The 61,954-nt window shown below is 48.7% G+C and overlaps 3 protein-coding genes across 4 annotated transcripts in view; all 3 read right to left on the bottom strand.

The window, feature by feature from the left end:
• The window catches only part of LOC123779604 (aflatoxin B1 aldehyde reductase member 4-like), a 6,077-nt gene extending 4,762 nt beyond the window's left edge, over window positions 1–1,315 (bottom strand). The window contains exon 1 of one of the 2 annotated variants that reach the window (XM_045777901.2): window positions 1,018–1,315. In XM_045777901.2, the coding sequence (XP_045633857.2) occupies window positions 1,018–1,231 (214 nt within the window). In that variant the 5' untranslated portion in view covers window positions 1,232–1,315. Of the gene's footprint in view, window positions 376–1,017 lie in introns of those variants that run through there. The other variant, XM_087858532.1, reaches the window with a different exon arrangement.
• A 19,095-nt stretch (window positions 1,316–20,410) lies between these two features.
• Window positions 20,411–26,495, bottom strand: LOC148107234 (aflatoxin B1 aldehyde reductase member 4-like). The gene is made up of 7 exons (XM_087858291.1): window positions 26,190–26,495; window positions 23,951–24,138; window positions 23,692–23,796; window positions 22,903–22,999; window positions 22,568–22,667; window positions 21,830–21,959; window positions 20,411–20,840 (listed from the first exon to the last, which is right to left on the bottom strand). Exons 1-7 carry the CDS (start codon window positions 26,401–26,403, stop codon window positions 20,610–20,612), a joined length of 1,065 nt encoding a protein of 354 aa, XP_087714417.1. The 5' UTR covers window positions 26,404–26,495; the 3' UTR covers window positions 20,411–20,609.
• Window positions 26,496–45,749: 19,254 nt separating this feature from the next.
• On the bottom strand, window positions 45,750–51,834 carry LOC148107233 (aflatoxin B1 aldehyde reductase member 4-like). The gene is made up of 7 exons (XM_087858292.1): window positions 51,529–51,834; window positions 49,290–49,477; window positions 49,031–49,135; window positions 48,242–48,338; window positions 47,907–48,006; window positions 47,169–47,298; window positions 45,750–46,179 (listed from the first exon to the last, which is right to left on the bottom strand). The coding sequence occupies exons 1-7, from the start codon at window positions 51,740–51,742 to the stop codon at window positions 45,949–45,951; spliced, it is 1,065 nt and encodes a 354-aa protein (XP_087714418.1). The 5' UTR covers window positions 51,743–51,834; the 3' UTR covers window positions 45,750–45,948.
• Between the last annotated feature and the right edge of the window lie 10,120 nt (window positions 51,835–61,954).

Raw genomic sequence — 61,954 nt, 5'->3', positions numbered from 1 at the left:
TATTGCTAGTAATCCTAATAGTAACAGCCGACATTGCTGAACTCTAAGGAACTGCCCGGCACTGCCGAATCTTTTCAAATGGCATCAGATTGGTGATGGACATTCCCCTGCCCTTATACAAACCCTCCATTTAGCTCTATCTGCCTGTTCCAACACCCCTGGCACTACCAAATCTCACACCCACTGCCTACGCCCACAGCACTAATGCCTGTCCTCCTCCTCCTCCTCCTGGCAAACCAATCAGTTCTTCAATGTCTAATGTTCCCTCTTCGGAGCTTTCTTCAATGTCCCCCCACCAGAAGTGCTCCCTCTTCCCGGCTTCCCCAGCCTTCTCTAGAACCCGAGCTCCGCAGAGTGGGTTCCTGTCCATTTCCCTTCTAGAACCTCAGAGGCTAGCCCAGAGGGTAGTTAGATCCCCTACCACCCCCACTCCCCCATGCCAGCCCACCGTGCTCCTGCGGCTCCATGGCACTGCCACCCGCAGGAAGCGGGAGGCCGTGCCTACTGAGCATAGCGCCCGAAACCCCAACGGAGCAAAGTCTAGGGCCAGAGCAAGGAGGAAGCAGATGCCCCACAGGTTCCCAAGTCGGATCCGGGCGGCGCTCTGCCAGGGAATGCCAGGACAGTAAGGGCAGGGTTTCAGCAGATCAGGCTCGCAGGGGGCACTTGCGGGGGGCGGGGAAGGAGGCAGGGGCTGCACAGCGCCAGATTCCAGCGCTTTCAGTGCCCCCTAGAAGAGGAACCAAGTCGTTCCAGACTGCACCTGGAGGGGGACGTCGCTGAGGGAGGGTCCTGGGAGACCTTCTCGGAAGGGAAAGGGAGAGGAAAGACTGGTCAGGGCAAAGCACTGTCTGGCTGTCCGGGATGACACGTGCATGGGGCCTAAGGAGCAGGCAGTCCACGCGGCTGTGAGGAGGTCAGAGCACGAGAGGGCCCGAAGCCGTGGGTTCTGACTGTGGCCGGGCCAAGGCTGGGGCCGGGTGGGCGCCGCACGGTGCAGGGGAAGGTAGAGGTTACCTTTGCAGTTGCTGCCGCCCAGCCCGAGCCCCATTTCGCCCAGGATGATCTCGGACTGGCCTTCGGCGTATATGAAGGCCGTGTCCAGCTCAGTGTAGCCGCGGTCCAGGAAGGCGCGCACGGCCGCGATGCTGGAGGGCTTGTCCATGCGTCGTCCCATCTCCATGGCGCCCAGGACGGTGGCGGGGCGCCGGGGGGACAGCGGCCGGGACATGGTGGCGGCGGTGGCAGCGGAATCGGTGCCCCACAGGTGGAACTCTATGGTTGGCGCGAGGCACTAGGCTGCAGAAGCCAAAGCCACTTTAAAGCAGAACCCGGCCCCGCCCACCTGCATTGGGGGCGGAGCGCGGGTGGGCCGAGGGAGCGGGGAAGTGTGTCCCCGCCCCCTCCCTCCTCCGGGCTGCACGCCCCTCCCTGGCAGGTAGCCTGGCTCAGCCACAGGAGGCGGAGGTGCGCTAGTGGGAGAGTTCCCGAACGCTGAGGGTGGGATTCCATGGGCCTCGCGTCCACGTCTCCCCCTCCCTCGGCCTCTCCGTCCCGGGGTCCTGGGGTCGTTGGAGAGGGGCTTCTCTACGTGCTAAAAGTCCTGCGAGGAGGCCTTGGTTCGAGCTGTCCAGACACCCTGCGCTCCCAGAGGCCACTCTGCTTCTCCAGTGGGGACCTGCCAGAGGCTCCAGCCTGTGTCCCTGTGGCACAAAAATGAAACGGATGAAAACAAGGAACTGAGAGCCTCGGAATACGCGTACCCAAGCGAAAACCCGGTTCCAACCAGAAGGCAAAATAAAGACTCCGTTTAGACAAGCAGGGGTAGTAGCAAACGCTCACTCTCCCAGAAGCATTTTAGACGGAAGGGAATCTGAATTTACACGTTCACAAAATGAAGTGCTGGGGGTGGTCAAGGTGGAGAAATCTAAAGCTTTCATTTTTTTTAAATGATTTTTTATTATATTATGTTAGTCACCATACAGTACATCCCGTTTCCGATGTAAGGCTCGATGATTCATTACTTGCGTATAACACCCAGTGCACCATGCAATACGTGCCCTCCTTACTACCCATCACCGGTCTATCCCATTCCCCCATCCCCCTCTCCCCTCTGAGGGCCTTAAAACTTTAATTTTTAACCATTGTTTCTAATTTGTTTATTTAAGTAATCTCTACACCCAAGATGCGGCTGAATTCACAATCAGACATCGGCAGTCACATGCTCTTCCACCTGTTGCCCTCATCTTTGACCCTTTAAAAAGATCATTGCGTTGCTATAAAGTTAAACATAAACTTGCCATATGACTCAGCAAAACCTGTGTTCACACGAAAACCTATACACCAGTGTTTTTTGGAGGCTTTGCTTGTAATAGACAAAAACTGAAAAGCACCGAAATGTCCCTCCACGGCAGGATGGATAAAGACATTGGGGTATGTTCATTGGATGGAATGAACTGATCAGCAGAGTCACAGGAAGGAATCGGAACGGCTGCTCAGCAGACTGTATGGTTCTATTTCATGCCATTCCTGCAAAGACCGTACTAGAGAGACCGAAATCTAAGCAGTCGTTACCGGGGGCTGCTGGTAGGAGCACAGAAGGATCACTTAAAGTTTCGGGAGTGATGGGGCTCTCCTACATCTTCATTGTGGTGGTGATAACATGACTCCATACCTTTGTCAAAAGTTTCAGACCTGTACCCTTGGGGTACCTGGCTGCCTCAGTGCAGAGAGCATGCGACTCTTGATCAAGGCCCTGAGTTCGGGTCCCACCTTGGGTGTAGAGATTACTTAAATAAATAAAACTTAAAAAAAGAAAAAAGAACTCTACCCTTAAAAGGGTGAACTAGGATGTAAATTCCATATTAATACAAACATCAAAAAGGTACTGTTTCAAGGAAAAACTAAGGATGTAGTATTTATTATGCAAAGGTAGAAGTTTACGACAAAGGTGGAAGGAAAATATATGAACACAATAGCACACCAGGAACCTGGGTGGTTCAGCAGGACCCTCTGCCTTCCACTCAGGTCATGATCCCAGCGTCCTGGGATCGAGTCCCGAATTGCCCTCCCATCGGGCTCCTTGCTCAGCGGGGAGAATGCTTCTCCCAATGCCCACTGCTCCCCTGCTTGTGCACTCACACTCCCTGTCTCTCTCTTTGACAGATAAATAAATAAAATCTTAGAAGGAAGGAAAGGAAGAAGGAAGGAAAGAAAGGAAGAAAGAATGAAGAACGAACGAAAGAAAGAAAGATAAAAAGAAAGAACGGAGAGGAAAAACTGTAGTACACAGGAAATGACAAGGCAGTATTCTGTTTAACGTGTACGTGGCCTGGTGTACTATGATTGGAAGGTACATTGTGATAAGTTAAAAATGTAAATGATAAGCCTTAAAACACCCACCGAATCAATAAAACAAAGAGGTGTGGCTAAGAAGGCAATAGTAGAGATAAAGTCAATCATAAAAAATACTGAATTAAACCAAAAAAGGCAGATAAATATGAAAAAAACGAACAAGGAACAGATGAAACAATAGAAAACAAATGGCAAGATCGGTTTAAGCCCAATCATGTCAGTAATTACATTAATTACAAATGATACAAATATCGCCATGAAATACGCCAGAGGTGGTCACATTGGCTCAAAAAGCAAAACCCAACTATATAGTAAGTAATTAAAAACTGAAGAATATAAACAGAGATGGGTTAAAAGTAAAAGGATGGAAAAAGACTTACCTTGACAAAGCTAAGTAGGAGAAAGTTGGAATGTCTATATGAATACAAAGTAGATCTCAGAACACTACCAAAGACAACAGGAACATTTCATAAGGACAAAGAGGGGCACCTGGTGGCTCAGTGGGTTAAGGTCATGACCTCAAGGTCCTGGGGTTAAGCCCTGGGTTGGTCTCCCAGCTCAGCAGGGAATCTGCTTCTCCCTCTGGCTCTGCCTCTTCCCCTTATGCTCTCTCTGTCTGTCTCTGTCTCTGTCTCTCAAATAAATAAATAAAATCTTAAAAAAAACTTCAGTAGTCTCAGCCTTCTCTACACCCCCTCCAAGCCCTGTCCCCCCCCAACGGTCCTGTATTTGCTTGGTGAAGACACCCATGGATTGGGCTGCAGTATGTCCCACATTAGGATTGCATAGTCATAGTTTCATTCAACTTGCTCCTCTAATCCCCTCATAATTCCTATCAAATGGAAGCTCATTCTAATGCCTAGATCACATTCTAGTTCAGTTTTTTCTTTTCTTTTCTTTCTTAAGAATAACTCACCAGTGACATATTGTATGTTGGCTAACTGAATTTCAATTAAGAAAAGAAAAGAATGCTTCATCAGTGTGCTGAGTACTTCCCGATGCATCCCACCAGGGAGGTACAAACAGCATGGCTGACTCACTCCTAGGAATGCTGGGATCCAGCAGTGGGTTCATGGGTAGTCAGTCCGCTCCCTTCACAAAACGTTCCCTGTCAATCTTTCTTCTTACGGTTTCATCTACTAATGATCTTTGCCTAAATCAATGAAGATAGAGTTTTTCAGTCTGAGATTATGTTGTGGGCATTCTAAATACAGGTTTTAGGACTACAAGATCAACATGTATAACCTTTCTGAGTACTTCTAAATGAGAAGTAAGTTTTAATTAATTTCTAATCTTTTAGGTAATTTTAGAATCATATGCAGTTGTAAGAAATAACACAGAACGATTCCTCATACACTTTCTGTGGTTCCCCTCGTTTCCCCCAAGTACTATCTTGCAGAGCCATATACAATAGCATAACCTGGATACTGACATTGGTACGGTGAAGCTATTGCAGTTGTTGGGTAGACTGGCCCATAAGTGTTGAGCAGATCCTGCTGGTTGATGGCCCCTCTGAGTTCTGTATCCTTGCTGATTCTCTGGGCAGGAGCTCTATCAGTTGTTGAGAGAGGAATGTTGAAGTTTCTAACTGTCATGGCGGGTTATCTATTTCTATTTTCTCGACTACCATGGGGTTTCTTTTTTTGTTGTTTTCTTTTTTTTTAAGATATTTTATTTTGGGGGGGGCAGAGGGAGAGAAATTTCAAGCAGACTCCCCACTGAGAGATATGTCCTAATTACAAGGAATCACTGGCAAGTGGGAGAAAACTTGTCAAGAGGTAAGGGCATCCCCAAGTATATTCTCCAAGGCAATCTTAAGGAAAGTGGGGTCATCCATTTTCTCCATAAGTTCACAGTTAACCCTGTGGAGTGGGGTGTGCTCTGGCTTTTAGGGAATGATTTTGTCATCCGAGCTACCCAGACCTGGCCAAGCTGGTAGCTGAGTTATATAATGTTGAGGATTAGTCCTAAATAATCATATGCCCATGGGGTCCTGTTATTATCCCCACAGAATAACAAGGAAGAAGATTGTTTATACATGAACTCTTGTGGCAATTTCTCTGAAGTTTATCTCAAGTCGACTAGCTTAGGCAAACGACATTCTTTTAAAGACAATCAGAGCTAGAATTTAACATCCACAAAGATGTGTTATTGAAACATAATTTCTCCCTGTAATCACCCTCATTTTTAATCAGAGGCAGCCAAATCGGGACTAATTTGTTTGAAAAACAAATTCAGTTGTAACAAACTTGGCCTTATACTTTACATAAGCTCAGCAAGAAGAGTAATTGATCACATAGGTCTTTTAGAATCTGCCTTGCTGGAACTTTTTTTCTTAAGATTTTATTTATTTATTTATTTATTTGAGAGAGAGAGAGAGAGAGAGAGAGAGAGAGAAAGAGGGAGAGAGCCTGCACATGAGAGGAGGGTCAGAGGGAGAATCAGATTCCCATGCAGGATCATGACCTGACCTGAAGGCAGTCACCCAACCAACTGAGCCACCCAGGTGCCCCTGCTGGAACTTTTTGTAAGAAATCTCTAGGTTGAACTCTTAGTAGCCTCTCCAGGCCAGAAGCCAAGGCAGGTACTTGCCATCAGACATGCCTGCAATACTTGTAGATTTGGGTGGATTCTTCTTCACAGAGTCCCCAGTATATCCCGAGTTTCCTGCACCTGCCAGGAAGCGACACACTCTACTCACCTGGTGCGGCTGCTGGGAGCTCTGAAGCAAGGTCTCAGGCCAACATTTCCAAAGGGCTTTATGGCTCCAGGTTTCATAAAGTCAACCTTCCTGAAAGCTGTTTGGTCATATGTGAGGCTATGCATGTCTCTCTCAAATATGGCATTCCAGTCAAAGCCTTGGTAAAATGACCAATGTTTCCAACGGCGTCCTGTTACAAGGAGAAGGAATTCTAACCGAACTTACGAAAATGACTATGGTTGTCAGGGGAGAAAGAATACTTACTGAGACCTTTTGCATTTCAGAGGATTCAGGTAGAGAGAAAAGTTAAATGCTTCACTTTGTTTACAAATGAATATATATTTTTAAAGATTTCATTTATTTTTGAGAGAGAGAATGAGTGGGGGGAGGGGCAGAGGCAGAGGGAGAAGCAGGCTCCCCACTGAGCAGGAAGCCCAGTGTGGGCTCCATGCCAGGACCCTGGGATCATGACCCAAGCAGACAGCAGATGCCCAACCGACTGAGCCATCCAGGCTTCCCACAAATGAATATTTTATCACATTTCTGTAAGTCATAGATATCTTAAGACAAAGTCTCCTTAATCTGGAAGAGCAAACATTAGAGAATCAGCAGATTTCAACCAAGACTTACCAAAAGCCTGTCATTTCTCTCAATTCACTTACTTCCATATTACTATTCTTGTTTTGTTTCAACGCAGCCTTAGTGAGTTCTTAGTGAGGAAATTCTTACCTGTTTTAGGATTTTAAAGATATCAAAAACCTGTATTTGTTCTAAGTCCCTTAGAGGAACCTCCTTGAAGACGAACTATTTTACCAGAGAATAAGAACAGTAACTATAAATGACAAAAGCTCAAAAACAGACATGGTTAAACATCTGATGAGAGGTGACACTATGACTGGCAAGGACATCCGGTTGTTTCTGTGACACGTAACACTTCCATCATGAGAATATCAAGTAATGGCCTTACACCAGAGCACATTGAAACGTTAGGAACTTCATATCCTCTCTAGAATAGTTACAGCATTTACTGAAATGTAACCTAAAGCTTATCAGTTGTTTAACAATACTTGCAGAGGAACTTACAAGACCAAATAAAAAGGCCTAATGAGTCAAAGAGACTTCATTTATAATTTAAATCTTGGCATGTTTGTTATAAACATCTCATAAAATTTTGTTAAGCACATGCCTAGAGAGGATTAAAGATCATTACAAAATCCAAAATGTATTTTTCTGTAACCAAGGTCACAAAAGAGATTCCAAAGGCAAATATGTAGCGTGATACCTGGTAGCAAAACGTGGCTCCTTTAACACTGAGAAGTTTTAGCTAAGTAATCGAAGTCCTGATAAGGACATAGCATTGAAACTGGTTTTCTGGGCAGGCAAAAGAGAAAAACCTTTGCTCACATTTTCTTATCAAGAGAAGGGCACTGATTCAACGCCCCGACACTGCCCACGGAGCCGCGGCGTGATTCGGGAGAATGACAAGGCACAGACGGTTAGCTTTGAAGGAAATCGTGGGTGCAGGGGTGGGTGCTGGGGACAGCGCAAAGCGTGCGCTCGCCCGGAACAACTGCAACCTCGCGAATTTATTGGCGGTGTACATTCAAAGACAATCAAGGGGAGGAGTCTCGTGAGCCTAGTGACAAGTAGTACATCCCGGGGAAGGTCAAAGGATTAGATCTTGTAAGGATCAGCAAGGAGGCCTATTCTTAAACGTGTTTCTATGGACCCTGCAGGCCATTGACAAGAGCAACCAGGTTTCCGCTGGGGCCGCGTTCCGCCTTTAGTGGACCCGGTGTTCGTGGCTGCTGTTATCACAGCGGGTTTTGGGAAGGGCAGCGTTCCACCCAGTGCAAGCCGGGCGTTCCCAACTGCTCGTGCTCTGATATTTATGCTAAGGCCCACAGGGTCACAAACATGTTTTCCTATTACATCTTCAGTATAAGCTCTCGGCCAGGGGCTGCTGCATTTCCCCCTTTTTCTTTTTGTAGAAGCAGGAAGGCGGACTTGGCCACTCCGCGTTCCATCACTCCTCAGAAGGCTTTTCTTTCGCATCTCAGGACTAAGCATATGACAAACAGATAAAAAGTAATAGTAGAGCTCCTAGAAGGCTAGTACCATTATTGTTCAACCACTGAAAGGATGTGGGGGACTGTGCCCCATCAATATTATCCGCCAAGCATAAGCCTGGTACATTTTGTAAGTCAGCATGAGTAATGCCCTGAACGGTAGCTGGTAGCTGTTTAATATTAAGAGCTAAATTGTTACCATAATGATTAGATAGATGTGTTCGAAATTTCTCCCAATGAATTTCGGTTGCATTGTAAGGAAAGGGAGGAACACAAAATGTTGTGACGTTCCAGTCACAAAGAAGGCGCATGTGTAATTTAATATTTCGTATTCCATTTCCCTGATATGTCATAGTACATTCTAGATCTGAGAGTCGTTCACTTATCTTTTGATCAGTCATAGTTTGTTGACTCCATGCCTTGCTGGCATTGTGATGTCAATCTTGCATGAACTTGTCGTTTGTACTGTTTGGGGCAATGCTGTTCCTGCGACCGCAGCTGTGGCGGTGATGGCAAGAATGCCGAGAATGGCCATAATAAGGAGTCCTAGAAACCTTTTTGAGCGTCGGACCCACTTATGTAGGACTGCTAGCAAGGCATGCATGTCCGGAGAACTCTCCCATGGATGGGGATGTTCAATGGGTACCCATATTCCGACTCTCCTTCATGCTACTACGATAATTGATTGGTCGGTATTTATACTACGATTCAGGCAGGCATATAACCTGCAATTTGTGCAAAAAAGCTCTTTTTGAGACATATCCAATTAAACGGGTCCTACCACCAACACATAAGGGTCTCTCACACAAGCTTGAATATCGTCCTTATCAACCGTCTGAAAGCTTAAAATAGAGTTTTCATCTTTAAGATAGGTATCATTCCAGATCTTAATAGGGGGCTGCGCCGCAGCATGTTTCCATACATGTTTTTGTCTTTTGCGGTAGTCCACAAAAGGAGAGGGGGCAGCTACCCCGTCCCCATGCCATCCTGTGGGACCACTGGAGACAGTATAAATGGAGGTATGATTAAGTGCATACCATCGTAAGATTCGATGAGAAAAGCATTGTCTCCCGGTGCAATTAGAGACTGCGGACCCCTTAGGAGACCAGTCCCATACTACTCCATAGGAATCATTAATTAACGCACTGGGATGATTTCCTCTACATTCCTCCCAATTGGGTTGAATCCCTCCATCCAACCACACTCTGGCTGATTTACATTTAGGAATCGTTGGGATTTCAATGTTTTCCTCGGTCAGATTGTAGGCAAAGCCCACAGGAGATATCCAAGGAAGTTGTATTCTGGAGGAATTAACGTCTCCAGGAGAGGTCACCAGCCGTCCTCGGTTTAATGGTCTTAAGCAATTTTTGTAACGGCCGATGCACGTAGGTCTCGTATCAAAGCCCAATGTGATATTTCTTGTCCTTCTCCTTTAGGGAAAATCGGGAGCCTAGGGTCTGCTATCCCTGGGATCCGTTTAGATCCATTAAAGTATACAGGGGCGGCATCATCATCCCGTTCATTTGGCCTCATAAGAGGGGGATTGGGTACATAGGCCCAATACGTAAAATTGGTGGCTGGTGCCGTGGGGCAGCGTGGGATACTTACGGCTACCGTCAATAAGTCCATCGTGGTAGCAGCCATAGTGCCAGGGGTAACAGGGCCTTGTTCATTAGACAGCACTTCTGCTTTCTGGGTCAGCTTCTTGATCTGACCCCTGTGGGCATCTTCGTCTCGGTTCCTGGCAGTGGGATCTTGGTGGTCTGTAGAGTAATCCCTTGAAACTGAGTATTGGGGGGCAAAGACTGGAAGAATTATTATTTCGATTGTTTTTTCCCATCGTTATTTCTATTCTTAAGACGGCATTGGGCACGAGTATGCCCGCTTCTCCCACCATTGAAGCGCTGTCCCTTGAAAGTACTTGTTGTTAAGGCTGCCATGGCCTGAGCCAGCAAGTCAGCTTTGTAGGTCTCGGTGCCCACACCTTGGCACGATTTGATGTAATCAGTGAGAGTGCCTTTTCCTTTAAAAGGAGCGAGAACGTTCTTACAATCCCCGCTTGCACGTTCATAGGCCGAAAATTGTAATGAAGTGTTGGCAGCTTCTACGTGATTAATCTGTCTTTTGACAGCTCCTGTCATCTCCCTATGAATTCTGTACAAGGCTCCCTAGCTCCTTGAATAATCTTTTGAACAGAGGCATTAGCAGGAGATCTAGACTCCATTTTTTCCCAAGCACATAGGCAACATCTGCGAAGCTCTTCTGTAGCCTGATTGGTCATCCGCACTTGTTCCTGCACTTGACTCCGAGGTCCCACCCCTATCAGTTGTTCTAGAGAGAGAGGAAGGTTATAAGTTTGATTATAATTTGCAGCACTTTCTGCATGGTCTCGCCACCACATACGAAACTGTAAGAATTCCCCGGGGGACAGGACCGTCTTCACTACCAAGGACCAGTCCCTGGAAATTAATCGGATGCCTTCCGCAACGCCCTGAATAAGGCCCATAGTGAAGGGCGAATTAGTGCCATAATTTGGAATGGCCTGTCTTCACTCTTTGAGAACCTTAAAGGGAAACGGTTCCTTCCGGGTGGTTAGGATCTACCCCAGGAGGCAGAAGCTCCCTTAAGGTTGCTGGCAATGCGAATTGTAGAGCATGGGACTCTCCTTGCTGTTGGGGCAGGAGCAAGGCTGTTTGAACCACCGAAAGCGAGGTCGGATACAGCTCCCTATATGATGCAGCTGTTGCCTGTTCTCGTGAGAGGAAACCACCGTTCCTCTTTGTAAGTAACGGTGGCCGTGGAAAGCCATCCATTTCTATGGGAGGAAGACGAGGGGGAACACGTTTGACTTTTCCTCCTTCTGGGACAGCACGATCAGGTCCCATTGGGGACTCATCTTTGGCGTTAAGACTCTCAAGTTCAGTGTCACTCTCTGAGTCCCGAGTTTGAAGTGGTTCCAGGATACAACGGATCAGGGACCACGTCCGCCAAATAGTGGTGGGAATAGACTTTCCTTGAGCACGCTGTTGCTCACGTTCATGCCCTACTTTTCCCCATGCTTGCAGATCTAATGTCCGTAGCGTGGGAAACCATGAACAGTATTCTTCTATGCCTTTCAGGAAGTCCAGAAGTTTGCCCTCGCTAACCTTAACTCCTCCCGCTCTCAGGAGATACTTCAAAAGCCAGACATAAGGGCGATAATTACTTGTGCTCTAGGAATTACCCAAACCTGCTGAAAGTTCCCTGACGCACCAGCAGGAAACATCCAAGGCCTTGCTTCATCCATCGAGCTCCGTCTCCGCTGTACTTTCCGGTCCCTCTTTGCGTCCCTGTTCGGGCGCCACTTTCTGTGACACCGCCCACAGAGACGCGGCGTGATTCGGGAGAAGGACGAGGCACAGACAGCTGAGCTCCGAAGGAAAGCATGGGGCAGGGGTGGGTGCAGGGGACACGACTAAGTGTGCGATCGCCCCGAACAGCAGCAACCTGGCATATTTATTGGCGGTAAACATTCAAAGACAATCAAGGGGAGTCTCCTGAGCCTAGTGACTAGTAGTACATCCCGGGGAAGGTCACAGGATTAGTTCATGTAACATTCAGCAAGTGAGGCCTATTCTTAAACATATTTCTATGGACCCCAAGGGCTATTGTCAAGAGCAACCAGGTTTCTTTGGGGCCTCATTCTGCCCTTAGCGGACCAGGCATTCCTGGCCGCTGTTATCTGAAGGGTTTGGGAAGGGCAGCGTTCCACCCTGAGCAAGCCTGGCGTTCCCAACTGATGGAGCTCTGACATTTATGCTAACCTGCAGGGTCACAAACGTGTTTTCCTATTACATCCTTAGTATAAGCTCTCGGCCAGGAGCTGCTGGAATTCAAGAAAACGTTGTCTGTTGAACAGAGTGAGAATTTCAGTCTTACACCACTGTACTTTTAAATTCCCTTTATTTTAATCTCAGTCCGTTCTGAGCACACCTAGAATTCCTTTCCAAAGACTTCCCTTCACAAACCTTCTACAGCTTTCTTCTGCATTCAGATTTTATCCCAAGCCATTTCTCTCCAAACAACCATCTTATTTAGGACAAAATTACCTTCTTCCACCTTCAACAAAAATGCATTCCCATTCCTCACATCTTCCGTAACATGTCTCTTAGTTTCCTGCACAGAGTTGCTTCCCTTATTTCCATCAGTCTTAATTACACTTAGCAGAATTTTGCACTCCTGGAACCTGGGTCTCCAGTGAAAACGAAGTAGTAACCAGCTGTGAACTGTGACACCAAAGTGTTTAGACGGCAAATCTGTGACTCAGTTAAGCACAAAGCATGCTGATCTACAGACTCAAATATCCTTAGTGTTCTGCAATAAGTAGTCGAAAGGACAAACCTACGTCCAGTACTCAATGCTTTAGCCTTTTATCCTCTTTGGAAAAGACCTTCATGTCCAAAGAATTTCATCCCACTTACCATCTAAGGAAAACTTTAAAGTTTCAGGTTAGCAAAGACTTTGAAAGCGATCTCTCTCTCTCTCTCTTTTTTAAGATTTTATTTATTTATTTGACAGAGAGAGAGAGCACGAGCAGGAGCAGGAGGCTAGGAGGGCTTGGAGGAGAGGGAGAAGTAGATTCCCCGCTGAGCAGGGAGCCGGAAATGGGGCTTGATCCCAGGACCCAAAGATCATGACCCGAGTCAAAGGCAACTGCTTAACTGACTGAGACACCCAGGCGCCCCTTTGAAAGCTATCTTAACAAATGCCCATGAAAACTTAGAGACAGACAAGATTAACCATCATTTTAGCCATCTTATTACTAACAAATTGCAACAGAGATAACAGAGCTTACTTGACCCTCAGAAAATCTTGGTACAATCAAAGCTTCACATTTCATGCTGATAACCTTAAAGACATGTCTATCTTAAACCAACAAACTTACATCAGTTTAATTACTGACATGTTCTACCTGGATCCTCCCCAATGTCAGTTTTTACCTGAGACACTGGCGGGTAATCTAGAGTGGGCGGTGTGAGGTCCAGGGAGTGCTCTTCTTCGCTTCCTGACAGCGAGGGGAGAAGGAGCTGTGGTGACTGAGGCACCGAGGATGGTCTAGAAGCCAGTTCTGCAGGCCGCACCCACGGTGGTGCTGAAATGGGAGCAGGGAGTGGGAGAGGCAGAAGAGGTAAAGTCCTGCCAGAAGGCAGAGAAGGTTCCTGGTTCTAGAGTTCATGAGCTCAAATAGAGGAGCGGACGCCATGTCTTCCTGCCAACAAGTGGAATTAGGCAGGCCATGTCAGGTCAGAGACGACCGAATTTCTCTGAAACAAGGGATTTCGGTGGCTCCTTGGGCCTATTCCTTGTAGTGCCCGTCCTGAGGTAGACTAACCACAGATGGCTCCAATTATAGCCATTAACCTGGGAAATGAGTGAGGGAGAAGCCCCCACATCCATTTAGGAAGAACAGTGAGAGAGAGAGAGAGAGAGAATCAAGAGTCCCCTCTGCCTGGGATGGCCTGTGTTTCCTGCAGCAACCTGGGTTTACTCGGAGGAGGCCTGTTCAGATAATTATCATCCAATATGTCAGGAGGGAGTTTTACTAGCCAAATATGGTCTGCAAGAGGCCCTCACGTCTGAGCCCCGAAAGCCTGGATGGACCTCGGGTACTTCTATTTGTCCCTTTCTAACTGATAGATCCCACTGAGGCCATGCAGTGTTACAGCAGAGCAGTCCTTTCCTAAATTTTGCAGTCTGAATTGTTTCCAGTGGGTTAAAAAGCAACCCCGAGGAAGAGACCTTGGGAACCAAAGACGAAGCCTACTGAGGCCATGTTCCGAGAAAAGTAAAGAAGGTCCATTACCAAATCCCCCGACTCCCAGATGGCGTCCCACGCAGCCTATGGCAGAGGGTTTGTGTGTCAAAGGCGAACAGAGGCGTCCCTCAAACAGAAACCACTATTGATCACCATCCTCCCTCACCGCGAAGACATTCCTGCCGTAAAACCCCCCATAGGACGGTGCGGGCATCCCTCCCCTTCCCGATCGCATCCTAGGCTATGGATGGATGCCTGGAGAATGGACTGAGATACCGTGCCATGCCGTCTTAGGCTCTGAAAGCTGCGTTATCGCCTTGCCTATTTAAACCCATGGAGAACACTAGGAAGTTTTAAATGGAAATTACCCAATTGTCTCATTTATTACTATTTTTAACCTTATTTTTTTAAAGGTTATTTCTTTATTTATTTGACAGAGAATGAACGTGAGCAAGAGAGGGAGAAGCAGGCTCCCCGCTGAGCAGGGAACCCGATGCAGGGCTCCAACCCAGGACCCCGGGATCGTGAACTGAGCAGAAGGAAGACGATTAACCAACTGAGCCACCCAGGCACCCCCAATTTTGTAATTTAAGTAGTTAGTAGAGGACATTGACGGAAAACAGTCAAGATAGAAATCCATCGTGGTTCTAAGTGACATTACAACACAGGTAGTCTTTCCAGTCAACTTCCCTAGGAAACATCCCCGGTTGGGTTGTAATTCCATCGGGCACTGGTTTCGGCTGCTCCTAGCGGAAGTCCTGTGGCCACAAGTGGCTAGAGCAGGGATGTGAAGGGGATCCCGTGAGATCAATCAGGAAGAAACCTCACATTGGAGTCTTAAGATTGGCAGCCGTCCTGGTGACTTAGGTGTCTGCCCCGTGACAAAGAGAGACGACTTTATAGAAGGACAGGAGTAAAGAGAGGGCGTCAAGTTTCTGGGTCTTATTACCATCCCGACTATGTTACTAATTTCTAGCCAATAGGCAGGCTTTCTCCTCCCCGTAGAGTAGCCACAGCCTAGAGGATGGCAGCCTGACCTATCGCAATGAAAGTGTTGCAGGAAGACCGGACTCCTTGAAGAGCCCCTAACAGCAGAGGAAAGGAAGAGAAGAGAAAGTAATCACCAAGTTTCCCCGAAGCTCAGAGTCCAGATGAAAAAACCCCAAGTGCCACATGTGGGTGCCATATGATGTGGTTTTAGAATACAGGTGAGGTTCAGTGGGGTGAGGTCTGGGGTGGACGACCAAGAAAGAATTCTTGAGACGTCATTGGTGCAAAATGGTGGCTTTATGAAAGCACGGTGGGCAACAAGAGTGGCAGTGGGCTTGTGAGGAGCAATTGATTATATACTATGGGGCTGGGGGAGGTAAGCAAAAAGGGAGGTTTTCAAAAGCAGGCCATAGGCTAAAGAGGACCTACAAGATCCTGGAGGCCTTGCCATGTCAAGTGATGGTTGCTTTTCCCTCTAGTAAAGCAATAATATTAAGGCAGTTGGGAGCTTTGGGGCTCCTAGGTGGCTGAGTCGGTGAAGCGTCTGCCATCAGCTCAGGTCAAATTCCCATGGTCTGGGGATCCAGACCGACAACAAGCTTCCTGCTCAGTGGTCAGTCTGCAATTCCCTCTCCCTCTTTCACTCCCCTTGCTTGTGTTCTCTTACTCTCTCTCAAATAAATATTTAAAAATCTTAAAAAAACAAAAAGACAGTTGGGAGCTTCCTGGAAGAATGTCCCACATATCCCACCCTGGGGGGGGGGTTGCAGGTGTCACCTTGTGCTTTGTCCTCAGCTAGCCTCTGCTCCCTCACCAACGTGGTGAGCGTACAGTCCATAGATGTGACGGATGTCCTAATAAGAAGAGCAAGAGACTAGAGTTCTTTCTCCACCATGGGAGGATAGCCAGTCAAAAGGCAGCTGTCTGCAAAACACAAAGAGAGCCCTCACAGACACTGAATACACTGGCCCCTTGATCTTGGACATTTCAGCCTCCAAATACTGTGAGAAAAAAATATTTGTAGTTTTCAGCCACCCCGTCCGTGGTCTTTTGTCACAGCAGCCTGAACAGACTAAGACAACTGGCACGAGCATCTTGAAAGAATTGCTATTTTTTGCTGTAGAATACTGTCTGGAGATTACGATGTGACTTGTGCCATGTAGAAGGTCCAGTTTATTTTTTTTAAAGATTGTTTTATTTATGAGAGAGAGAGAACAGGAGTGAGAGGAGGGGCAGAGGGAGAGAAACTTCAAGTAGATTCCCCACTGGATATGGGCTCGATCCCAGGACTCATTAGCTCATGACTGAAGCCGAAACCAAGAGTCGGACACTTCACCGACTGAGCCACCCTGGCGCCCCCAAAGTCAACGTTTAACGACTGAGCTACCCAGGTGCCCTGTGAAGGCTATTTTAAATTCAGTTACAAAGTTCAACATCAAAGATGGAAGTGGTTTTGCAACGAGCACACACAAATTTTGACGCACCACGGTGTTGTGTTAAAAATAGTCCTGGGCACCTGGGAGGCTCAGTCAGTTAAGCATCAGACTTGGCTCAATTCCTGATCCCAGGGTCCTGGGATGGAGCCCCGCATAGGGCTCCTCACTCAGTGGGGAGTCTGTTTGTCCCTCTGCCCCTCCTCCCACTCATCCTCTCTCTCAAGTAAATGAAAAATAATATCATTTTAAAAGTAGTGCTGTTAAATTAAAGATCTATGGAGTGGAAAAGTACTCTCTCCTCAGTAGTGTGGTTCCTCCCATTGCCCTTCCTTATGAGCTTCTGAAAGGTATTCAGAATGCAGATTTGAGGCACTGATAATGTTCACCCCCACATTCAACACGGGTGATGCTAACAAGCAGACCAGATGGGAATTTTGTGAGGATATCAGCCCAGATGCCCTCCCACCAGCCTCTAGCTTCAGTAGCCATCTTTCTGCCACATTAATTCGACTATACAACATCTATTCCACGTCATTCTCCAGTCTTTCTTTTTCTTTCTTTCTTTCTTTCTTTCTTTCTTTCTTTCTTTCTTTCTTTCTTTCTTTCTTTTTCCTTCTTTCTTTTGTTATTATTTATTTGTTTGTTAGAGAGGGAGAGAGAGAGCACAAGCAGGGGAACAGAAGAGGCAATGGAAGAAGCAGGCTTCCCACTGAACAAGGAGCCCAATGTGGGATCATGACCCGAGCCGAAGGCAGATGCCCAACCAACGGAGCCACCTCAGAGCGCCCCTCTCCAGTCTTTTATACACCACGGGCCAGTTTCTTTAGTTTGAAATTACGTATGTTCCGTTTTCCAGATCTAACTCTCGTCCTCTGTCATTTGAAAAAGCTCATCAAGTATCAAATGGCTGAATTCAAGCAACCATGGAACATGTGTGAGATGCGCTAGCCAAAAGTTCTAGTAGATGGAACATGACCTGGAGAATGCATCCCTAATGGGGTTACTCGGGACTGAAGGTCTCCGGGCCAGTTCAAAGGCTCATCCTCTTGACTTGACCACTCAGAACCATTGCTCCCCATGGTAGATGTGGTCTTCCAAAGATGACCGTCTGTTCTCTCATAATTCTCTTGTACGACACAATGTTGACACTCACCGCATGAGGCAAGAGTGATGCTATGGATTTCCAAAGATGGGACATACATGGCATTATGACGTCTGCCTGGTTTTCTTGGGATGCTTGCCCTCAGAAGGCAGCTGCCACGCTTTGAGGAAGCCCAGGCTACATGGCGGGGTCACGTGTAAGTGTACCGCTTGGAAGCAGCTGGCATTGCAGCTGGCCATCAGCATCAACGACCACAGTGTGGGTGCTTTGGCCTCGGGGGACTGCACCACCAGCTCTAAGGTCACTTCTCAGACTGTGGGAGCAGGTGAGCATTCCCCACTGAGACACGATTCGCACATTACACATACACTGTCTACTTCAATGGTTTTTAGAGTATTTGGAGTTGTACAACCGTCACAGTTCTAGAGCGTGCCAGCACCCCCCAGGAGAACCCTGACCTCATTAGCAGCCACTCTCCATTTCCTGCAACACCCCTTCCAGCCCTCGGCACCCACTAAGTGACTTTCTGTCTAGTCGACTTGCCTGTTCCAGACATTTCATGTAAACCAAATCTTCCACTAGCAGGTCCACTGTGACTGGCTTCTTCCACTTAGCATGTTTTCAACGTTCGTCCACATGGTACATGTTTCTTTACTTTGTTCCTTTTTATTGCTACTCCATCGTATGAACAGACCGCCTTGTATTTATCCATTCATCAGCTGACGGACATTGGGCTGCTGCCACTTTTTGGCTATTGTTGCTATGAACATTTGCATACAGATTTTTGGGTGAAGTTTTCACTTCTCTTGGGTGTATACCGAAGGGATATAATTGCCGGGTCATACGGGAACTCTAGGACTTATCTTTTCAGGAATGCCAGCCTGTTTCCAGAGTGCCTTCACCGGTTTACATTCCCACCGGCAGTGTAGGAGATTCCAAATTCTCCACACCCTTGTCAACACTTGCTATTGTCTGTCTTTTACTTTAGCCATCCTGGTGGGTGTAAAGTGGTATCGCTGTGGTTTTCATTTCCTTTCTCTGATGGGTAACGATGTTGAACAGCTTTTCACGTGTTTATTGGCCCTGTCTATCTTCTTCAGAGAAAGGTCTATTCAGGGACTTTGCCTGTTTCTTCCATTGTTTTTCTATCTTTTATCATTGAATTGTAGGGATTCTTTATATATTGTAGATACAAATTCCTTATGAGGTAGGTGATTTGCAAGTATTTTTTTCCCGTTGTGAGGGTTGCTTTTTCACATTCTTTAATTTTTTAAAAGATTTTACTTATTTGACAGAGAGACAGAGAGTGAGCGCACAAGCAGGGGGAGCAGCAGGCAGATGGAGAAGCAGGCTCCCCACTGAGCATGGACACAGTATGGGACATGGTCCCAGGACCCTGGTATCATGACCCAAGCTGAAGACTGATGCTGAACTGACTGAGACATCGAGGCTTCCCAGCTTTTTCACTTTCTTGATGGTATCCTTTAAAGCACACATATTTTACATTCTGATAATGTCTAATTCTTTTTTGTCTTCTGTTGTCGGTGCTTTTGGTGTCATCTAAGAAAGCATTGCCTAGCCCAAGGTCATGAAGATTTACTCCTATACTCTAAGAGCTTTATACTTTTAGCCTGACACTTAGGGCTACAATCCTAGAGTTCATTGTGTGAGTGTGGATGGTGTGAGGAAGGGGATCCACTTCATTCTTTTGCATGTGGATATCCAGTTGCCCCAGCTTCCTTTGTTGAGGACTATTCTCTTGCTATTGAATTTTCTTGACCCACTTCTCTAAAATCAATTGAAAGTTCGTGTAAAGGTTTATTTCTCGACTCTCGGTTCTATTTCATTGATCTGTACATCTACCCTTACGCCACTACCACACTGTCTTTATTACTGTAGCTTTTGGTAAGTGTTGAAATCAAGAATCAGAGAACAGAGTCTTCTTATTTAAGCTTAGAGCTATTGGGCGTCCCTTGAATTTCCACATGAATTTTAGGATTTGTTAATGAATTTCTGTTTTTAAAAAAGACAAAACAAAAAACCAGTTAGACTTGAATCTTTAATCTCAGTTAGGGGGAGGTAGTCATTTGAAGCAACTTGATTTTAGGATAGCTAATTGTGAATGGGAACTGCTACACCATCCCGCTTAAGGGAAGAACGCATTCTATGGTGGATGAAGAGAAGAGAGGGCGGCTGCTCCTATACAGAATAAGATTTTGTCTGCAAGGTGTCTCCCTCTAGATGGCAAAGGGGAGATTTCCTAGAACAGAGATTGTTTCTGATTGGTGGTCCGGTCTGACATTTCCAAGCTGAGCCCCCTTCCTCACTTCAAGATAAGCAAGCGGACTTCTGCTGCTTGGCCCACACCCCACAGCCCTGCCCAGGGCTAGACTGATTTTTCTGCACTAGGAATGGTCAAGAAGCAACGATGAGACCTGGGATTTATCTTCCCCAGCGTTGGGTGCCCCCTGATTGGAGTCGGGGGTTGCCAAGGAAAATGGGGACCTTGGCTGCCATGCCACCTTTCCACCTCCAGCAGCAGGAGACCCAGGGCAAGGCTGAGAGTCCTACAGATGACAAGGAGACAGGAGGCTTTCACCAGGACAGGAGTAAAGCCACCGCCGAAATTTAGAGGCTTCTAAAAATGTCACACAGCATCTCAGGAGGAGCCCAGGAGCATCCTTATTCTTCTTGGTGGGGACGCTAACGGTAGGTTTTGGCCGCAAGGATTCTACTTCTAAGTGCCTCTATTTCCAGGTGATTCTGGCTAAGAGAAGTATATTCAGGGTGCACGGCCTGCATTTCTTCTCCTGTGCGCAGCACAGCGACGGCCACCTCAGCCCTGCCGTTGAAAGTCAGGCTCTGCCCCTGCCCTCTGGGGACTGCAGCTCGTGGTTCTGCCCCGTTGGCAGTAAGCCTCGGGTAGATGAGAATAGGCGGCAGACAGTAAAGGAGACACGTTCGTGGGATTTACTCAGGGCCCAGGCCGGTCAAGTGCCTGCTTTATTCAGACAGGAACGGCCCAAGAGGACCACAGCCCCAGCCTTTACACATTGCGAAGGCAACTGGGAGCCAGGACGGAATCTAGAAAAATATTGCATTGATCCAGACAATCAAAAAAGAGCATTTTCTTGGTTAGTTAAATCGAGTTAAGGCAGACTCATCAGGATTTGAGACTAGAAGAGGTGACGAAAGAGAGAGAAGTCTTTGGCAGCCCCAGCCAGGACTCGTCGCCGTAGAAGTACTTGGGAGATTCGTGGGAGATCAGCTCCCAGGCCTGATTGAAGGCTTGCACCACGGCCGGCTCTAGCGGCCCTTCCTCAGTCGCTGCCAAGTTCTGTGCCAGCTGCCCCATGCTGGACATGCCCAGGATGACCGCGTCCCCGAGGGCACCCTGCAAGGGGAGACAGCCAGGTGTGACTCCAGCCACACATCCTCCCTCCCAGCCCTGCCCTTGCCGAGACCTGGGCTCTGATGTTTATTTATGCCGAATACAGTTCTATAAGGAACCTGGGATGCCTTCAGTGATTTTAACCATGTGACTCAAACCCTGTCGTCTTTCCCTCTGCCGTCACTCTGCTCATCCTCAGACAGACCTGTGCTCAGAGCGCAGCCTGGCCGCTCAGCTGGGTGACGCTTGGCTTACTTACGGGAATCAGAAACTATGTCAGGCACTTAGCCCCGGTTTTTTGAGAAACTACTCCCTGTGCGTCCAACACTGGGAACTGCGTCAGGCTGATGCGGGTGGGACGTTGTAGCTAGGGAGACCAGGGACGCCAGAGCGAGAGGGACCCCAACTCCTACTGAAGTGTGAGTGACGCTAATGGGTTTTGGGCAATTTTCTACCCCCTGCACAGCTGTGTGAAGCCATGTCCTCATCTGTAAATCCTGGGGACTGGCACTTCATAGGGCTGGAGAACTAAGTACATGTGAGCGAAGCCCTCATCCGGGGCCTGGCGCTGAGACAGGAGCTTAGGACAACGGAAGGGCTCTCGTCAGCTCTGTCAGCAGGAGAGACTTCGGAGGGAAGAACTGCTTCGGTGGGGCGCCTGGCCGGCTCAGTGGGGAGCACACGACTCTGGGTCTGGGGTTGGGAGTTGGAGCCCTACACTGGGTGTGGAGGGTACTTACGAATAAAACTTTTTTCTCTTTTTTTGACATAGGCTCCATGCCCCACATGGGGCTTGACCTCACAACCCTGAGATCAAGAGCCGCATGCTCCACTAACCGAACCAGCCAGACGCCCCCAAATAAAATGGTTTGGGTAAAAACAAAAACAAACACAAGAAAAAAACAATGAAATCCGACTTAGAAATCACGTCAAGGTAAATGATTCCGGCTCTGCTACGAGGGGCGGCGGCGGCGCCCGGATGGCCGGCTCACCTGCAGCTGGGAGTGGTGGTACATCCAGCGGAGGGCGGCCGAGGTCATGCTGGGGGCGCTGCCGCCATACGCAGCCTGCAGGGCCTTCTCCACCAGGGCAATGGCCTTGAAGTGGTTCTCTTTCCAGAAGCTGGGCAGGTGAAGGGAATGGCACAAGGGTCAATAACCCGGGGTCACGCTGGGCTAGAGCCACAAAGCCAAGCACGGCAGCTGTGCCCACCCAACTCTGCGGAGTGGGGAACCCAGCGCCCTTCCTGCAGCGGCCGGCTTGATTGGGCAGCAGAACCACTGGGCACAGGAGGCAGGTGGGGGGACCCTCACCAAACACCTCAAAGTCATCTTTCATCTCTTTATGATTCTTAAGAACTGCCTGCCCTCCCTTTACCGAGTGAAGCAAAGGTTACTAGTGTGGGGTGGGGTGGGGTGGGCATGACACAACCCCAGCCATCCTGAGCCTGCATCCAGGGCTCACTCCTTCCTTCCTGGTAAACACTGCTCAGGGAACCGCTAGGCCTAGGAAGACCCAGTATGAGACCCGGGGGTCACCCTTTGCTCACAGAGCTCCCCAAAAAACAAGAAACGCTGCCCAGTTTAGTCATTTCTGTAGGAATCAAGAGACATGGCTCTGGACAGCAGGGGAGACCCAGAATCCCTAGGAAAGCTGCCCAGAATTTCTGCACGTCAGATAAAGGGAACCCCGCACCCCACCCATCCTGACCCAGCCCATCCCCCGCTCACCGATTTCTGTCGATCTCAGACCACTTATCCCCGAAAAAGCGGCAGACGGGCTGTTTCTTGTCCTTGTCCTCATACTTGTACCTTCCGGTCAGCAGGCCCCCTGCGGGTGGACGCACATCAGAGCCGTGGCCCACCCTGCTCCCAGAGGCTGTTCTGGACTGGGGAGGGGGGAAGAAGGCGACCCAGGAGGGATGGAGGACACGGTCCAGCCTCTCTTCAAACCCCTCCCTGCTATCCAGGTCCCGGGCCGGCCCTCTACCGGGTCAGGAAGAGGCAGAGCTGGGGCCAGGAATGGGCTCCCACCCCAGGGGACCCGCCCCCAGAGCAGCCCGTACCAGCCAAAGGGTGGTAGGCATAGAACCGCAGTCCGAAGTGCCTGAGGCAGGGGAAGAGCTCCGTCTCCACGTGCCTCGTGGTAGCGTTGTACATGCCCTGCGGGTAGAAGGCCAGCTGCAGGTGTGCCCGTATCAAAGGAAGGGACCCCACAGCTTCCCTGGCACAGCCCGCAGTTCACACCATAACAATCCTAGGACCTTCACAAACACGGCATCTACTTGGTGGAAAGGAAAATTCATTCATTCAGCCCACATTTCTGAGCACCAGCCAGGCGCTGCACATGGAATTTCCATCCACACACCAACAGGACAAGGCCCCTGCCCTGAGAGATCGAATAGCAAGGTAGGGCGGCCACAGGTACAATCAAGGAAAGCAGCAGTTGGACTCCACGAGTAAGTTCTGCAAGCGGTGTCAGGCACCAAGCAGGGGTCCAAACGTTTGCTGAATGAACTAGGAGAGAAGTAGGGCCTGAGATCGCAGATTCCTCTGGGGCATTGGGAAAGGCTTCCAGGGGACGAGCCATCTAAGCGTGGCCTGAGCACTTCGGACTAGCTAGGAGCAGGGGAAGAATGGTCCAGGCTCACGCACACAGGCAGGAAGCAGGAAGGAAGGGCCCCAGGAGAACACGATGAGGGAAGGGGAGCCAGGCCAGAGCCTAAGGTGCACTGGGAGGCATCCCTGGCTGTCAGCAGGGGAGGGGCTGCGCTGGAGAGGAGGCAGGCAGAGGGGCCAGGAGAACCGGGGATCAGCAGCAGCCCTGCAGACGGGCCCTGCAGCCCCGGCCTCACCTGGTACACGGTGGGCACGATCCAGCCGTTGCTCCTGCAGAGGGTACAGATCTCGGCCACCTCCCAGGAGGCGTAGTTGGAGAGGCCAAGCTCCACGAACTTGCCCTGCACGGGAGAGGCCTGGGTCAGAACCCACCGCCGCCCAGGACACTGGTAAGAGGAGAGGCGGGTGGGGACCCCTGGAGTGGGGTCTGTCCCTGGCTCAGCTCTGGGACTACCCTGCTGCCTTCTCTCTCTCGGAACTCGGGGGCGGCCTCACCTCCTGGTGCAGCTGGTGGCAGGCACGGAGCGTCTCCTCCACGGGGGTGTCGTGGTCTGGTACATGCAGGTAGAAGATGTCCACTCGGGGGCACTGCAGCCGCCTCAGGGATGTCTCCAGCTGGGCCCGCAGACTGTCAGGCTTCAGTGAATTCTCACCCAGTGGATTGGCCTTGGTGGCGATTTTCACTTTGGGGGGGCGGGGAGTGAAATGAGAGTTCAGGGCAGTTTACCAAACACTGGAGAGAGTAAGTAATGACTAAGAGAAAGCCCTGGGTTCCTGTCCCAGCTCTGCCATTACTAGCTCTGTGACCTTGACCAAGTTACTCAACCTCTCTGAGCCTCAACCCTCTCAACTATAAATTGGTTGTGACCATGGTACTATTTTGTGTGCTGGTCCCAAGGCTTGATCAGAACGTGAATGGACGTGTTCATTGTCATCATCGCTCATGCCATCACTACGACGCATTATTTACTAGGCCCTAAGGGTGGGAGACCCAACAGGCGATCCCTGCCCTTGGGGACTCACTGTCTAAGGGGCTGCATGACAGTAAGTGAGGCAGGGATGCACCAGGTGCTGGGGGAGCCCAGGACATAGAGGCGGGAGACCCGCTGTAAGCTCAGGGAAGGCTTTCTTTACGATCTGAATCTTGGTCTCCAGGGGGAAGTCACAGGCTGCCAGTTGAGGAAGGGTGGGAAGGTCATTCCAGAGGGTGAAGACGAGGAGCCATGCCTGCAATTCCAGGGATCTAGAGCACCAGGGTCAGGGGGTACCCGAGGGAGAGAAGGGCCACAGACCCATGGAAACGGTCTTGAGAGCACCCCGTGGAATGTGGCCCTCCCTGCACACCAGGCAAGTCATCTGACTGCTTGAGACTTAGGAGCAGGCGGCAGGACCGCTCACTTGGAATTGTTCCGTTCGTCCACCTCTTCTTCATGTGAATGAAACTTCGCAGCTGAGGTCAAGGACTTTGGCCCCACTAGCTCTGACCATAAGGAGGGAAGGGATGGAGGGCTTGGAGAAAAAAAGACATTGAGAAAGAAGACCCAGAGTGGTCAGAGAAGGAGCCCGGTGATCTAGAACGGGCGAGCACTGAGACGCAGGCATTCTGTCTTACTGTTCCAGATCTAGCATGCTGTGAATCACAGGAGAAACCAAGCCAGGCTCTAGCAGAGGACAGAAAAGAGCCGGAGGGAGAGACGGTGCCGTGTGCTAACACTATTATTGCTAGTAATCCTAATAGTAACAGCCGACATTGCTGAACTCTAAGGAACTGCCCGGCACTGCCGAATCTTTTCAAATGGCATCAGATTGGTGATGGACGTACCCCTGCCCTTATACAAACCCTCCATTTAGCTCTATCTGCCTGTTCCAACACCCCTGGCACTACCAAATCTCACACCCACTGCCTACGCCCACAGCACTAATGCCTGTCCTCCTCCTCCTCCTCCTGGCAAACCAATCAGTTCTTCAATGTCTAATGTTCCCTCTTCGGAGCTTTCTTCAATGTCCCCCCACCAGAAGTGCTCCCTCTTCCCGGCTTCCCCAGCCTTCTCTAGAACCCGAGCTCCGCAGAGTGGGTTCCTGTCCATTTCCCTTCTAGGACCTCAGAGGCTAGCCCAGAGGGTAGTTAGATCCCCTACCACCCCCACTCCCCCATGCCAGCCCACCGTGCTCCTGCGGCTCCATGGCACTGCCACCCGCAGGAAGCGGGAGGCCGTGCCTACTGAGCATAGCGCCCGAAACCCCAACGGAGCAAAGTCTAGGGCCAGAGCAAGGAGGAAGCAGATGCCCCACAGGTTCCCAAGTTGGATCCGGGCGGCGCTCTGCCAGGGAATGCCAGGACAGTAAGGGCAGGGTTTCAGCAGATCAGGCTCGCAGGGGGCACTTGCGGGGGGCGGGGAAGGAGGCAGGGGCTGCACAGCGCCAGATTCCAGCGCTTTCAGTGCCCCCTAGAAGAGGAACCAAGTCGTTCCAGACTGCACCTGGAGGGGGACGTCGCTGAGGGAGGGTCCTGGGAGACCTTCTCGGAAGGGAAAGGGAGAGGAAAGACTGGTCAGGGCAAAGCACTGTCTGGCTGTCCGGGACGACACGTGCATGGGGCCTAAGGAGCAGGCAGTCCACGCGGCTGTGAGGAGGTCAGAGCACGAGAGGGCCCGAAGCCGTGGGTTCTGACTGTGGCCGGGCCAAGGCTGGGGCCGGGTGGGCGCCGCACGGTGCAGGGGAAGGTAGAGGTTACCTTTGCAGTCGCTGCCGCCCAGCCCGAGCCCCATTTCGCCCAGGATGATCTCGGACTGGCCTTCGGCGTATATGAAGGCCGTGTCCAGCTCGGTGTAGCCGCGGTCCAGGAAGGCGCGCACGGCCGCGATGCTGGAGGGCTTGTCCATGCGGTGTCCCATCTCCATGGCGCCCAGGACGGTGGCGGGGCGCCGGGGGGACAGCGGCCGGGACATGGTGGCGGCGGTGGCAGCGGAATCGGTGCCCCACAGGTGGAACTCTATGGTTGGCGCGAGGCACTAGGCTGCAGAAGCCAAAGCCACTTTAAAGCAGAACCCGGCCCCGCCCACCTGCATTGGGGGCGGAGCGCGGGTGGGCCGAGGGAGCGGGGAAGTGTGTCCCCGCCCCCTCCCTCCTCCGGGCTGCACGCCCCTCCCTGGCAGGTAGCCTGGCTCAGCCACAGGAGGCGGAGGTGCGCTAGTGGGAGAGTTCCCGAACGCTGAGGGTGGGATTCCATGGGCCTCGCGTCCACGTCTCCCCCTCCCTCGGCCTCTCCGTCCCGGGGTCCTGGGGTCGTTGGAGAGGGGCTTCTCTACGTGCTAAAAGTCCTGCGAGGAGGCCTTGGTTCGAGCTGTCCAGACACCCTGCGCTCCCAGAGGCCACTCTGCTTCTCCAGTGGGGACCTGCCAGAGGCTCCAGCCTGTGTCCCTGTGGCACAAAAATGAAACGGATGAAAACAAGGAACTGAGAGCCTCGGAATACGCGTACCCAAGCGAAAACCCGGTTCTAACCAGAAGGCAGAATAAAGACTCTGTTTAGACAAGCAGGGGTAGTAGCAATCGCTCACTCTCCCAGAAGTATTTTAGACGGAAGGGAATCTGAATTTACACGTTCACAAAATGAAGTGCTGGGGGTGGTCAAGGTGGAGAAATCTAAAGCTTTCATTTTTTTTAAATGATTTTTTACTATATTATGTTAGTCACCATACAGTACATCCCGTTTCCGATGTAAGGCTCGATGATTCATTACTTGCGTATAACACCCAGTGCACCATGCAATACGTGCCCTCCTTACTACCCATCACCGGTCTATCCCATTCCCCCATCCCCCTCTCCCCTCTGAGGGCCTTAAAACTTTAATTTTTAACCATTGTTTCTAATTTGTTTATTTAAGTAATCTCTACACCCAAGATGCGGCTGAATTCACAATCAGACATCGGCAGTCACATGCTCTTCCACCTGTTGCCCTCATCTTTGACCCTTTAAAAAGATCATTGCGTTGCTATAAAGTTAAACATAAACTTGCCATATGACTCAGCAAAACCTGTGTTCACACGAAAACCTATACACCAGTGTTTTTTGGAGGCTTTGCTTGTAATAGACAAAAACTGAAAAGCACCGAAATGTCCCTCCACGGCAGGATGGATAAAGACATTGGGGTATGTTCATTGGATGGAATGAACTGATCAGCAGAGTCACAGGAAGGAATCGGAACGGCTGCTCAGCAGACTGTATGGTTCTATTTCATGCCATTCCTGCAAAGACCGTACTAGAGAGACCGAAATCTAAGCAGTCGTTACCGGGGGCTGCTGGTAGGAGCACAGAAGGATCACTTAAAGTTTCGGGAGTGATGGGGCTCTCCTACATCTTCATTGTGGTGGTGATAACATGACTCCATACCTTTGTCAAAACTTTCAGACCTGTACCCTTGGGGTACCTGGCTGCCTCAGTGCAGAGAGCATGCGACTCTTGATCAAGGCCCTGAGTTCGGGTCCCACCTTGGGTGTAGAGATTACTTAAATAAATAACACTTTAAAAAGAAAAAAGAACTCTACCCTTAAAAGGGTGAACTAGGATGTAAATTCCATATTAATACAAACATCAAAAAGATACTGTTTCAAGGAAAAACTAAGGATGTAGTATTTATTATGCAAAGGTAGAAGTTTACGACAAAGGTGGAAGGAAAATATATGAACACAATAGCACACCAGGAACCTGGGTGGTTCAGCAGGACCCTCTGCCTTCCACTCAGGTCATGATCCCAGCGTCCTGGGATGGAGTCCCGAATTGCCCTCCCATCGGGCTCCTTGCTCAGCGGGGAGAATGCTTCTCCCATTGCCCACTGCTCCCCTGCTTGTGCACTCACACTCCCTGTCTCTCTCTTTGACAGATAAATAAATAAAATCTTAGAAGGAAGGAAAGGAAGAAGGAAGGAAAGAAAGGAAGAAAGAATGAAGAACGAACGAAAGATAAAAAGAAAGAAAGAACGGAGAGGAAAAACTATAGTACACAGGAAATGACAAGGCAGTATTCTGTTTAACGTGTACGTGGCCTGGTGTACTATGATTGGAAGGTACATTGTGATAAGTTAAAAATGTAAATGATAAGCCTTAAAACACCCACCGAATCAATAAAACAAAGAGGTGTGGCTAAGAAGGCAATAGTAGAGATAAAGTCAATCATAAAAAATACTGAATTAAACCAAAAAAGGCAGATAAATATGAAAAAAACGAACAAGGAACAGATGAAACAATAGAAAACAAATGGCAAGATCGGTTTAAGCCCAATCATGTCAGTAATTACATTAATTACAAATGATACAAATATCGCCACGAAATACGCCAGAGGTGGTCAGATTGGCTCAAATAGCAAAACCCAACTATATAGTAAGTAATTAAAAACTGAAGAATATAAACAGAGATGGGTAAAAAGTAAAAGGATGGAAAAAGACTTACCTTGACAAAGCTAAGTAGGAGAAAGTTGGAATGTCTATATGAATACAAAGTAGATCTCAGAACACTACCAAAGACAACAGGAACATTTCATAAGGACAAAGAGGGGCACCTGGTGGCTCAGTGGGTTAAGGTCATGACCTCAAGGTCCTGGGGTTAAGCCCTGGGTTGGTCTCCCGGCTCAGCAGGGAATCTGCTTCTCCCTCTGGCTCTGCCTCTTCCCCTTATGCTCTCTCTGTCTGTCTCTGTCTCTCAAATAAATAAATAAAATCTTAAAAAAACTTCAGTAGTCTCAGCCTTCTCTACACCCCCTCCAAGCCCTGCCCCCCCACCCAACGGTCCTGTATTTGCTTGGTGAAGACACCCATGGATTGGGCTGCAGTATGTCCCACATTAGGATTGCATAGTCATAGTTTCATTCAACTTGCTCATCTAATCCCCTCATAATTCCTATCAAACGGAAGCTCATGCTAATGGCTAGATCACATCTAGCTTAGTTTCTTTTCTTTCTTAAGAATAACTCATCAGTGACATATTGTATGTTGGCTAATTGAATTTCGATTAAAAAAAGAAAAGAATACTTCATCAGTGTGCTGAGTACTTCCGGATGCATCCCACCAGGGAGGCACAAACAGCATGGCTGACTCACTCCTAGGAATGCTGGGATCAAGCAGTGGGTTCATGGGATGTCAGCCCGCTCCCTCCACAAAACGTTCCCTGTCAATCTTTCCTCTTACGGGTTCATCTACTAATGATCTTTGCCTAATCAATGAAGATAGAGTTTTTAAGTCTGAGATTATGTTGTGCGCATTCTAAATACAGGTGTTAGGACTACAAGATCGACATGTATAACCTTTCTGAGTACTTCTAAATGAGAAGTAAGTTTTAATTAATTTTTAATCTTTTAGGTAATTTTAGATTCATATGCAGTTGTAAGAAATAACACAGAACGATTCCTCGTACCCTTTCTGTGGTCCCCCTCATTTTCCCCAAGTACTATCTTGCAGAGCCATATACAATAGCATAACCTGGATACTGACATTGTTACGGTGAAGCTATTGCAATTGTTGGGTAGACTGGCCCATAAGTGTTGAGCAGATCCTGCTGGTTGATGGCCCCTCTGAGTTCTGTATCCTTGCTGATTCTCTGGGCAGGAGCTCTATCAGTTGTTGAGAGAGGAATGTTGAAGTCTCTAACTGTCATGGCGGATTATCTATTTCTAATTTCTGGCCTACCATGGGGGGGGGTTGTTTTCTTTTTTTTTTTTTTAAGATGTTTTATTTGGGGGGGGGCAGAGGGAGAGAAATTTCAGGCAGACTCCCCACTGAGAGATATGTCCTAATTACAAGGAATCACTGGCAAGTGGGAGAAAACTTGTCAAGAGGTAAGGGCATCCCCAAGTACATTATCCAAGACAATCATAAGGAAAGTGGGGTCATCCATTATCTCCGTAAGTTCACAGTTAACCCTGTGGAGTGGGGTGTGCTGTGGCTTTTAGGGAATGATTTTGTCATCCCAGCCACCCAGAACTGGTCAGTTGCTAGCTGAGTTATATAACTGTTGAGGATTAATCCTAAATAATCATATGCCCATGGGGTCCTGTTATTATCCCCACAGAATAACAAGCAGGAAGATTGTTTATACATGAGCTCTGTGGCAATTTCTCTGAAGTTTATCTCAAGAAGTCTAGCTTAGGCAAACGAAATTCTTTTAAAGACATTCGGAGCTAGAATTTAACATCCACAAAGATGTGTTATTGAAACATAATTTCTCCCTGTAATCACCCTCATTTTTAATCAGAGGCAGCCAAATCGGGACTAATTTGTTTGAAAAACAAGTTCAGTTTTAACAAACTTGGCCTAATAATTTACATAAGCTCAGCAAGAAGAATAATTGATCACATAGGTCTTTTAGAATCTGCTTTGCTGGAACTTTTTTTCTTAAGATTTTATTTATTTATATGAGAGAGAGAGAGAGAGAGAGCCTGCACATGAGAGGAGGGTCAGAGGGAGAATCAGATTCCCATGCAGGATCGTGACCTGAGCCGAAGGCAGTCACCCAAGCCAGCCACCCAGGCGCCCTTCCTGGAACTATTTGTAAGAAATCTCTAGGGTTAACTCTTAGTAGCCTCTCCAGGCCAGAAGCCAAGGCAGGTACTTGCCTTCAGACATGCCTGCAATCCTTGTAGACTTGGGTGGATTCTTCTTCACGGAGTCCCCAGTATATCCCGAGCTTCCTGCACCTGCCAGGAAGCGACATGCTCTACTCACCTGGTGCGGTTGCTGGGAGCTCTGAAGTAAGGTCTCAGGCCAACATTTCCAAAGGGCTTTATGGCTCCAGGTTTCATAAAGTCAACCTTCCTGAAAGCTGTTTGGTCATATGTGAGGCTATGCATGTCTCTCTCAAATATGGCATTCCAGTCAAAGCCTTGGTAAAATGACCAATGTTTCCAACGGCGTCCTGTTACAAGGAGAAGGAATTCTAACCGAACTTAGGAAAATGACTATGGTTGCCATGGGAGAAAGAATACTTACTGAGACCTTTTGCATTTCAGAGGATTCAGGTAGAGAGAAAAGTTAAATGCTTCAATTTGTTTACAAATGAATATATATTTTTTAAAATTTCATTTATTTTTGAGAGATAGAGAGAGAACGAGTGGGGGGAGGGGGAGAGGCAGAGGGAGAAGCAGGCTCCCCACTGAGCAGGAAGCCCAATGTGGGCTCCATGCCAGGACCCTGGGATCATGACCCAAGCAGAAAGCAGATGCCCAACCGACTGAGCCATCCAGGCTTCCCACAAATGAATATTTTATCACATTTCTGTAAGTCATAGATATCTTAAGACAAAGTCTCCTTTTTTTTTTTTTTTTAAAGATTTTATTTATTTATTTGACAGAGAGAGACAGCTAGCGAGAGAGGAAACACAAGCAGGGGGAGTGGGAGAGGAAGAAGCAGGCTCCCAGCAGAGGAGCCTGATGTGGGGCTCGATCCCAGAACGCCGGGATCACGCCCTGAGCCGAAGGCAGATGCTTAACCGCTGTGCCACCCAGGCGCCCCAAGACAAAGTCTCCTTAATCTGGAAGAGCAAACATTAGAGAATCAGCAAGTTTCAACCAAGACTTACCAAAAAACTGTCATTATTAAATTCACTTACTTCCATATTACTATTCTTGTTTTGTTTCAACGCAGCCTTAGTGAGTTCTTAGTGAGGAAATTCTTACCTGCTTTAGGATATTAAAGATATCAAAAACCTGTATTTGTTCTAAGTCCCTTAGAGGAACCTCCTTGAAGACGAACTATTTTACCAGAGAATAAGAACAGTAACTATAAATGACAAAAGCTCAAAAACGGACAGGGTTAAACATCTGATGAGAGGTGACACTATGACTGGCAAGGACATCCGGTTGTTTCTGTGACACGTAACACTTCCATCATGAGAATATTAAGTAATGGCCTTACACCAGAGCACATTGAAACGTTAGGAACTTCATATCCTCTCTAGAATAGTTACAGCATTTACTGAAATGTAACCTAAAGCTTATCAGTTGTTTAACAGTACTTGCAGAGGAACTTACAAGACCAAATAAAAAGGCCTAATGAGTCAAAGAGACTTCATTTATAATTTAAATCTTGGCATGTTTGTTATAAACATCTCATAAAATTTTGTTAAGCACATGCCTAGAGAGGATTAAAGATCATTACAAAATCCAAAATGTATTTTTCTGTAACCAAGGTGACAATAAGAGATTCCAAAGGCAAATATGTAGCGTGATACCTGGTAGCAAAACGTGGCTCCTTTAACACTGAGAAGTTTTAGCTAAGTAATCGAAGTCCTGATAAGGACATAGCATTGAAACTGGTTTTCTGGGCAGGCAAAAGGAAAAACCTTTGCTCACATTTTCTTATCAACAGAAGGGCACTGATTCAACGCCCCGACACTGCCCACGGAGCCGCGGCGTGATTCGGGAGAATGACAAGGCACAGACGGTTAGCTTTGAAGGAAAGCGTGGGTGCAGGGGTGGGTGCTGGGGACAGCGCAAAGCGTGCGCTCGCCCCGAACAGCTGCAAGCTCGCGTATTTATTGGCGGTAAACATTCAAAGACAATCAAGGGGAGTCTCCTGAGCCTAGTGACGAGTAGTACAATCCAGGGAAGGTCAAAGGATTAGATCTTGTAAGGATCAGCAAGGAGGCCTATTCTTAAACGTGTTTCTATGGACCCTGCAGGCCATTGACAAGAGCAACCAGGTTTCCGCTGGGGCCGCGTTCCGCCTTTAGTGGACCCGGTGTTCCTGGCTGCTGTTATCACAGCGGGTTTTGGGAAGGGCAGCGTTCCACCCAGTGCAAGCCGGGCGTTCCCAACTGCTCGTGCTCTGATATTTATGCTAAGGCCCACAGGGTCACAAACATGTTTTCCTATTACATCTTCAGTATAAGCTCTCGGCCAGGGGCTGCTGCATTTCCCCCTTTTTCTTTTTGTAGAAGCAGGAAGGCGGACTTGGCCACTCCGCGTTCCATCACTCCTCAGAAGGCTTTTCTTTCGCATCTCAGGACTAAGCATATGACAAACAGATAAAAAGTAATAGTAGAGCTCCTAGAAGGCTAGTACCATTATTGTTCAACCACTGAAAGGATGTGGGGGACTGTGCCCCATCAATATTATCCGCCAAGCATAAGCCTGGTACATTTTGTAAGTCAGCATGAGTAATGCCCTGAACGGTAGCTGGTAGCTGTTTAATATTAAGAGCTAAATTGTTACCATAATGATTAGATAGATGTGTTCGAAATTTCTCCCAATGAATTTCGGTTGCATTGTAAGGAAAGGGAGGAACACAAAATGTTGTGACGTTCCAGTCACAAAGAAGGCGCATGTGTAATTTAATATTTCGTATTCCATTTCCCTGATATGTCATAGTACATTCTAGATCTGAGAGTCGTTCACTTATCTTTTGATCAGTCATAGTTTGTTGACTCCATGCCTTGCTGGCATTGTGATGTCAATCTTGCATGAACTTGTCGTTTGTACTGTTTGGGGCAATGCTGTTCCTGCGACCGCAGCTGTGGCGGTGATGGCAAGAATGCCGAGAATGGCCATAATAAGGAGTCCTAGAAACCTTTTTGAGCGTCGGACCCACTTATGTAGGACTGCTAGCAAGGCATGCATGTCCGGAGAACTCTCCCATGGATGGGGATGTTCAATGGGTACCCATATTCCGACTCTCCTTCATGCTACTACGATAATTGATTGGTCGGTATTTATACTACGATTCAGGCAGGCATATAACCTGCAATTTGTGCAAAAAAGCTCTTTTTGAGACATATCCAATTAAACGGGTCCTACCACCAACACATAAGGGTCTCTCACACAAGCTTGAATATCGTCCTTATCAACCGTCTGAAAGCTTAAAATAGAGTTTTCATCTTTAAGATAGGTATCATTCCAGATCTTAATAGGGGGCTGCGCCGCAGCATGTTTCCATACATGTTTTTGTCTTTTGCGGTAGTCCACAAAAGGAGAGGGGGCAGCTACCCCGTCCCCATGCCATCCTGTGGGACCACTGGAGACAGTATAAATGGAGGTATGATTAAGTGCATACCATCGTAAGATTCGATGAGAAAAGCATTGTCTCCCGGTGCAATTAGAGACTGCGGACCCCTTAGGAGACCAGTCCCATACTACTCCATAGGAATCATTAATTAACGCACTGGGATGATTTCCTCTACATTCCTCCCAATTGGGTTGAATCCCTCCATCCAACCACACTCTGGCTGATTTACATTTAGGAATCGTTGGGATTTCAATGTTTTCCTCGGTCAGATTGTAGGCAAAGCCCACAGGAGATATCCAAGGAAGTTGTATTCTGGAGGAATTAACGTCTCCAGGAGAGGTCACCAGCCGTCCTCGGTTTAATGGTCTTAAGCAATTTTTGTAACGGCCGATGCACGTAGGTCTCGTATCAAAGCCCAATGTGATATTTCTTGTCCTTCTCCTTTAGGGAAAATCGGGAGCCTAGGGTCTGCTATCCCTGGGATCCGTTTAGATCCATTAAAGTATACAGGGGCGGCATCATCATCCCGTTCATTTGGCCTCATAAGAGGGGGATTGGGTACATAGGCCCAATACGTAAAATTGGTGGCTGGTGCCGTGGGGCAGCGTGGGATACTTACGGCTACCGTCAATAAGTCCATCGTGGTAGCAGCCATAGTGCCAGGGGTAACAGGGCCTTGTTCATTAGACAGCACTTCTGCTTTCTGGGTCAGCTTCTTGATCTGACCCCTGTGGGCATCTTCGTCTCGGTTCCTGGCAGTGGGATCTTGGTGGTCTGTAGAGTAATCCCTTGAAACTGAGTATTGGGGGGCAAAGACTGGAAGAATTATTATTTCGATTGTTTTTTCCCATCGTTATTTCTATTCTTAAGACGGCATTGGGCACGAGTATGCCCGCTTCTCCCACCATTGAAGCGCTGTCCCTTGAAAGTACTTGTTGTTAAGGCTGCCATGGCCTGAGCCAGCAAGTCAGCTTTGTAGGTCTCGGTGCCCACACCTTGGCACGATTTGATGTAATCAGTGAGAGTGCCTTTTCCTTTAAAAGGAGCGAGAACGTTCTTACAATCCCCGCTTGCACGTTCATAGGCCGAAAATTGTAATGAAGTGTTGGCAGCTTCTACGTGATTAATCTGTCTTTTGACAGCTCCTGTCATCTCCCTATGAATTCTGTACAAGGCTCCCTAGCTCCTTGAATAATCTTTTGAACAGAGGCATTAGCAGGAGATCTAGACTCCATTTTTTCCCAAGCACATAGGCAACATCTGCGAAGCTCTTCTGTAGCCTGATTGGTCATCCGCACTTGTTCCTGCACTTGACTCCGAGGTCCCACCCCTATCAGTTGTTCTAGAGAGAGAGGAAGGTTATAAGTTTGATTATAATTTGCAGCACTTTCTGCATGGTCTCGCCACCACATACGAAACTGTAAGAATTCCCCGGGGGACAGGACCGTCTTCACTACCAAGGACCAGTCCCTGGAAATTAATCGGATGCCTTCCGCAACGCCCTGAATAAGGCCCATAGTGAAGGGCGAATTAGTGCCATAATTTGGAATGGCCTGTCTTCACTCTTTGAGAACCTTAAAGGGAAACGGTTCCTTCCGGGTGGTTAGGATCTACCCCAGGAGGCAGAAGCTCCCTTAAGGTTGCTGGCAATGCGAATTGTAGAGCATGGGACTCTCCTTGCTGTTGGGGCAGGAGCAAGGCTGTTTGAACCACCGAAAGCGAGGTCGGATACAGCTCCCTATATGATGCAGCTGTTGCCTGTTCTCGTGAGAGGAAACCACCGTTCCTCTTTGTAAGTAACGGTGGCCGTGGAAAGCCATCCATTTCTATGGGAGGAAGACGAGGGGGAACACGTTTGACTTTTCCTCCTTCTGGGACAGCACGATCAGGTCCCATTGGGGACTCATCTTTGGCGTTAAGACTCTCAAGTTCAGTGTCACTCTCTGAGTCCCGAGTTTGAAGTGGTTCCAGGATACAACGGATCAGGGACCACGTCCGCCAAATAGTGGTGGGAATAGACTTTCCTTGAGCACGCTGTTGCTCACGTTCATGCCCTACTTTTCCCCATGCTTGCAGATCTAATGTCCGTAGCGTGGGAAACCATGAACAGTATTCTTCTATGCCTTTCAGGAAGTCCAGAAGTTTGCCCTCGCTAACCTTAACTCCTCCCGCTCTCAGGAGATACTTCAAAAGCCAGACATAAGGGCGATAATTACTTGTGCTCTAGGAATTACCCAAACCTGCTGAAAGTTCCCTGACGCACCAGCAGGAAACATCCAAGGCCTTGCTTCATCCATCGAGCTCCGTCTCCGCTGTACTTTCCGGTCCCTCTTTGCGTCCCTGTTCGGGCGCCACTTTCTGTGACACCGCCCACAGAGACGCGGCGTGATTCGGGAGAAGGACGAGGCACAGACAGCTGAGCTCCGAAGGAAAGCATGGGGCAGGGGTGGGTGCAGGGGACACGACTAAGTGTGCGATCGCCCCGAACAGCAGCAACCTGGCATATTTATTGGCGGTAAACATTCAAAGACAATCAAGGGGAGTCTCCTGAGCCTAGTGACTAGTAGTACATCCCGGGGAAGGTCACAGGATTAGTTCATGTAACATTCAGCAAGTGAGGCCTATTCTTAAACATATTTCTATGGACCCCAAGGGCTATTGTCAAGAGCAACCAGGTTTCTTTGGGGCCTCATTCTGCCCTTAGCGGACCAGGCATTCCTGGCCGCTGTTATCTGAAGGGTTTGGGAAGGGCAGCGTTCCACCCTGAGCAAGCCTGGCGTTCCCAACTGATGGAGCTCTGACATTTATGCTAACCTGCAGGGTCACAAACGTGTTTTCCTATTACATCCTTAGTATAAGCTCTCGGCCAGGAGCTGCTGGAATTCAAGAAAACGTTGTCTGTTGAACAGAGTGAGAATTTCAGTCTTACACCACTGTACTTTTAAATTCCCTTTATTTTAATCTCAGTCCGTTCTGAGCACACCTAGAATTCCTTTCCAAAGACTTCCCTTCACAAACCTTCTACAGCTTTCTTCTGCATTCAGATTTTATCCCAAGCCATTTCTCTCCAAACAACCATCTTATTTAGGACAAAATTACCTTCTTCCACCTTCAACAAAAATGCATTCCCATTCCTCACATCTTCCGTAACATGTCTCTTAGTTTCCTGCACAGAGTTGCTTCCCTTATTTCCATCAGTCTTAATTACACTTAGCAGAATTTTGCACTCCTGGAACCTGGGTCTCCAGTGAAAACGAAGTAGTAACCAGCTGTGAACTGTGACACCAAAGTGTTTAGACGGCAAATCTGTGACTCAGTTAAGCACAAAGCATGCTGATCTACAGACTCAAATATCCTTAGTGTTCTGCAATAAGTAGTCGAAAGGACAAACCTACGTCCAGTACTCAATGCTTTAGCCTTTTATCCTCTTTGGAAAAGACCTTCATGTCCAAAGAATTTCATCCCACTTACCATCTAAGGAAAACTTTAAAGTTTCAGGTTAGCAAAGACTTTGAAAGCGATCTCTCTCTCTCTCTCTTTTTTAAGATTTTATTTATTTATTTGACAGAGAGAGAGAGCACGAGCAGGAGCAGGAGGCTAGGAGGGCTTGGAGGAGAGGGAGAAGTAGATTCCCCGCTGAGCAGGGAGCCGGAAATGGGGCTTGATCCCAGGACCCAAAGATCATGACCCGAGTCAAAGGCAACTGCTTAACTGACTGAGACACCCAGGCGCCCCTTTGAAAGCTATCTTAACAAATGCCCATGAAAACTTAGAGACAGACAAGATTAACCATCATTTTAGCCATCTTATTACTAACAAATTGCAACAGAGATAACAGAGCTTACTTGACCCTCAGAAAATCTTGGTACAATCAAAGCTTCACATTTCATGCTGATAACCTTAAAGACATGTCTATCTTAAACCAACAAACTTACATCAGTTTAATTACTGACATGTTCTACCTGGATCCTCCCCAATGTCAGTTTTTACCTGAGACACTGGCGGGTAATCTAGAGTGGGCGGTGTGAGGTCCAGGGAGTGCTCTTCTTCGCTTCCTGACAGCGAGGGGAGAAGGAGCTGTGGTGACTGAGGCACCGAGGATGGTCTAGAAGCCAGTTCTGCAGGCCGCACCCACGGTGGTGCTGAAATGGGAGCAGGGAGTGGGAGAGGCAGAAGAGGTAAAGTCCTGCCAGAAGGCAGAGAAGGTTCCTGGTTCTAGAGTTCATGAGCTCAAATAGAGGAGCGGACGCCATGTCTTCCTGCCAACAAGTGGAATTAGGCAGGCCATGTCAGGTCAGAGACGACCGAATTTCTCTGAAACAAGGGATTTCGGTGGCTCCTTGGGCCTATTCCTTGTAGTGCCCGTCCTGAGGTAGACTAACCACAGATGGCTCCAATTATAGCCATTAACCTGGGAAATGAGTGAGGGAGAAGCCCCCACATCCATTTAGGAAGAACAGTGAGAGAGAGAGAGAGAGAGAATCAAGAGTCCCCTCTGCCTGGGATGGCCTGTGTTTCCTGCAGCAACCTGGGTTTACTCGGAGGAGGCCTGTTCAGATAATTATCATCCAATATGTCAGGAGGGAGTTTTACTAGCCAAATATGGTCTGCAAGAGGCCCTCACGTCTGAGCCCCGAAAGCCTGGATGGACCTCGGGTACTTCTATTTGTCCCTTTCTAACTGATAGATCCCACTGAGGCCATGCAGTGTTACAGCAGAGCAGTCCTTTCCTAAATTTTGCAGTCTGAATTGTTTCCAGTGGGTTAAAAAGCAACCCCGAGGAAGAGACCTTGGGAACCAAAGACGAAGCCTACTGAGGCCATGTTCCGAGAAAAGTAAAGAAGGTCCATTACCAAATCCCCCGACTCCCAGATGGCGTCCCACGCAGCCTATGGCAGAGGGTTTGTGTGTCAAAGGCGAACAGAGGCGTCCCTCAAACAGAAACCACTATTGATCACCATCCTCCCTCACCGCGAAGACATTCCTGCCGTAAAACCCCCCATAGGACGGTGCGGGCATCCCTCCCCTTCCCGATCGCATCCTAGGCTATGGATGGATGCCTGGAGAATGGACTGAGATACCGTGCCATGCCGTCTTAGGCTCTGAAAGCTGCGTTATCGCCTTGCCTATTTAAACCCATGGAGAACACTAGGAAGTTTTAAATGGAAATTACCCAATTGTCTCATTTATTACTATTTTTAACCTTATTTTTTTAAAGGTTATTTCTTTATTTATTTGACAGAGAATGAACGTGAGCAAGAGAGGGAGAAGCAGGCTCCCCGCTGAGCAGGGAACCCGATGCAGGGCTCCAACCCAGGACCCCGGGATCGTGAACTGAGCAGAAGGAAGACGATTAACCAACTGAGCCACCCAGGCACCCCCAATTTTGTAATTTAAGTAGTTAGTAGAGGACATTGACGGAAAACAGTCAAGATAGAAATCCATCGTGGTTCTAAGTGACATTACAACACAGGTAGTCTTTCCAGTCAACTTCCCTAGGAAACATCCCCGGTTGGGTTGTAATTCCATCGGGCACTGGTTTCGGCTGCTCCTAGCGGAAGTCCTGTGGCCACAAGTGGCTAGAGCAGGGATGTGAAGGGGATCCCGTGAGATCAATCAGGAAGAAACCTCACATTGGAGTCTTAAGATTGGCAGCCGTCCTGGTGACTTAGGTGTCTGCCCCGTGACAAAGAGAGACGACTTTATAGAAGGACAGGAGTAAAGAGAGGGCGTCAAGTTTCTGGGTCTTATTACCATCCCGACTATGTTACTAATTTCTAGCCAATAGGCAGGCTTTCTCCTCCCCGTAGAGTAGCCACAGCCTAGAGGATGGCAGCCTGACCTATCGCAATGAAAGTGTTGCAGGAAGACCGGACTCCTTGAAGAGCCCCTAACAGCAGAGGAAAGGAAGAGAAGAGAAAGTAATCACCAAGTTTCCCCGAAGCTCAGAGTCCAGATGAAAAAACCCCAAGTGCCACATGTGGGTGCCATATGATGTGGTTTTAGAATACAGGTGAGGTTCAGTGGGGTGAGGTCTGGGGTGGACGACCAAGAAAGAATTCTTGAGACGTCATTGGTGCAAAATGGTGGCTTTATGAAAGCACGGTGGGCAACAAGAGTGGCAGTGGGCTTGTGAGGAGCAATTGATTATATACTATGGGGCTGGGGGAGGTAAGCAAAAAGGGAGGTTTTCAAAAGCAGGCCATAGGCTAAAGAGGACCTACAAGATCCTGGAGGCCTTGCCATGTCAAGTGATGGTTGCTTTTCCCTCTAGTAAAGCAATAATATTAAGGCAGTTGGGAGCTTTGGGGCTCCTAGGTGGCTGAGTCGGTGAAGCGTCTGCCATCAGCTCAGGTCAAATTCCCATGGTCTGGGGATCCAGACCGACAACAAGCTTCCTGCTCAGTGGTCAGTCTGCAATTCCCTCTCCCTCTTTCACTCCCCTTGCTTGTGTTCTCTTACTCTCTCTCAAATAAATATTTAAAAATCTTAAAAAAACAAAAAGACAGTTGGGAGCTTCCTGGAAGAATGTCCCACATATCCCACCCTGGGGGGGGGGTTGCAGGTGTCACCTTGTGCTTTGTCCTCAGCTAGCCTCTGCTCCCTCACCAACGTGGTGAGCGTACAGTCCATAGATGTGACGGATGTCCTAATAAGAAGAGCAAGAGACTAGAGTTCTTTCTCCACCATGGGAGGATAGCCAGTCAAAAGGCAGCTGTCTGCAAAACACAAAGAGAGCCCTCACAGACACTGAATACACTGGCCCCTTGATCTTGGACATTTCAGCCTCCAAATACTGTGAGAAAAAAATATTTGTAGTTTTCAGCCACCCCGTCCGTGGTCTTTTGTCACAGCAGCCTGAACAGACTAAGACAACTGGCACGAGCATCTTGAAAGAATTGCTATTTTTTGCTGTAGAATACTGTCTGGAGATTACGATGTGACTTGTGCCATGTAGAAGGTCCAGTTTATTTTTTTTAAAGATTGTTTTATTTATGAGAGAGAGAGAACAGGAGTGAGAGGAGGGGCAGAGGGAGAGAAACTTCAAGTAGATTCCCCACTGGATATGGGCTCGATCCCAGGACTCATTAGCTCATGACTGAAGCCGAAACCAAGAGTCGGACACTTCACCGACTGAGCCACCCTGGCGCCCCCAAAGTCAACGTTTAACGACTGAGCTACCCAGGTGCCCTGTGAAGGCTATTTTAAATTCAGTTACAAAGTTCAACATCAAAGATGGAAGTGGTTTTGCAACGAGCACACACAAATTTTGACGCACCACGGTGTTGTGTTAAAAATAGTCCTGGGCACCTGGGAGGCTCAGTCAGTTAAGCATCAGACTTGGCTCAATTCCTGATCCCAGGGTCCTGGGATGGAGCCCCGCATAGGGCTCCTCACTCAGTGGGGAGTCTGTTTGTCCCTCTGCCCCTCCTCCCACTCATCCTCTCTCTCAAGTAAATGAAAAATAATATCATTTTAAAAGTAGTGCTGTTAAATTAAAGATCTATGGAGTGGAAAAGTACTCTCTCCTCAGTAGTGTGGTTCCTCCCATTGCCCTTCCTTATGAGCTTCTGAAAGGTATTCAGAATGCAGATTTGAGGCACTGATAATGTTCACCCCCACATTCAACACGGGTGATGCTAACAAGCAGACCAGATGGGAATTTTGTGAGGATATCAGCCCAGATGCCCTCCCACCAGCCTCTAGCTTCAGTAGCCATCTTTCTGCCACATTAATTCGACTATACAACATCTATTCCACGTCATTCTCCAGTCTTTCTTTTTCTTTCTTTCTTTCTTTCTTTCTTTCTTTCTTTCTTTCTTTCTTTCTTTCTTTCTTTCTTTCTTTTTCCTTCTTTCTTTTGTTATTATTTATTTGTTTGTTAGAGAGGGAGAGAGAGAGCACAAGCAGGGGAACAGAAGAGGCAATGGAAGAAGCAGGCTTCCCACTGAACAAGGAGCCCAATGTGGGATCATGACCCGAGCCGAAGGCAGATGCCCAACCAACGGAGCCACCTCAGAGCGCCCCTCTCCAGTCTTTTATACACCACGGGCCAGTTTCTTTAGTTTGAAATTACGTATGTTCCGTTTTCCAGATCTAACTCTCGTCCTCTGTCATTTGAAAAAGCTCATCAAGTATCAAATGGCTGAATTCAAGCAACCATGGAACATGTGTGAGATGCGCTAGCCAAAAGTTCTAGTAGATGGAACATGACCTGGAGAATGCATCCCTAATGGGGTTACTCGGGACTGAAGGTCTCCGGGCCAGTTCAAAGGCTCATCCTCTTGACTTGACCACTCAGAACCATTGCTCCCCATGGTAGATGTGGTCTTCCAAAGATGACCGTCTGTTCTCTCATAATTCTCTTGTACGACACAATGTTGACACTCACCGCATGAGGCAAGAGTGATGCTATGGATTTCCAAAGATGGGACATACATGGCATTATGACGTCTGCCTGGTTTTCTTGGGATGCTTGCCCTCAGAAGGCAGCTGCCACGCTTTGAGGAAGCCCAGGCTACATGGCGGGGTCACGTGTAAGTGTACCGCTTGGAAGCAGCTGGCATTGCAGCTGGCCATCAGCATCAACGACCACAGTGTGGGTGCTTTGGCCTCGGGGGACTGCACCACCAGCTCTAAGGTCACTTCTCAGACTGTGGGAGCAGGTGAGCATTCCCCACTGAGACACGATTCGCACATTACACATACACTGTCTACTTCAATGGTTTTTAGAGTATTTGGAGTTGTACAACCGTCACAGTTCTAGAGCGTGCCAGCACCCCCCAGGAGAACCCTGACCTCATTAGCAGCCACTCTCCATTTCCTGCAACACCCCTTCCAGCCCTCGGCACCCACTAAGTGACTTTCTGTCTAGTCGACTTGCCTGTTCCAGACATTTCATGTAAACCAAATCTTCCACTAGCAGGTCCACTGTGACTGGCTTCTTCCACTTAGCATGTTTTCAACGTTCGTCCACATGGTACATGTTTCTTTACTTTGTTCCTTTTTATTGCTACTCCATCGTATGAACAGACCGCCTTGTATTTATCCATTCATCAGCTGACGGACATTGGGCTGCTGCCACTTTTTGGCTATTGTTGCTATGAACATTTGCATACAGATTTTTGGGTGAAGTTTTCACTTCTCTTGGGTGTATACCGAAGGGATATAATTGCCGGGTCATACGGGAACTCTAGGACTTATCTTTTCAGGAATGCCAGACTGTTTCCAGAGTGCCTTCACCGGTTTACATTCCCACCGGCAGTGTAGGAGATTCCAAATTCTCCACACCCTTGTCAACACTTGCTATTGTCTGTCTTTTACTTTAGCCATCCTGGTGGGTGTAAAGTGGTATCGCTGTGGTTTTCATTTCCTTTCTCTGATGGGTAACGATGTTGAACAGCTTTTCACGTGTTTATTGGCCCTGTCTATCTTCTTCAGAGAAAGGTCTATTCAGGGACTTTGCCTGTTTCTTCCATTGTTTTTCTATCTTTTATCATTGAATTGTAGGGATTCTTTATATATTGTAGATACAAATTCCTTATGAGGTAGGTGATTTGCAAGTATTTTTTTCCCGTTGTGAGGGTTGCTTTTTCACATTCTTTAATTTTTTAAAAGATTTTACTTATTTGACAGAGAGACAGAGAGTGAGCGCACAAGCAGGGGGAGCAGCAGGCAGATGGAGAAGCAGGCTCCCCACTGAGCATGGACACAGTATGGGACATGGTCCCAGGACCCTGGTATCATGACCCAAGCTGAAGACTGATGCTGAACTGACTGAGACATCGAGGCTTCCCAGCTTTTTCACTTTCTTGATGGTATCCTTTAAAGCACACATATTTTACATTCTGATAATGTCTAATTCTTTTTTGTCTTCTGTTGTCGGTGCTTTTGGTGTCATCTAAGAAAGCATTGCCTAGCCCAAGGTCATGAAGATTTACTCCTATACTCTAAGAGCTTTATACTTTTAGCCTGACACTTAGGGCTACAATCCTAGAGTTCATTGTGTGAGTGTGGATGGTGTGAGGAAGGGGATCCACTTCATTCTTTTGCATGTGGATATCCAGTTGCCCCAGCTTCCTTTGTTGAGGACTATTCTCTTGCTATTGAATTTTCTTGACCCACTTCTCTAAAATCAATTGAAAGTTCGTGTAAAGGTTTATTTCTCGACTCTCGGTTCTATTTCATTGATCTGTACATCTACCCTTACGCCACTACCACACTGTCTTTATTACTGTAGCTTTTGGTAAGTGTTGAAATCAAGAATCAGAGAACAGAGTCTTCTTATTTAAGCTTAGAGCTATTGGGCGTCCCTTGAATTTCCACATGAATTTTAGGATTTGTTAATGAATTTCTGTTTTTAAAAAAGACAAAACAAAAAACCAGTTAGACTTGAATCTTTAATCTCAGTTAGGGGGAGGTAGTCATTTGAAGCAACTTGATTTTAGGATAGCTAATTGTGAATGGGAACTGCTACACCATCCCGCTTAAGGGAAGAACGCATTCTATGGTGGATGAAGAGAAGAGAGGGCGGCTGCTCCTATACAGAATAAGATTTTGTCTGCAAGGTGTCTCCCTCTAGATGGCAAAGGGGAGATTTCCTAGAACAGAGATTGTTTCTGATTGGTGGTCCGGTCTGACATTTCCAAGCTGAGCCCCCTTCCTCACTTCAAGATAAGCAAGCGGACTTCTGCTGCTTGGCCCACACCCCACAGCCCTGCCCAGGGCTAGACTGATTTTTCTGCACTAGGAATGGTCAAGAAGCAACGATGAGACCTGGGATTTATCTTCCCCAGCGTTGGGTGCCCCCTGATTGGAGTCGGGGGTTGCCAAGGAAAATGGGGACCTTGGCTGCCATGCCACCTTTCCACCTCCAGCAGCAGGAGACCCAGGGCAAGGCTGAGAGTCCTACAGATGACAAGGAGACAGGAGGCTTTCACCAGGACAGGAGTAAAGCCACCGCCGAAATTTAGAGGCTTCTAAAAATGTCACACAGCATCTCAGGAGGAGCCCAGGAGCATCCTTATTCTTCTTGGTGGGGACGCTAACGGTAGGTTTTGGCCGCAAGGATTCTACTTCTAAGTGCCTCTATTTCCAGGTGATTCTGGCTAAGAGAAGTATATTCAGGGTGCACGGCCTGCATTTCTTCTCCTGTGCGCAGCACAGCGACGGCCACCTCAGCCCTGCCGTTGAAAGTCAGGCTCTGCCCCTGCCCTCTGGGGACTGCAGCTCGTGGTTCTGCCCCGTTGGCAGTAAGCCTCGGGTAGATGAGAATAGGCGGCAGACAGTAAAGGAGACACGTTCGTGGGATTTACTCAGGGCCCAGGCCGGTCAAGTGCCTGCTTTATTCAGACAGGAACGGCCCAAGAGGACCACAGCCCCAGCCTTTACACATTGCGAAGGCAACTGGGAGCCAGGACGGAATCTAGAAAAATATTGCATTGATCCAGACAATCAAAAAAGAGCATTTTCTTGGTTAGTTAAATCGAGTTAAGGCAGACTCATCAGGATTTGAGACTAGAAGAGGTGACGAAAGAGAGAGAAGTCTTTGGCAGCCCCAGCCAGGACTCGTCGCCGTAGAAGTACTTGGGAGATTCGTGGGAGATCAGCTCCCAGGCCTGATTGAAGGCTTGCACCACGGCCGGCTCTAGCGGCCCTTCCTCAGTCGCTGCCAAGTTCTGTGCCAGCTGCCCCATGCTGGACATGCCCAGGATGACCGCGTCCCCGAGGGCACCCTGCAAGGGGAGACAGCCAGGTGTGACTCCAGCCACACATCCTCCCTCCCAGCCCTGCCCTTGCCGAGACCTGGGCTCTGATGTTTATTTATGCCGAATACAGTTCTATAAGGAACCTGGGATGCCTTCAGTGATTTTAACCATGTGACTCAAACCCTGTCGTCTTTCCCTCTGCCGTCACTCTGCTCATCCTCAGACAGACCTGTGCTCAGAGCGCAGCCTGGCCGCTCAGCTGGGTGACGCTTGGCTTACTTACGGGAATCAGAAACTATGTCAGGCACTTAGCCCCGGTTTTTTGAGAAACTACTCCCTGTGCGTCCAACACTGGGAACTGCGTCAGGCTGATGCGGGTGGGACGTTGTAGCTAGGGAGACCAGGGACGCCAGAGCGAGAGGGACCCCAACTCCTACTGAAGTGTGAGTGACGCTAATGGGTTTTGGGCAATTTTCTACCCCCTGCACAGCTGTGTGAAGCCATGTCCTCATCTGTAAATCCTGGGGACTGGCACTTCATAGGGCTGGAGAACTAAGTACATGTGAGCGAAGCCCTCATCCGGGGCCTGGCGCTGAGACAGGAGCTTAGGACAACGGAAGGGCTCTCGTCAGCTCTGTCAGCAGGAGAGACTTCGGAGGGAAGAACTGCTTCGGTGGGGCGCCTGGCCGGCTCAGTGGGGAGCACACGACTCTGGGTCTGGGGTTGGGAGTTGGAGCCCTACACTGGGTGTGGAGGGTACTTACGAATAAAACTTTTTTCTCTTTTTTTGACATAGGCTCCATGCCCCACATGGGGCTTGACCTCACAACCCTGAGATCAAGAGCCGCATGCTCCACTAACCGAACCAGCCAGACGCCCCCAAATAAAATGGTTTGGGTAAAAACAAAAACAAACACAAGAAAAAAACAATGAAATCCGACTTAGAAATCACGTCAAGGTAAATGATTCCGGCTCTGCTACGAGGGGCGGCGGCGGCGCCCGGATGGCCGGCTCACCTGCAGCTGGGAGTGGTGGTACATCCAGCGGAGGGCGGCCGAGGTCATGCTGGGGGCGCTGCCGCCATACGCAGCCTGCAGGGCCTTCTCCACCAGGGCAATGGCCTTGAAGTGGTTCTCTTTCCAGAAGCTGGGCAGGTGAAGGGAATGGCACAAGGGTCAATAACCCGGGGTCACGCTGGGCTAGAGCCACAAAGCCAAGCACGGCAGCTGTGCCCACCCAACTCTGCGGAGTGGGGAACCCAGCGCCCTTCCTGCAGCGGCCGGCTTGATTGGGCAGCAGAACCACTGGGCACAGGAGGCAGGTGGGGGGACCCTCACCAAACACCTCAAAGTCATCTTTCATCTCTTTATGATTCTTAAGAACTGCCTGCCCTCCCTTTACCGAGTGAAGCAAAGGTTACTAGTGTGGGGTGGGGTGGGGTGGGCATGACACAACCCCAGCCATCCTGAGCCTGCATCCAGGGCTCACTCCTTCCTTCCTGGTAAACACTGCTCAGGGAACCGCTAGGCCTAGGAAGACCCAGTATGAGACCCGGGGGTCACCCTTTGCTCACAGAGCTCCCCAAAAAACAAGAAACGCTGCCCAGTTTAGTCATTTCTGTAGGAATCAAGAGACATGGCTCTGGACAGCAGGGGAGACCCAGAATCCCTAGGAAAGCTGCCCAGAATTTCTGCACGTCAGATAAAGGGAACCCCGCACCCCACCCATCCTGACCCAGCCCATCCCCCGCTCACCGATTTCTGTCGATCTCAGACCACTTATCCCCGAAAAAGCGGCAGACGGGCTGTTTCTTGTCCTTGTCCTCATACTTGTACCTTCCGGTCAGCAGGCCCCCTGCGGGTGGACGCACATCAGAGCCGTGGCCCACCCTGCTCCCAGAGGCTGTTCTGGACTGGGGAGGGGGGAAGAAGGCGACCCAGGAGGGATGGAGGACACGGTCCAGCCTCTCTTCAAACCCCTCCCTGCTATCCAGGTCCCGGGCCGGCCCTCTACCGGGTCAGGAAGAGGCAGAGCTGGGGCCAGGAATGGGCTCCCACCCCAGGGGACCCGCCCCCAGAGCAGCCCGTACCAGCCAAAGGGTGGTAGGCATAGAACCGCAGTCCGAAGTGCCTGAGGCAGGGGAAGAGCTCCGTCTCCACGTGCCTCGTGGTAGCGTTGTACATGCCCTGCGGGTAGAAGGCCAGCTGCAGGTGTGCCCGTATCAAAGGAAGGGACCCCACAGCTTCCCTGGCACAGCCCGCAGTTCACACCATAACAATCCTAGGACCTTCACAAACACGGCATCTACTTGGTGGAAAGGAAAATTCATTCATTCAGCCCACATTTCTGAGCACCAGCCAGGCGCTGCACATGGAATTTCCATCCACACACCAACAGGACAAGGCCCCTGCCCTGAGAGATCGAATAGCAAGGTAGGGCGGCCACAGGTACAATCAAGGAAAGCAGCAGTTGGACTCCACGAGTAAGTTCTGCAAGCGGTGTCAGGCACCAAGCAGGGGTCCAAACGTTTGCTGAATGAACTAGGAGAGAAGTAGGGCCTGAGATCGCAGATTCCTCTGGGGCATTGGGAAAGGCTTCCAGGGGACGAGCCATCTAAGCGTGGCCTGAGCACTTCGGACTAGCTAGGAGCAGGGGAAGAATGGTCCAGGCTCACGCACACAGGCAGGAAGCAGGAAGGAAGGGCCCCAGGAGAACACGATGAGGGAAGGGGAGCCAGGCCAGAGCCTAAGGTGCACTGGGAGGCATCCCTGGCTGTCAGCAGGGGAGGGGCTGCGCTGGAGAGGAGGCAGGCAGAGGGGCCAGGAGAACCGGGGATCAGCAGCAGCCCTGCAGACGGGCCCTGCAGCCCCGGCCTCACCTGGTACACGGTGGGCACGATCCAGCCGTTGCTCCTGCAGAGGGTACAGATCTCGGCCACCTCCCAGGAGGCGTAGTTGGAGAGGCCAAGCTCCACGAACTTGCCCTGCACGGGAGAGGCCTGGGTCAGAACCCACCGCCGCCCAGGACACTGGTAAGAGGAGAGGCGGGTGGGGACCCCTGGAGTGGGGTCTGTCCCTGGCTCAGCTCTGGGACTACCCTGCTGCCTTCTCTCTCTCGGAACTCGGGGGCGGCCTCACCTCCTGGTGCAGCTGGTGGCAGGCACGGAGCGTCTCCTCCACGGGGGTGTCGTGGTCTGGTACATGCAGGTAGAAGATGTCCACTCGGGGGCACTGCAGCCGCCTCAGGGATGTCTCCAGCTGGGCCCGCAGACTGTCAGGCTTCAGTGAATTCTCACCCAGTGGATTGGCCTTGGTGGCGATTTTCACTTTGGGGGGGCGGGGAGTGAAATGAGAGTTCAGGGCAGTTTACCAAACACTGGAGAGAGTAAGTAATGACTAAGAGAAAGCCCTGGGTTCCTGTCCCAGCTCTGCCATTACTAGCTCTGTGACCTTGACCAAGTTACTCAACCTCTCTGAGCCTCAACCCTCTCAACTATAAATTGGTTGTGACCATGGTACTATTTTGTGTGCTGGTCCCAAGGCTTGATCAGAACGTGAATGGACGTGTTCATTGTCATCATCGCTCATGCCATCACTACGACGCATTATTTACTAGGCCCTAAGGGTGGGAGACCCAACAGGCGATCCCTGCCCTTGGGGACTCACTGTCTAAGGGGCTGCATGACAGTAAGTGAGGCAGGGATGCACCAGGTGCTGGGGGAGCCCAGGACATAGAGGCGGGAGACCCGCTGTAAGCTCAGGGAAGGCTTTCTTTACGATCTGAATCTTGGTCTCCAGGGGGAAGTCACAGGCTGCCAGTTGAGGAAGGGTGGGAAGGTCATTCCAGAGGGTGAAGACGAGGAGCCATGCCTGCAATTCCAGGGATCTAGAGCACCAGGGTCAGGGGGTACCCGAGGGAGAGAAGGGCCACAGACCCATGGAAACGGTCTTGAGAGCACCCCGTGGAATGTGGCCCTCCCTGCACACCAGGCAAGTCATCTGACTGCTTGAGACTTAGGAGCAGGCGGCAGGACCGCTCACTTGGAATTGTTCCGTTCGTCCACCTCTTCTTCATGTGAATGAAACTTCGCAGCTGAGGTCAAGGACTTTGGCCCCACTAGCTCTGACCATAAGGAGGGAAGGGATGGAGGGCTTGGAGAAAAAAAGACATTGAGAAAGAAGACCCAGAGTGGTCAGAGAAGGAGCCCGGTGATCTAGAACGGGCGAGCACTGAGACGCAGGCATTCTGTCTTACTGTTCCAGATCTAGCATGCTGTGAATCACAGGAGAAACCAAGCCAGGCTCTAGCAGAGGACAGAAAAGAGCCGGAGGGAGAGACGGTGCCGTGTGCTAACACTATTATTGCTAGTAATCCTAATAGTAACAGCCGACATTGCTGAACTCTAAGGAACTGCCCGGCACTGCCGAATCTTTTCAAATGGCATCAGATTGGTGATGGACGTACCCCTGCCCTTATACAAACCCTCCATTTAGCTCTATCTGCCTGTTCCAACACCCCTGGCACTACCAAATCTCACACCCACTGCCTACGCCCACAGCACTAATGCCTGTCCTCCTCCTCCTCCTCCTGGCAAACCAATCAGTTCTTCAATGTCTAATGTTCCCTCTTCGGAGCTTTCTTCAATGTCCCCCCACCAGAAGTGCTCCCTCTTCCCGGCTTCCCCAGCCTTCTCTAGAACCCGAGCTCCGCAGAGTGGGTTCCTGTCCATTTCCCTTCTAGGACCTCAGAGGCTAGCCCAGAGGGTAGTTAGATCCCCTACCACCCCCACTCCCCCATGCCAGCCCACCGTGCTCCTGCGGCTCCATGGCACTGCCACCCGCAGGAAGCGGGAGGCCGTGCCTACTGAGCATAGCGCCCGAAACCCCAACGGAGCAAAGTCTAGGGCCAGAGCAAGGAGGAAGCAGATGCCCCACAGGTTCCCAAGTTGGATCCGGGCGGCGCTCTGCCAGGGAATGCCAGGACAGTAAGGGCAGGGTTTCAGCAGATCAGGCTCGCAGGGGGCACTTGCGGGGGGCGGGGAAGGAGGCAGGGGCTGCACAGCGCCAGATTCCAGCGCTTTCAGTGCCCCCTAGAAGAGGAACCAAGTCGTTCCAGACTGCACCTGGAGGGGGACGTCGCTGAGGGAGGGTCCTGGGAGACCTTCTCGGAAGGGAAAGGGAGAGGAAAGACTGGTCAGGGCAAAGCACTGTCTGGCTGTCCGGGACGACACGTGCATGGGGCCTAAGGAGCAGGCAGTCCACGCGGCTGTGAGGAGGTCAGAGCACGAGAGGGCCCGAAGCCGTGGGTTCTGACTGTGGCCGGGCCAAGGCTGGGGCCGGGTGGGCGCCGCACGGTGCAGGGGAAGGTAGAGGTTACCTTTGCAGTCGCTGCCGCCCAGCCCGAGCCCCATTTCGCCCAGGATGATCTCGGACTGGCCTTCGGCGTATATGAAGGCCGTGTCCAGCTCGGTGTAGCCGCGGTCCAGGAAGGCGCGCACGGCCGCGATGCTGGAGGGCTTGTCCATGCGGTGTCCCATCTCCATGGCGCCCAGGACGGTGGCGGGGCGCCGGGGGGACAGCGGCCGGGACATGGTGGCGGCGGTGGCAGCGGAATCGGTGCCCCACAGGTGGAACTCTATGGTTGGCGCGAGGCACTAGGCTGCAGAAGCCAAAGCCACTTTAAAGCAGAACCCGGCCCCGCCCACCTGCATTGGGGGCGGAGCGCGGGTGGGCCGAGGGAGCGGGGAAGTGTGTCCCCGCCCCCTCCCTCCTCCGGGCTGCACGCCCCTCCCTGGCAGGTAGCCTGGCTCAGCCACAGGAGGCGGAGGTGCGCTAGTGGGAGAGTTCCCGAACGCTGAGGGTGGGATTCCATGGGCCTCGCGTCCACGTCTCCCCCTCCCTCGGCCTCTCCGTCCCGGGGTCCTGGGGTCGTTGGAGAGGGGCTTCTCTACGTGCTAAAAGTCCTGCGAGGAGGCCTTGGTTCGAGCTGTCCAGACACCCTGCGCTCCCAGAGGCCACTCTGCTTCTCCAGTGGGGACCTGCCAGAGGCTCCAGCCTGTGTCCCTGTGGCACAAAAATGAAACGGATGAAAACAAGGAACTGAGAGCCTCGGAATACGCGTACCCAAGCGAAAACCCGGTTCTAACCAGAAGGCAGAATAAAGACTCTGTTTAGACAAGCAGGGGTAGTAGCAATCGCTCACTCTCCCAGAAGTATTTTAGACGGAAGGGAATCTGAATTTACACGTTCACAAAATGAAGTGCTGGGGGTGGTCAAGGTGGAGAAATCTAAAGCTTTCATTTTTTTTAAATGATTTTTTACTATATTATGTTAGTCACCATACAGTACATCCCGTTTCCGATGTAAGGCTCGATGATTCATTACTTGCGTATAACACCCAGTGCACCATGCAATACGTGCCCTCCTTACTACCCATCACCGGTCTATCCCATTCCCCCATCCCCCTCTCCCCTCTGAGGGCCTTAAAACTTTAATTTTTAACCATTGTTTCTAATTTGTTTATTTAAGTAATCTCTACACCCAAGATGCGGCTGAATTCACAATCAGACATCGGCAGTCACATGCTCTTCCACCTGTTGCCCTCATCTTTGACCCTTTAAAAAGATCATTGCGTTGCTATAAAGTTAAACATAAACTTGCCATATGACTCAGCAAAACCTGTGTTCACACGAAAACCTATACACCAGTGTTTTTTGGAGGCTTTGCTTGTAATAGACAAAAACTGAAAAGCACCGAAATGTCCCTCCACGGCAGGATGGATAAAGACATTGGGGTATGTTCATTGGATGGAATGAACTGATCAGCAGAGTCACAGGAAGGAATCGGAACGGCTGCTCAGCAGACTGTATGGTTCTATTTCATGCCATTCCTGCAAAGACCGTACTAGAGAGACCGAAATCTAAGCAGTCGTTACCGGGGGCTGCTGGTAGGAGCACAGAAGGATCACTTAAAGTTTCGGGAGTGATGGGGCTCTCCTACATCTTCATTGTGGTGGTGATAACATGACTCCATACCTTTGTCAAAACTTTCAGACCTGTACCCTTGGGGTACCTGGCTGCCTCAGTGCAGAGAGCATGCGACTCTTGATCAAGGCCCTGAGTTCGGGTCCCACCTTGGGTGTAGAGATTACTTAAATAAATAACACTTTAAAAAGAAAAAAGAACTCTACCCTTAAAAGGGTGAACTAGGATGTAAATTCCATATTAATACAAACATCAAAAAGATACTGTTTCAAGGAAAAACTAAGGATGTAGTATTTATTATGCAAAGGTAGAAGTTTACGACAAAGGTGGAAGGAAAATATATGAACACAATAGCACACCAGGAACCTGGGTGGTTCAGCAGGACCCTCTGCCTTCCACTCAGGTCATGATCCCAGCGTCCTGGGATGGAGTCCCGAATTGCCCTCCCATCGGGCTCCTTGCTCAGCGGGGAGAATGCTTCTCCCATTGCCCACTGCTCCCCTGCTTGTGCACTCACACTCCCTGTCTCTCTCTTTGACAGATAAATAAATAAAATCTTAGAAGGAAGGAAAGGAAGAAGGAAGGAAAGAAAGGAAGAAAGAATGAAGAACGAACGAAAGATAAAAAGAAAGAAAGAACGGAGAGGAAAAACTATAGTACACAGGAAATGACAAGGCAGTATTCTGTTTAACGTGTACGTGGCCTGGTGTACTATGATTGGAAGGTACATTGTGATAAGTTAAAAATGTAAATGATAAGCCTTAAAACACCCACCGAATCAATAAAACAAAGAGGTGTGGCTAAGAAGGCAATAGTAGAGATAAAGTCAATCATAAAAAATACTGAATTAAACCAAAAAAGGCAGATAAATATGAAAAAAACGAACAAGGAACAGATGAAACAATAGAAAACAAATGGCAAGATCGGTTTAAGCCCAATCATGTCAGTAATTACATTAATTACAAATGATACAAATATCGCCACGAAATACGCCAGAGGTGGTCAGATTGGCTCAAATAGCAAAACCCAACTATATAGTAAGTAATTAAAAACTGAAGAATATAAACAGAGATGGGTAAAAAGTAAAAGGATGGAAAAAGACTTACCTTGACAAAGCTAAGTAGGAGAAAGTTGGAATGTCTATATGAATACAAAGTAGATCTCAGAACACTACCAAAGACAACAGGAACATTTCATAAGGACAAAGAGGGGCACCTGGTGGCTCAGTGGGTTAAGGTCATGACCTCAAGGTCCTGGGGTTAAGCCCTGGGTTGGTCTCCCGGCTCAGCAGGGAATCTGCTTCTCCCTCTGGCTCTGCCTCTTCCCCTTATGCTCTCTCTGTCTGTCTCTGTCTCTCAAATAAATAAATAAAATCTTAAAAAAACTTCAGTAGTCTCAGCCTTCTCTACACCCCCTCCAAGCCCTGCCCCCCCACCCAACGGTCCTGTATTTGCTTGGTGAAGACACCCATGGATTGGGCTGCAGTATGTCCCACATTAGGATTGCATAGTCATAGTTTCATTCAACTTGCTCATCTAATCCCCTCATAATTCCTATCAAACGGAAGCTCATGCTAATGGCTAGATCACATCTAGCTTAGTTTCTTTTCTTTCTTAAGAATAACTCATCAGTGACATATTGTATGTTGGCTAATTGAATTTCGATTAAAAAAAGAAAAGAATACTTCATCAGTGTGCTGAGTACTTCCGGATGCATCCCACCAGGGAGGCACAAACAGCATGGCTGACTCACTCCTAGGAATGCTGGGATCAAGCAGTGGGTTCATGGGATGTCAGCCCGCTCCCTCCACAAAACGTTCCCTGTCAATCTTTCCTCTTACGGGTTCATCTACTAATGATCTTTGCCTAATCAATGAAGATAGAGTTTTTAAGTCTGAGATTATGTTGTGCGCATTCTAAATACAGGTGTTAGGACTACAAGATCGACATGTATAACCTTTCTGAGTACTTCTAAATGAGAAGTAAGTTTTAATTAATTTTTAATCTTTTAGGTAATTTTAGATTCATATGCAGTTGTAAGAAATAACACAGAACGATTCCTCGTACCCTTTCTGTGGTCCCCCTCATTTTCCCCAAGTACTATCTTGCAGAGCCATATACAATAGCATAACCTGGATACTGACATTGTTACGGTGAAGCTATTGCAATTGTTGGGTAGACTGGCCCATAAGTGTTGAGCAGATCCTGCTGGTTGATGGCCCCTCTGAGTTCTGTATCCTTGCTGATTCTCTGGGCAGGAGCTCTATCAGTTGTTGAGAGAGGAATGTTGAAGTCTCTAACTGTCATGGCGGATTATCTATTTCTAATTTCTGGCCTACCATGGGGGGGGGTTGTTTTCTTTTTTTTTTTTTTAAGATGTTTTATTTGGGGGGGGGCAGAGGGAGAGAAATTTCAGGCAGACTCCCCACTGAGAGATATGTCCTAATTACAAGGAATCACTGGCAAGTGGGAGAAAACTTGTCAAGAGGTAAGGGCATCCCCAAGTACATTATCCAAGACAATCATAAGGAAAGTGGGGTCATCCATTATCTCCGTAAGTTCACAGTTAACCCTGTGGAGTGGGGTGTGCTGTGGCTTTTAGGGAATGATTTTGTCATCCCAGCCACCCAGAACTGGTCAGTTGCTAGCTGAGTTATATAACTGTTGAGGATTAATCCTAAATAATCATATGCCCATGGGGTCCTGTTATTATCCCCACAGAATAACAAGCAGGAAGATTGTTTATACATGAGCTCTGTGGCAATTTCTCTGAAGTTTATCTCAAGAAGTCTAGCTTAGGCAAACGAAATTCTTTTAAAGACATTCGGAGCTAGAATTTAACATCCACAAAGATGTGTTATTGAAACATAATTTCTCCCTGTAATCACCCTCATTTTTAATCAGAGGCAGCCAAATCGGGACTAATTTGTTTGAAAAACAAGTTCAGTTTTAACAAACTTGGCCTAATAATTTACATAAGCTCAGCAAGAAGAATAATTGATCACATAGGTCTTTTAGAATCTGCTTTGCTGGAACTTTTTTTCTTAAGATTTTATTTATTTATATGAGAGAGAGAGAGAGAGAGAGCCTGCACATGAGAGGAGGGTCAGAGGGAGAATCAGATTCCCATGCAGGATCGTGACCTGAGCCGAAGGCAGTCACCCAAGCCAGCCACCCAGGCGCCCTTCCTGGAACTATTTGTAAGAAATCTCTAGGGTTAACTCTTAGTAGCCTCTCCAGGCCAGAAGCCAAGGCAGGTACTTGCCTTCAGACATGCCTGCAATCCTTGTAGACTTGGGTGGATTCTTCTTCACGGAGTCCCCAGTATATCCCGAGCTTCCTGCACCTGCCAGGAAGCGACATGCTCTACTCACCTGGTGCGGTTGCTGGGAGCTCTGAAGTAAGGTCTCAGGCCAACATTTCCAAAGGGCTTTATGGCTCCAGGTTTCATAAAGTCAACCTTCCTGAAAGCTGTTTGGTCATATGTGAGGCTATGCATGTCTCTCTCAAATATGGCATTCCAGTCAAAGCCTTGGTAAAATGACCAATGTTTCCAACGGCGTCCTGTTACAAGGAGAAGGAATTCTAACCGAACTTAGGAAAATGACTATGGTTGCCATGGGAGAAAGAATACTTACTGAGACCTTTTGCATTTCAGAGGATTCAGGTAGAGAGAAAAGTTAAATGCTTCAATTTGTTTACAAATGAATATATATTTTTTAAAATTTCATTTATTTTTGAGAGATAGAGAGAGAACGAGTGGGGGGAGGGGGAGAGGCAGAGGGAGAAGCAGGCTCCCCACTGAGCAGGAAGCCCAATGTGGGCTCCATGCCAGGACCCTGGGATCATGACCCAAGCAGAAAGCAGATGCCCAACCGACTGAGCCATCCAGGCTTCCCACAAATGAATATTTTATCACATTTCTGTAAGTCATAGATATCTTAAGACAAAGTCTCCTTTTTTTTTTTTTTTTAAAGATTTTATTTATTTATTTGACAGAGAGAGACAGCTAGCGAGAGAGGAAACACAAGCAGGGGGAGTGGGAGAGGAAGAAGCAGGCTCCCAGCAGAGGAGCCTGATGTGGGGCTCGATCCCAGAACGCCGGGATCACGCCCTGAGCCGAAGGCAGATGCTTAACCGCTGTGCCACCCAGGCGCCCCAAGACAAAGTCTCCTTAATCTGGAAGAGCAAACATTAGAGAATCAGCAAGTTTCAACCAAGACTTACCAAAAAACTGTCATTATTAAATTCACTTACTTCCATATTACTATTCTTGTTTTGTTTCAACGCAGCCTTAGTGAGTTCTTAGTGAGGAAATTCTTACCTGCTTTAGGATATTAAAGATATCAAAAACCTGTATTTGTTCTAAGTCCCTTAGAGGAACCTCCTTGAAGACGAACTATTTTACCAGAGAATAAGAACAGTAACTATAAATGACAAAAGCTCAAAAACGGACAGGGTTAAACATCTGATGAGAGGTGACACTATGACTGGCAAGGACATCCGGTTGTTTCTGTGACACGTAACACTTCCATCATGAGAATATTAAGTAATGGCCTTACACCAGAGCACATTGAAACGTTAGGAACTTCATATCCTCTCTAGAATAGTTACAGCATTTACTGAAATGTAACCTAAAGCTTATCAGTTGTTTAACAGTACTTGCAGAGGAACTTACAAGACCAAATAAAAAGGCCTAATGAGTCAAAGAGACTTCATTTATAATTTAAATCTTGGCATGTTTGTTATAAACATCTCATAAAATTTTGTTAAGCACATGCCTAGAGAGGATTAAAGATCATTACAAAATCCAAAATGTATTTTTCTGTAACCAAGGTGACAATAAGAGATTCCAAAGGCAAATATGTAGCGTGATACCTGGTAGCAAAACGTGGCTCCTTTAACACTGAGAAGTTTTAGCTAAGTAATCGAAGTCCTGATAAGGACATAGCATTGAAACTGGTTTTCTGGGCAGGCAAAAGGAAAAACCTTTGCTCACATTTTCTTATCAACAGAAGGGCACTGATTCAACGCCCCGACACTGCCCACGGAGCCGCGGCGTGATTCGGGAGAATGACAAGGCACAGACGGTTAGCTTTGAAGGAAAGCGTGGGTGCAGGGGTGGGTGCTGGGGACAGCGCAAAGCGTGCGCTCGCCCCGAACAGCTGCAAGCTCGCGTATTTATTGGCGGTAAACATTCAAAGACAATCAAGGGGAGTCTCCTGAGCCTAGTGACGAGTAGTACAATCCAGGGAAGGTCAAAGGATTAGATCTTGTAAGGATCAGCAAGGAGGCCTATTCTTAAACGTGTTTCTATGGACCCTGCAGGCCATTGACAAGAGCAACCAGGTTTCCGCTGGGGCCGCGTTCCGCCTTTAGTGGACCCGGTGTTCCTGGCTGCTGTTATCACAGCGGGTTTTGGGAAGGGCAGCGTTCCACCCAGTGCAAGCCGGGCGTTCCCAACTGCTCGTGCTCTGATATTTATGCTAAGGCCCACAGGGTCACAAACATGTTTTCCTATTACATCTTCAGTATAAGCTCTCGGCCAGGGGCTGCTGCATTTCCCCCTTTTTCTTTTTGTAGAAGCAGGAAGGCGGACTTGGCCACTCCGCGTTCCATCACTCCTCAGAAGGCTTTTCTTTCGCATCTCAGGACTAAGCATATGACAAACAGATAAAAAGTAATAGTAGAGCTCCTAGAAGGCTAGTACCATTATTGTTCAACCACTGAAAGGATGTGGGGGACTGTGCCCCATCAATATTATCCGCCAAGCATAAGCCTGGTACATTTTGTAAGTCAGCATGAGTAATGCCCTGAACGGTAGCTGGTAGCTGTTTAATATTAAGAGCTAAATTGTTACCATAATGATTAGATAGATGTGTTCGAAATTTCTCCCAATGAATTTCGGTTGCATTGTAAGGAAAGGGAGGAACACAAAATGTTGTTCGTTCCAGTCACAAAGAAGGCGCATGTGTAATTTAATATTTCGTATTCCATTTCCCTGATATGTCATAGTACATTCTAGATCTGAGAGTCGTTCACTTATCTTTTGATCAGTCATAGTTTGTTGACTCCATGCCTTGCTGGCATTGTGATGTCAATCTTGCATGAACTTGTCGTTTGTACTGTTTGGGGCAATGCTGTTCCTGCTACCGCAGCTGTGGCGGTGATGGCAAGAATGCCGAGAATGGCCATAATAAGGAGTCCTAGAAACCTTTTTGAGCGTCGGACCCACTTATGTAGGACTGCTAGCAAGGCATGCATGTCCGGAGAACTCTCCCATGGATGGGGATGTTCAATGGGTACCCATATTCCGACTCTCCTTCATGCTACTACGATAATTGATTGGTCGGTATTTATACTACGATTCAGGCAGGCATATAACCTGCAATTTGTGCAAAAAAGCTCTTTTTGAGACATATCCAATTAAACGGGTCCTACCACCAACACATAAGGGTCTCTCACACAAGCTTGAATATCGTCCTTATCAACCGTCTGAAAGCTTAGAGTTTTCATCTTTAAGATAGGTATCATTCCAGATCTTAATAGGGGGCTGCGCCGCAGCATGTTTCCATACATGTTTTTGTCTTTTGCGGTAGTCCACAAAAGGAGAGGGGGCAGCTACCCCGTCCCCATGCCATCCTGTGGGACCACTGGAGACAGTATAAATGGAGGTATGATTAAGTGCATACCATCGTAAGATTCGATGAGAAAAGCATTGTCTCCCGGTGCAATTAGAGACTGCGGACCCCTTAGGAGACCAGTCCCATACTACTCCATAGGAATCATTAATTAACGCACTGGGATGATTTCCTCTACATTCCTCCCAATTGGGTTGAATCCCTCCATCCAACCACATTCTGGCTGATTTACATTTAGGAATCGTTGGGATTTCAATGTTTTCCTCGGTCAGATTGTAGGCAAAGCCCACAGGAGATATCCAAGGAAGTTGTATTCTGGAGGAATTAACGTCTCCAGGAGAGGTCACCAGCCGTCCTCGGTTTAATGGTCTTAAGCAATTTTTGTAACGGCCGATGCACGTAGGTCTCGTATGAAAGCCCAATGTGATATTTCTTGTCCTTCTCCTTTAGGGAAAATCGGGAGCCTAGGGTCTGCTATCCCTGGGATCCGTTTAGATCCATTAAAGTATACAGGGGCAGCATCATCATCCCGTTCATTTGGCCTCATAAGAGGGGGATTGGGTACATAGGCCCAATACGTAAAATTGGTGGCTGGTGCCGTGGGGCAGCGTGGGATACTTACGGCTACCGCCAATAAGTCCATCGTGGTAGCAGCCATAGTGCCAGGGGTAACAGGGCCTTGTGCATTAGGCAGCACTTCTGCTTTCTGGGTCAGCTTCTTGATCTGACCCCTGTGGGCATCTTCGTCTCGGTTCCTGGCAGTGGGATCTTGGTGGTCTGTAGGTAACACCCTTGAAACTGAGTATTGGGGGGCAAAGACTGGAAGAATTATTATTTCGATTGTTTTTTCCCATCGTTATTTCTATTCTTAAGACGGCATTGGGCACGAGTATGCCCGCTTCTCCCACCATTGTAGCGCTGTCCCTTGAAAGTACTTGTTGTTAAGGCTGCCATGGCCTGAGCCAGCAAGTCAGCTTTGTAGGTCTCGGTGCCCACACCTTGGCACGATTTGATGTAATCAGTGAGAGTGCCTTTTCCTTTAAAAGGAGCGAGAATGTTCTTACAATCCGCGTTTGCACGTTCATAGGCCGAAAATTGTAATGAAGTGTCAGCAGCTTCTACGTGATTAATCTGTCTTTTGACAGCTTCCTGTCATCTCCCTATGAATTCTGTGCAAGGCTCCCTAGCTCCTTGAATAATCTTTTGAACAGAGGCATTAGCAGGAGATCTAGACTCCATTTTTTCCCAAGCACGTAGGCAACATCTGCGAAGCTCTTCTGTAGCCTGATTGGTCATCCGCAGTTGTTCCTGCACTTGACTCCGAGGTCCCACCCCTATCAGTTGTTCTAGAGAGAGAGGAATGTTATGAGTTTGATTATAATTTGCAGCACTTTCTGCATGGTCTTGCCACCACGTACGAAACTGTAAGAATTCCCCGGGGGACAGGACCGTCTTCACTACCAAGGACCAGTCCCTGGAAATTAATCGGATGCCTTCCGCAACGCCCTGAATAAGGCCATAGTGAAGGGCGAATTAGTGCCATAATTTGGAACGGCCTGTCTTCACTCTTTGAGAACCTTAAAGGGAAACGGTTCGTGCGTGGCTTCATATATTCCTTCCGGGTGGTTAGGATCTACCCCGGGAGGCAGAGGCTCCCTTAAGGTTGCTGGCAATGCGAGTTGTAGAGCATGGGACTCTCCTTGCTGTTTGGCCACGAGCAAGGCTGTTTGAACCGCCGAAAGCGAGGTCGGATATGGCTCCCTATATGATGCAGCTGTTGCCTGTTCTCGTGAGAGGAAACCACCGTTCCTCTTTGTAAGTAACGGTGGCCATGGAAAGCCATCCATTTCTATGGGAGGAAGACGAGGGGGAACACGTTTGACTTTTCCTCCTTCTGGGACAGCACGATCAGGTCCCATTGGGGACTCATCTTTGGCGTTAAGACTCTCAAGTTCAGTGTCACTCTCTGAGTCCCGAGTTTGAAGTGGTTCCAGGATACAACGGATCAGGGACCACGTCCGCCAAATAGTGGTGGGAATAGACTTTCCTTGAGCACGCTGTTGCTCACGTTCATGCCCTACTTTTCCCCATGCTTGCAGATCTAATGTCCGTAGCGTGGGAAACCATGAACAGTATTCTTCTATGCCTTTCAGGAAGTCCAGAAGTTTGCCCTCGCTAAC

The sequence above is a fragment of the Ursus americanus genome, chromosome 33 (genome assembly GCF_024610735.1).
Source record: "Ursus americanus isolate L20-20 chromosome 33, mUrsAme1.1.p, whole genome shotgun sequence".
Taxonomy (NCBI): domain Eukaryota; kingdom Metazoa; phylum Chordata; class Mammalia; order Carnivora; family Ursidae; genus Ursus; species Ursus americanus.
This window is presented reverse-complemented; position numbering and strand designations above follow the sequence as displayed.

Bases quoted from the DNA above. Each gene is read 5' to 3' on its own strand.
- LOC148107234 (XM_087858291.1), bottom strand. From the start codon at position 26,403: ATGTCCCGGCCGCTGTCCCCCCGGCGCCCCGCCACCGTCCTGGGCGCC. The intron at 22,668-22,902 runs GTACGGGCTGCT...GTCCACCCGCAG, and splicing joins TGCCTACCACCCTTTGGCTG to GGGGCCTGCTGACCGGAAGG. The intron at 21,960-22,567 runs GTGAGCGGGGGA...TCACCTGCCCAG, and splicing joins TCTGAGATCGACAGAAATCG to CTTCTGGAAAGAGAACCACT.
- LOC148107233 (XM_087858292.1), bottom strand. From the start codon at position 51,742: ATGTCCCGGCCGCTGTCCCCCCGGCGCCCCGCCACCGTCCTGGGCGCC. The intron at 48,007-48,241 runs GTACGGGCTGCT...GTCCACCCGCAG, and splicing joins TGCCTACCACCCTTTGGCTG to GGGGCCTGCTGACCGGAAGG. The intron at 46,180-47,168 runs GTGAGCCGGCCA...CTCCCCTTGCAG, and splicing joins ACCACCACTCCCAGCTGCAG to GGTGCCCTCGGGGACGCGGT.